Here is a 56,937-nt window from a genome sequence, read left to right as displayed (position 1 = left end):
AGATCGGCCATCCGGCGCGGTCTCTCCCCCAGGACGATAGTGGCTTCGGTGGAAGCCCTGGAGCGGGAGAACTCGGACGCAGAGCCGGGAAAGACGTCGTCCAAGGGGGCGGCGTCGTCAACCTCGAAGTGCTCGCCGGCGTCCTGGGCGTCCGGAACTCCGGCCCCGAAGATGTGGATGGCTTCAGCGAGATCCACCGACGGGGAGAAAAAGAGGTGCCTGGAGAGGAGCCCCTCTTCAGGCAGCGCGCAGCAGGCGGCGCAGGAGGCGGGGGCAACCAAGGCAGCCGAGGCGTGTTCAGCGCCGAGGCACCTGAAACACGCCCGGTGTCCGTCACCCGGCGCCAGGGAAGCGGGACAGGAGGCGCACTGAGGCCCTGAAAAGGGCCCGCCAGCTCTTACAGGAGCGCTCTCCAGTGGCCCTGAAAAGGGCCGTTGATCCGTCGCCTCGCCCACGCCGCTGCCACATGTCATCTTTTGTTGGAACTCATATCTCTTCGTTGATCAGTACAAATTGCTGAAAGAAAAGGGAGGATGGGCGGCGGTTTGCGCCGCCTTATATACACGTACCGTGGGAATTTGGGCGGTGCCCACGTTGATTGGTGCATAGTTGAACATTTTCAGTGCGCGCGAGCACGCGCACGGGACAAGCCCATAAGGCGAAGCCTAGACGGCGTAGCCTGCATGAAATAGAACTGAGGTTCATCCTTTCAAAGTAATGTACAGTCGGATTAAAACTAACAAATAACAGGATTTAATTGAAAGCTAGAGAGTCGACTTTTCCTTTTATATTTATTTATTTTTGTTTAGCTTAATATTGATATAATAAAAAAAAAACGTACTGGCAATGATGGAAAAGTATAACAAAATGGGGAACGACTTCACGTTACATTATCTTACGCATGCGGAAACCACCAAAACCCAGTTCTTAAAATTCATATTATTGTGCAAGGGCTTTCATAAGTGCGCCATAAGCTAAATCACAATTTTGTTCCCTTATTAAGCAATAGATAATAACTTAACTGATTCTAATTAATTTATTTAAATGGAGGGCACTCTGGGTTAGATGTCGCGTTGACAACAAGTTTTGGTTTGGATTGTGGAGATCCACCATGCTCTCAATCATGGTGAGGTTCAATATGGATCATTCTTCCTAGACGGATATGCCCCGAGTACAGACACAGCCTACGAATTTGCAGGGTGCTTTTATCATGGTAGTGAACATTGCTACAACACGGGCCATCAATGGTGATTCTACATAACTATGATTTTACTTTACGGAACTAATTTGACGCAACGTTCTACACGGGTAACTTAGACCGGCTAACCCAAACACTGTGCTGCTGCTTCTCGGTAAATGAGAGCTCAGCGACTTTGGAGAAAGAGCCACGATTTCTCCTGTTGCAAGGGTCAAAGCTAAGTAAAATGACTTAATTTCTTAAGTGAGTTGCTGTTCTTATAGCAGCTGTCATAAAATGAGGAAAGAACAGTAGAACAGGGACGTTTCCTTTGCGCTCTAGACTGTGCAAGATTGCTGTAACCATTCCTGTAAGCTCAGCCTCTTGGGAACAGTTGCTCCACACTGAAACTGATAAAATCAATAGGAAATGGCACATTGTTTTGCACTTCGTTGTCACCCTGGAGTACAAACCAAATGTTTATAAGATTTTGATGATTTAGTATCCCCAACAACAAGCGCTCCAATGCGTTCTTGTCGTATTGATTTCAATGAGGTTGGGCCAACAGTGAGAATCCCAATTTACATGTGAAAAAAAGAGGCTCTTGAATTTTGAAATTAACTTCCCCCAGTAGTCTTTCTCTTAAATGTGAATTCTGCATTTTATTTTCTGACGGTGTATATTGTGTGCTTAATAAGCAGCAATATATGATTTCATTTCGATTCAAATAATATGTTTCTTGGAATTGGTATCCATTATTATACATTTTATTTTCTGCTCTTCTCTTCAAATAAACCAATAAAAAATAAAGAAAAGACAAATATTATGTCTCCTCCTTTTCGGACACTTTGCGCTTCCTCGGGATACCGAAGATGGTGGTAGAGTTCCTCTTGCCATCTCTCTGCCCGCCTCTGTGAAATGAGCAAACCGTCTGCAATGACTGCACACACACACACACACACACACACACACACACACACACACACACACACACACACACACACACACACACACACACACACACACACACACACACACACACACACACACACACACACACACACACAGTTTTTGTAGGTCATTGTTACGGTTGTGTTAATATTGGAATTCACAGCACATCTGCTTCAGAAGAACTATACCCTTCAGTATGGAGATTCTCCAACAAAGTGGAGCACTACCACTTCCTGAGATGTGTTATGTCATGCTGTGGAAGATAACATATCAGTCAGAATTAACTTCCAAAGACTGCAATGAGAGTAGACAGTTTGTACTCGACTACATCATCATTTTGCATTAACTTTAGCCATTTCATTTTCGTATATTTTCCTTTCTATATATTTGTATGTATCTAGTATACTATTTGAAATTTCGTTGAGATAAATAAGTTGCATGTAATTATAACTATTATTTAAAGTGTCTGCTATCGTGGATAAATACGTTAGCTTAAGGAGTGGACCCATCAAAAACACATTTCACAAACGCATGTTTTTGCAATCACAATTAGGTTGTTTCAGTCATTAATTTTAGTTACTTGCCATCGTTGTCATCTTGGTGAAGTAGTCGAGAAGAGAATGAAGCTCTCCCGCGCGATTAGCCAGTGACGTCAGTGGGGGTGGCAAGTGGAATCACGTGACAGCACTTGGTCGTTGGATGTCCATGTCCTACAAGCCACAGCCGCAGCTTTAGCTTGCAGTACGATGGACAGCTGTGGTCTGGTAAAGAAGTAATAAGAGAAAGAAAATAAATAAGTCTTATTTGTTCCACATTTCTTTGATTCACTGAAAACCTCAAGATGTTTAAAACCCACACAAGAATAATCACCACAGCTGAAGCCGGTATTGTGAAACTCAGAACAACCAGCAACAAACTCGTCGCGCCTATTTCAGTAAACGCCATAGACGACTACTAATGACGTAACTGGGTCTTGAAGGGTTGTACCTTATGTGGGGAAGAATTCCCCTTGACCCTCTGTTTCGAGCATGGACATATTATATATTTCGAGGGGCAATTTGGGGCTGCTCAAAAGCGTGGGCCACTGACAAATGAGGGGTAGGGCTAAAGAAGAGAATTGAGATTGGGCTGGGCATCAGCGATGGGAATAACCTTGTTGAGACTGCTTTTGGCTGAGCACAAAAGCAGGGTTTACTCTCGCACCAACAGCCCATCCCACACTCAAATCAGTAAAGATAAATCGAGATCCTCCTGCTGACCCCCCACTGCAGCTTAGAGAGTACAGGCATACCTAATATGTGTATGGTGCACTGAGGAGAAACACTTCTACCTTAGCTGGAAGGAGACCCTGGATACCGCCTTTATGTTTGATGCGTCAACAAGAGAGCAGGAAGCAGACATGGTTTTGCATGAGACAGCCATGCAACACTCTTATAGTAACAGGTGTAGTATTAAATGCAGGTTTCCAGGTAGAATTGGTGAGTGCATTACGTTTAAGAGGTGCTCCTCACTAGATGGGTTGATATTTGACCAAATCCCACATTTTGACTTATTGAGTCTCTATTTTCCTGATAAAACGCTTTGAAACGAAAGCCACTCATACTACTTGCATGTACTTGGTCAGCTGTTGATCATTGAATTGCAGTGGTGTAACTTTGAGATTTGTTTCCAGGAATACATGCTTTTGCAACGCATCCATCTTGATCTGAAGATCACATCATTCATCAGGGAAGAGGAAATATTTGTGTGACTAATCTTTCTACGTCTACATTACATCGTACCTGCTGTTGGCTGCTTAAAACTTTGGGTGATTGAGGAAGGAGGAAGGCCCTTAAAAGTATTAAAAACTAATAAACGTCATCTGATGAGGAATTACATCTCCGAATCCCCCTCAAACTAGGCCAATGAGTTTTTCAATTTGTTTTAAGTGCAGGCCTATCCCCTACATTTTGTAAAATTTGTGTGGATTTATTTATATGTTGCGAGTTGGACCTGAGCGATTATGTGACGTGGCTAATCCAACGAAAACTAAGGCAGCTGTATATCTGACTGATTGTTGGTAGCACTTTTCATTTAGGTGTGGCTCTTTTCTTTGTGTGCCTCAACTTGTTGGAGAACTAGTTCATCAACTATTCTCCTTCTCATCCACTCCTTCACACTCCCTCTTTCAATTATTTAAACCCTCAACTTAACCATCTCTTATAGAATTACTAGCTTAAACCACCTCTTACTCATCACCTGTCATCTCATCTCTGAGATATTGTTTAAAAATGAATAATAAAAAGGTAAAGGTGACTGGCATTTAGCAGACACTTATATCCAAAGCAACACAGATTTGCAGCGTGGGGTCTATCAGTTTGTCAACCTGAGTCTCCTGGGTGTCCTTTTAGGATGCCGCGGCTCCAACTCCCCCTCCATACAAACTGTACCCTCCTATGGTGGAGTGACTTCAAAGTATCAGCTTCATTAATGTAAATAACACCTGTGCTTCCCTCATGGCCACCTCTTTTTGATTGCTCCCATATCAGACTGACTAAGGATATAATGTCTCCCTCCCTCTGTTCTGTCTTAATTAATATTCTTATAGTTTGTAAAATAACATTAATCTCTTTGTGTGTGTGTGTGTGTGTGTGTGTGCGTGTGCGTGTGTGTGTGTGTGCATCTAGGGTACATAGACATTAATACCTCCCTCACGCCCCCTCAGTCGCTAAAACACACACCTTACTGTACAGAGCCTTTCTCTCTCAGTTTGTGTAACCCCTAGGGTAATGCCCACTCTTTAGTCTTCTCTGCACCCTATCTCCGGCTTGTGGTAGCCTGCTCTTTCTTCAGCCAGCACTCCGCCTTTATGCCTGCCTCGTTTATCGGAGGAAGTATGTCTTGGGGGTGGAGCCAGCAGGTTGCCAGACCTACCACTCCCCTCACTCCTCCCTGCAATCTGCCACAACACGTTTACAACATACCCTTGTAAAAGAATAGCAAGTCTATACACATTTGTATTCAAACTAACAAATATTGTTCTGCTTTGGAGACAATACAGAAGAGCTAGCTGGCTGCTATAGATCCCAAGCTTTAACCAGTGGCCTATTTCTGTGTACTAAAAGGCAAACTACCACCATGGCAGGCATGTCTTTATCCAAGAGTGGGATAATGCATGACTGCTTGAACTTTAAGCTTATAAATCCACAAGACAATGATGGCACAAAAGTAACTGCACCCCGCATATCATTCCTTTAAGAGTAGTGTGGGATTTATACTGCAAGCTCATGTAATTTCCTCTCTTTACAGTCAACAATAAAATGGGTATCAAAATACTTGGGAAACATCCTTTGTGGCCCTCACGTACCCAAGGAGAGTTAAGTTACGTTAGTTAAGTTATCCTTTATTGTCCCGTTCTGGGGAAAATCCTTTCACGCCTTAGTTTGTTACATTGTTTTGTTAAGTGTTGGGGTATTCAATCTGGTTTCAATCTGCCACCGCACCGCTAGTTGCTATTAAATTATAAACATTGCCCTTAATTATTATTTTGGGGGATGAGGCCGATTTTAAAATAATCGTTATTTCATATTTATTTATTTGAAATAAGTGTACAACAAATAAATATTTACTTAATTGTTGTACACTTCATTACCTTATAGTTCACGAAGAAGCTAATCTAACGGATTGTCTTCGTAGATTTTCAGATTTTTTGGTGTCTTCCTAAACAATTGAATATTTGCGAGAGAGAAGATGTAAGAGAACATCTTTTCATTATACATGAACTGGTTAGCAGAGTAGCTTAACAAATTGACAACTCTCAATTAAAATTTCAGTTTGAGCTCCATCAAGTTGCATGCCCTACCTTGTAGCTTTTTCCTCCGAAATTTAGCTTGAAGTAGGCTAGTTCTCCAAGATTGAAGCGACAGACAATCCTATTAAACACATTTGGGATTGGGTTACATGATGCCCGGTCTTGAGTATGCGAAATATTGTAATGGTTCAGGAATGGCGCCAGGATTCCAATTGTGGATGGGCCAGACCAATTGTGGTTGGTCCTTAAATTAAAAACGTTATCAAATCCCTGTTTAACCTAATACAAATGACTGAATAATATAGCCTACTGATATATTATCTGTGCATATAGAGATTTGAATAGCTTGATGTTCTTTAAATATTTTGCTGCATTGTAAAAAGTTTCGTTGCATAGGACGGACCTATCCGCGATCTCACTGCGGTCATGCCAGCCGACTCATCGAGATCGGCAGTCAAGCCAGCCGACCCAGTTTTTTGCCGTACCTGTATATACTAGCCATTACGGTAATAGCGTCTCAGAACTAGTTGAAAGTAAAAGCATTCGTCGGGTACATACAAAAAGACAGTCAAAAAAAGCCAATACTATCAAAGGAAGTGTACGGCCGTTGTGGTATTTACTTTCAAAATAAAAGCCAACCAAACATTCCAATCTGAGACATATTACAAATGATTTTGGATTCGATTTAAAAGAAAATGCCCTGTTATTCCATGCTCATTTCACTTCAGGGTTATAGTTCACAACCCCATAGGGTCACCCAAGAAGTTCCAGAACATTCTGATGTGGAGTTTCAAAATAAAAGCCAACCAAGAATTCCAATATGAGACATATTAAATATGATTTTGGATTCAATTTAAAAGAAAATGCCCTGTTATTTCAAGATCATTTCACTTCATGGTTATAGTTCAAGACCCCATAGGGTCACCCAAGAAGTTTCAGAACATTCTGATGTGGAGTTTCAAAATAAAAGCCCACCAAAAATTCCAATATGAGACATATTGCATATGAATTTGGATTCAATTTAAAAGAAAATGCCCTGTTATTTCAGGCTCATTTCACTTCATGGTTATAGTTCAAGACCCCATAGGGTCACCCAAGAGGTTTCAGAACATTCTGATGTGGAGTTTCAAAATAAAAGCCCACCAAAAATTCCAATATGAGACATATTACATATGATTTTGGATTCAATTTAAAAGAAAAAGCCCTGTTATTTCAGGCTCATTTCACTTCATGGTTATAGTTCACGACCCCATAGGGTCACCCAAGAAGTTTCAGAACATTCTGATGTGGAGTTTCAAAATAAAAGCCCACCAATGTTTCCAATATGAGACATATTACATGTGATTTTGGATTCAATTTAAAAGAAAATTCCCTGTTATTACAGGCTCATTTCACTTCAGGGTCATAGTTCAAGACTCCATGGGGTCACGCAAGAAGTTTCAGAACATTCTGATGTGGAGTTTCAAAGTAAAAGCCAACCAAATTCTCCAAAATGAGACATATTACATAAGATTTTGGATTCAATTTAAAAGAAAATGCCCTATAATTTCAGGCTCATTTCACGTCAGGTTCATAGTTTAAGACCCCAGGGGGTCACGCAAGAAGTTTCAGAACATTCTGATGTGGAGTTTCAAAATAAAAGCCAACCAAATTTTCCAATATGAGACATATTACATATGATTTTGGATTCAATTTAAAAGAAAATGCCCTGTTATTTCAGGTTCATTTCACTTCATGGTTATAGTTCACGACCCCTTAGGGTCACCCAAGAAGTTTCAGAACATTCTGATGTGGAGTTTCAAAATAAAAGCCCACCAAAGTTTCCAATATGAGACATATTACATGTGATTTTGTATTCAATTTAAAAGAAAATGCCCTGTTATTTCAAGATCATTTCACTTCAGGGTTATAGTTCACGACCCCATGGGGTCACGCAATAAGTTTCAGAACATTCTGATGTGGAGTTTCAAAGTAAAAGCCAACCAAAATCTCCAAAATGAGACATATTACATATGATTTTGGATTCAATTTAAAAGAAAATGCCCTGTTATTTCAGGCTCATTTCTCTTCAGGGTTATATTTCACGACCCCATGGGGTCAAGAAAAAGGTTTCAGAACCTTCTGATGTGGAGTTTCAAAATAAAAGCCAACCAAAAATTCCAATATGAGACATATTACATATGATTTTGGATTAGATTTAAAAGAAAATTCCCTGATATTTCAAGCTCATTTCACTTCATTGTTATAGTTCACGACCCCTTAGGGTCACCCAAGAAGTTTCAGAACATTCTGATGTGGAGTTTCAAAATAAAAGCCCACCAAAGTTTCCAATATGAGACATATTACATGTGATTTTGTATTCAATTTAAAAGAAAATGCCCTGTTATTTCAAGATCATTTCACTTCAGGGTTATAGTTCACGACCCCATGGGGTCACGCAATAAGTTTCAGAACATTCTGATGTGGAGTTTCAAAGTAAAAGCCAACCAAAATCTCCAAAATGAGACATATTACATATGATTTTGGATTCAATTTAAAAGAAAATGCCCTGTTATTTCAGGCTCATTTCACTTCATGGTTATAGTTCACGACCCCATAGGGTCACCCAAGAAGTTTCAGAACATTCTGACGTGGAGTTTCAAAATAAAAGCCCACCAATGTTTCCAATATGAGACATATTACATGTGATTTTGGATTCAATTTAAAAGAAAATGCCCTATAATTTCAGGCTCATTTCACGTCAGGTTCATAGTTTAAGACCCCATGGGGTCACGCAATAAGTTTCAGAACATTCTGATGTGGAGTTTCAAAGTAAAAGCCAACCAAAATCTCCAAAATGAGACATATTACATATGATTTTGGATTCAATTTAAAAGAAAATGCCCTGTTATTTCAGGCTCATTTCTCTTCAGGGTTATATTTCACGACCCCATGGGGTCAAGAAAAAGGTTTCAGAACCTTCTGATGTGGAGTTTCAAAATAAAAGCCAACCAAAAATTCCAATATGAGACATATTACATATGATTTTGGATTAGATTTAAAAGAAAATTCCCTGATATTTCAAGCTCATTTCACTTCATTGTTATAGTTCACGACCCCTTAGGGTCACCCAAGAAGTTTCAGAACATTCTGATGTGGAGTTTCAAAATAAAAGCCCACCAAAGTTTCCAATATGAGACATATTACATGTGATTTTGTATTCAATTTAAAAGAAAATGCCCTGTTATTTCAAGATCATTTCACTTCAGGGTTATAGTTCACGACCCCATGGGGTCACGCAATAAGTTTCAGAACATTCTGATGTGGAGTTTCAAAGTAAAAGCCAACCAAAATCTCCAAAATGAGACATATTACATATGATTTTGGATTCAATTTAAAAGAAAATGCCCTGTTATTTCAGGCTCATTTCACTTCATGGTTATAGTTCACGACCCCATAGGGTCACCCAAGAAGTTTCAGAACATTCTGACGTGGAGTTTCAAAATAAAAGCCCACCAATGTTTCCAATATGAGACATATTACATGTGATTTTGGATTCAATTTAAAAGAAAATGCCCTATAATTTCAGGCTCATTTCACGTCAGGTTCATAGTTTAAGACCCCAGGGGGTCACGCAAGAAGTTTCAGAACATTCTGATGTGGAGTTTCAAAATAAAAGCCAACCGAAGTTTCCAATATGAGACATATTACATATGATTTTGGATTCAATTTAAAAGAAAATGCCCTGTTATTTCAGGCTCATTTTACGTCAGGGTTGTAGTTCAAGACCCCATGGGGTCACGCAAGAAGTTTCAGAACATTCTGATGTGGAGTTTCAAAATAAAAGCCAACCAAAATCTCCAAAATGAGACATATTACATATGATTTTGGATTCAATTTAAAAGAAAATTCCCTGTTATTTCAGGCTCATTTCACTTCATGGTTATAGTTCACGACCCCTTAGGGTCACCCAAGAAGTTTCAGAACATTCTGATGTGGAGTTTCAAAATAAAAGCCCACCAAATTTTCCAATATGAGACATATTACATGTGATTTTGTATTCAATTTAAAAGAAAATGCCCAGTTATTTCAAGATCATTTCACTTCAGGGTTATAGTTCACGATCCCATGGGGTCACGCAATAAGTTTCAGAACATTCTGATGTGGAGTTTCAAAGTAAAAGCCAACCAAAATCTCCAAAATGAGACATATTACATATGATTTTGGATTCAATTTAAAAGAAAATGCCCTGTTATTTCAGGCTCATTTCTCTTCAGGGTTATATTTCACGACCCCATGGGGTCAAGCAAAAGGTTTCAGAACCTTCTGATGTGGAGTTTCAAAATAAAAGCCAACCAAAAATTCCAATATGAGACATATTACATATGATTTTGGATTAGATTTAAAAGAAAATGCCCTGATATTTCAAGCTCATTTCACGTCAGGGTTATAGTTCAAGACCCCAGGGGGTCACGCAAGAAGTTTCAGAACATTCTGATGTGGAGTTTCAAAATAAAAGCCAACCGAAGTTTCCAATATGAGACATATTACATATGATTTTGGATTCAATTTAAAAGAAAATGCCCTGTTATTTCAGGCTCATTTTACGTCAGGGTTGTAGTTCAAGACCCCATGGGGTCACGCAAGAAGTTTCAGAACATTCTGATGTGGAGTTTCAAAATAAAAGCCAACCAAAATCTCCAAAATGAGACATATTACATATGATTTTGGATTCAATTTAAAAGAAAATTCCCTGTTATTTCAGGCTCATTTCACTTCATGGTTATAGTTCACGACCCCATAGGGTCACCCAAGAAGTTTCAGAACATTCTGACGTGGAGTTTCAAAATAAAAGCCCACCAATGTTTCCAATATGAGACATATTACATGTGATTTTGGATTCAATTTAAAAGAAAATGCCCTATAATTTCAGGCTCATTTCACGTCAGGTTCATAGTTTAAGACCCCAGGGGGTCACGCAAGAAGTTTCAGAACATTCTGATGTGGAGTTTCAAAATAAAAGCCAACCAAATTTTCCAATATGAGACATATTACATATGATTTTGGATTCAATTTAAAAGAAAATGCCCTGTTATTTCAGGCTCATTTCTCTTCAGGGTTATATTTCACGACCCCATGGGGTCAAGCAAAAGGTTTCAGAACCTTCTGATGTGGAGTTTCAAAATAAAAGCCAACCAAAAATTCCAATATGAGACATATTACATATGATTTTGGATTAGATTTAAAAGAAAATGCCCTGATATTTCAAGCTCATTTCACGTCAGGGTTATAGTTCAAGACCCCAGGGGGTCACGCAAGAAATTTCAGAACATTCTGATGTGGAGTTTCAAAATAAAAGCCAACCGAAGTTTCCAATATGAGACATATTACATATGATTTTGGATTCAATTTAAAAGAAAATGCCCTGTTATTTCAGGCTCATTTTACGTCAGGGTTGTAGTTCAAGACCCCATGGGGTCACGCAAGAAGTTTCAGAACATTCTAATGTGGAGTTTCAAAATAAAAGCCAACCAAAATCTCCAAAATGAGACATATTACATATGATTTTGGATTCAATTTAAAAGAAAATTCCCTGTTATTTCAGGCTCATTTCACTTCATGGTTATAGTTCACGACCCCATAGGGTCACCCAAGAAGTTTCAGAACATTCTGATGTGGAGTTTCAAAATAAAAGCCCACCAATGTTTCCAATATGAGACATATTACATGTGATTTTGGATTCAATTTAAAAGAAAATGCCCTGTTATTTCAGGCTCATTTCACTTCAGGGTCATAGTTCAAGACCCCATGGTGTCACGCAAGAAGTTTCAGAACATTCTGATGTGGAGTTTCAAAGTAAAAGCCAACCAAATTCTCCAAAATTAGACTTATTACGTATGATTTTGGATTCAATTTAAAAGAAAATGCCCTGTTATATGTATTTGTCTCATATTGGAAACTTTGGTTGGCTTTTATTTTGAAACTCCACATCAGAATGTTCTGAAACCTTTTGCTTGACCCCATGGGGTCGTGAACTATAACCCTGAAGAGAAATGAGCCTTAAATAACAGGGCATTTTCTTTTAAATTTAATCCAAAATCATATGTAATATGTCTCATATTGGAGATTTTGGTTGGCTTTTATTTTGAAACTCCACATCAGAATGTTCTGAAACTTCTTGGGTGACCCCCTGGGGTCTTTAACTATAACCCTGACGTGAAATGAGCCTGGAATAATAGGGCATTTTCTTTTAAATCGTATCCAAAATCATATGTAATATGTCTCATATTGGAATGTTTGGTGGGCTTTTATTTTGAAAGTAAATACCACAACGGCCGTACACTTCCTTTGATGTACCCGACGAATGCTTTTATTTGAAACTAGTTCTGAGACGCTATTACCGTAATGGCTAGTATATACACGTACGGCAAAAAACGGAGTCGGCTGGCTTGACCGCCGATCTTGATGAGTCGGCTGGCTTGACCGCAGTGCGATCTCTCCTTAGGCCTTTTTACACTCCCAAGCCGGTTCGATCTCTCCTTAGGCCTTTTTACACTCCCAAGCCGGTTCGGTCGCTGCTTGGCATGCAAGGAATGTTCTTCTGCGACTTTCTCGTAGATCGCACCCTCTTTCAACGTCTTTGTTAAATGCGACTGCATCACCTTCTCTCCCATGATAGTCAGCAGCTCGCGGATTTCACCGTCTCTCCATAGAACCGCTCATATCGCGGCGTTATTGTCTCTTGAGACAACGCAGCAACACCTCTTCAACCCCCCCCCCCCCCCCCCACCAAAGAAGAGCGCTTTTACGCTCCATGTCTGGCTGTGCTTAGCGCGTCGATTTAAGGCCTAGAGACTGTAAAAGTGGTCAGGAATCGAATATATTCCAAATAGTTTAGTTATGCTTGTATACACGAGGCCGACTATTTCATAATTCTGTTTAATTGTTTTAAGTTTTCAACAATCTTTCGACATCATTAGCAACAGACTGAGCTTGGCTTATCATACACAGAAGATACATTCAAATGTAGCAGGTATTGCGTAGTTCAAGGAAAAAGGTCGAATCCAAAGGAATAGCTTTAAAGAGACTTTATTTGTATAAAGTATTTTCGGTATGGTAAACTGATACTCTGAAGCAAAGAGAGATAGAAGATGTATTCTAAGCACGTGCTGAGCGTCTCCTAGCTGATCAAAAACATAAACCCATCTATCAGTGTTTCCCACAGAAATTTTGGAGACTATGGGGGGGGTATGGAGCGAATGTTGACGGGGGGGGGGGGGTTGTGGCTTTCCCCAATGAGAGCGACACGAACTTCGTCTGAGCAAAAAAAAAAAAAAAAAAATTATAATAATAATTCATGTGCACGCAGAGACTATGGCGGCCGAAATTAGACTATGGCGGGGCGCCATAGTCTCGTCAATGTGTGGGAAACATTGCATCTATGTCTAAAAGCTGCCAAGAAGATTCCGAAGACAAAGCTCGATCTGTAGTCTGTTATGGTCTGAACAGCGCGGTCCGGAAGTAGTGGGGGGGGCAGCCAATATGAGATAACGCTCGGCTTTCTCGTCTGGTCTGTGGTGCTGCCTTCTGTGGCTAAAGTATTTATTACAGCCTTCAGTAAGGTCTTGCTCCCCTTGTGGCTATGTATGGTATTTACGGCTTATATGTTTGGTCCTGCTTCATTGGGTCTATGTGTGGGTAGCTTAGATTCTTAAAATACGTAACACAGGCTACTACGAGATAATAACTAATACAATAGCCTACCGGCAATTCACGGTCATCCACGAAGATTAACAGCACTTTAACTCACTTCGGATCAAGCATCAACATCAACAAAGTTTGCTGCATTGCAATAAAGCATTTCAGAAGCCTTTATAAAAAAGTAATAATAATAATGATTGTAATATATTAACCTTTACTTTTATTTTTTTGAAGAAAAGTTTTGGGTGGGCCTGTTGAACAGTGGGTGGTCCTAGGTCCGTCAGACCCACCCATAACGCTGTGCCTGGTTTGAATGAGTCAAAAACGTTAATGTGATTGTTTGTGATTGTTCTTACTTACTTGAGTGGCCATTTGCCACTCAAGTACGTTTCTTTTTTGCCATCAGGTCAAAGTCCATATGTGTGCAGCATACAGAAATTGTGACTCATGCGCTCTTCGCGTTATTGCAGCAACAGACGTTTTTGAAAGATGGTTTTGGTTTCAGATTGTTATCTCTTATGAGTAAGCTTCTTGCCTAAATGCACATAATTGGTGGGGCAGCCTGATTTTACAATATCTGTAATGCATGATTTTTCTTTCATTGCTTGATGATATGGTGGACTAAGTGCCTCAAACTAAGAGACTGAAACAATGTTTTTTACATTTCGCACATCGGTTTTGAAATAACTTATTTTTAATTTATGTACTGTCATTATGAATCTGCCTTAGGCTTCACTAACTTACTTTTTTCTCCCTGTTCCCATTGGTTAACATAAAAAATAAGCAAAAGATTTAAGTTTTTCCCGTCCACATTTTCTGAAAAGATAAGGCATACATGAAACCATACATACTAAAACTAACCCCTCGGAAATAGTATAATATCATAAACTAATGAATTCTTTGCACAGTTTTACATATGATCCTATTGTCTTTCATTGTGCAAACCTAACCATGAGACTCCGTCATGAGACCAAGCATCCAGGGACCCTCCAAATCCCTAGATCAGTATTACCCTGATTATTAGGATCTATGTTGGCGCTGCAGCTCGTCAAAGTCACAGGTCACCGTTGGTGACATTCCTTCTGCCCCATCTTGAGTCCCGGCCCCTCTGACTCTTAGATCCGTGAACTTTATCTTCCAGGTGTTTTCCATCGGCGTGCAGATGAGGCCAAACACCTGCTCGAAGATCCCCAGCCAGCAGTTGTCCCGATGGATGGTTCCGGCCACGGCGACCAGCACCAGCCCATGCGGGGAGGATATAAACCGGTGCCCGTGGGGCTCCAGGTTTGGGTTGAGGAACAGACGCTCGTCCTTGACAAGGGCCAGGAGACGCAGGTGGACCAGGTCGGCGCCCTGGATCTGCTCCACTTGTTGGTTGCCCACGCTGTAGACAGGAGGCGGGTTTTAGAACGTCAGCCCTTTAATAAACCAGTATGTATCAACCAGGAAATATGAATACATAGAGGTTGACGTTACTTTAAACTGTTGTTATTTGCTGGGTTAGGGCTATCTTTGAACTGATTAGGTGGTATTGGAGAACAGTAATTGATAAACAGCTGCTACAGGTTGAGAGTCTTTCAAGTTCTACAGAATTGGACTATCTATGCAATAATAAATAACGACAATAATCACGTTTTGAATTGTTGTGGTGGTTAGAAATAATACAATTGTATAATAGTTATACCTAGATACAAGATTTAGTTTTGCATCTATCCAGAAGTGTTGTGGTCCCCAGTCTTGAGGAGCCTGGCCCAAGGAGGGGTTCTGGCTGTTTAGGAGCTGAAAGAACCACCGGCAAAACTGTTCACTCGATTGCTCAACCGTTATCTCAGCCTTTATTTCTGTGGACTGGATCTCTGGGCCTGGACGAGAGAACTCCTGAAAGACAGAAAACAGTGATGGAAGGGTAAGTTAGTTAGGGTTGAAGTGTGTCACATTGAGGTTGTGATATTATATGTCATGGGTAAAAAATAAATTAAATAAATTGGTCACATAAGCCGGTGCCCGTGGGGCTCCAGGTTTGGGTTGAGGAACAGACGCTCGTCCTTGACAAGGGCCAGGAGACGCAGGTGGACCAGGTCGGCGCCCTGGATCTGCTCCACTTGTTGGTTGCCCACGCTGTAGACAGGAGGCGGGTTTTAGAACGTCAGCCCTTTAATAAACCAGTATGTATCAACCAGGAAATATGAATACATAGAGGTTGACGTTACTTTAAACTGTTGTTATTTGCTGGGTTAGGGCTATCTTTGAACTGATTAGGTGGTATTGGTAAACAGTAATTGATAAACAGCTGCTACAGGTTGAGAGTCTTTCAAGTTCTACAGAATTGGACTATCTATGCAATAATAAATAACGACAATAATCACGTTTGGAATTGTTGTGGTGGTAAGAAATAATACACTTGTATAATAGTTATACCTAGATACAAGATTTAGTTTTACATCTCCTGAAAGACAGAAAACAGTGATGGAAGGGTAAGTTAGTTAGGGTTGAAGTGTGTCACATTGAGGTTGTGATATTATATGTCATGGGTAAAAAATAAATTGGTCAGCAATATGCTTTGTTTATTGTTATCACTTTCATCAGTAGAAGAAGTATCTGATCGCTCTAAAGCTATTAGCATTTTTCTGCATTAAGTATCTCAGATAAGGAAAATAAATATTTGAATTGCTCTTCATCTTCCCCCGCTTGCAAAACTATGCAAATAGTTGTAACATACGTGAATAATCCACATCCAAAGAATATGAAATATCCAAGATTAAATTAACTTTATAATCGTACACACAGAAACTCACCTTTCCAGATGACCAAAACTCTAAGGTCCTTTTCACTAGTAGTGTTTTATCACAATGAATTGGCATGACGATCCCCTCTTTGGCGAGGTACTTGAAAATTATATCTCGATGCACTTTCCTCCTTTTGAAAAGCTCCGCCGCATCGTTGGAGTAAGACACAATAGCTTCAATTGCGGCTGTAATAATTTTCAAACACCATTAAAGCAGTTTGTCACAGCTTGTACACACAGAGGTACGTTCCCAAAGTAACGCTACTTGGAAAGTGATCTTACCTCGGGTAGTTTCTACTTGGATCTTTTTACTTGTGACAGTCTCACAAAGCGATCGTACATCACTTTCTGGCATCAAGCTCAGTAACTTTGCGCAGCCAATGCGCTCCTTATCTGATAGTCCTGCCATCTTTGACACCATAATATGGTTACCTCTACATAATGATAGTAGTTCGGTTTCGCTTCCTGTGAGAACTCAGGTGTTTCGTTTTCGACGGATGAACGTGTCGCACAAGAAGCGCCACCCGTGTAGGAACACATCGACGTCGAAAGGTTCCGCGCAATGTTGTCGCGGTGGAAAGCACTGCTCGATTACAAGCAAGTGATATGAAGGAAGCTCGGTAGCCCGTCTAGCTGTAGCAATGTTCTATATTTAACACAACTGCAAAGATTAGGTTGTTATAAATATGTTAGTTATTTTGAAATAAAGCATTGTGATTTACAATCGCGTATTTGCTGTCCAGCCTGGAAAAGAAAGGCTGAATTAAAGGTAACAGATGTACATTTTATTAGCAATAACGTTAGCTTGTTATTAATCAGATGTTAAGCGCCCTTAAACACAAGTCGTGTATAGCGAACTAGTTTTGATATTTAACGAACAATGTTTGTACTGCAAAGGTTTGGTTGCGTTGTAATAGTTAAGAATCCAGACATTTTTAATCGTTAATTTTGTTTTCCATAAAGCTTTTTAGGAAATAGGTTATTAGGTTATTAATAACCATTTACTCTGGTTGTTGCCAATGTACTCAAGGGGAGTACACACTGGACCACACTTTGACCCTCTTACAAAGTTTGAAAGTGGGTGTGGTTTAGATATGGACTGTAAAAGTGCTCTATCTCTCATCTCACATGTCACATTGGCAAACACTTTGGCTTGATCATTGAGGAACTAATTTGCAATCTGCAAAGATTCGGGGAAACTGGCACCTTACTTCCGCACAGTGTGTCTTCAACACTAGGCCGATTTGTCAGCATTGACTGGTCGCACCTTTATTCCTTGTTTTAACTTTATTCTTTTCACTTCTCCATAGGTGGGTAAATGGGAGAGTCTGAGAACAGTGCCCGCGGCCGGGTAACCGTGTACTCTATCCAGGGTTGTCCCCACTGTGTGCAGGCCAAAGCCACTCTTGGACGTCTGGGCGTGCCGGTATGCGATGTCAACCTGGGAAAACATCCAGAGCTGCGGGCTGTGGTGAAGGAACTGACGGGGCGAAGCACAGTTCCCCAAATATTCTTCAACCAAGTCCACGTAGGGGGTAATGACGACCTGCAGAAACTGGTGAGAAGGGGTAACCAAAAATATTCTATATGTTCTTATAGGGACAGAGTGGTACTTTGATCTATCTAGGATAATTGGGTAATCCCCATCAACTACCTGGCTTAAGAGTAGTAAGACATATTGTCAGGGTTTTTCTCTGGCTGTGGATTTCCCTCGCAGCTAACCTGAGTTTACACAAGGTCATCAAACTCATCACACTAATGAGTTTATCAGGACCGTTGAAGAGCTATGTATTTACCGTTGCTTTTAACTCGGCTCTGTTAAAAAGCGATGGCGAACAATGGTGCTATTTTTATAAGTATACTCGTAATTCAATGTAACTCTTGGACGGTTCTTTGTTGACCATTGTGGACGTTCCCAGGATCCAGAGGAGCTTCAGAAACTGGTGCACCTCGTGAGAGACGAGCCCACCGACACGCCACCGCTGCCCGAAGATGAACAATCAGAAGAAGGAACAGGGGAGGCTGACGGAGGTGAGATGGTTTGAGGCCAACTGTTGGAACAGCGTACCATCGTTAACGTTTTGCCTTTTAATCGACTGTATCTGCATTTGAGAGAGTTGCATTGTATTGAGCCAGTAGGGTCAACATCAGATACCTAGGGACACCCTCTCCCTTCAATTCTTTGATGAGTGAAATGTGATGATAACGGCCTGGTATGGTCAAACAGACGTGTTTTTTTGCCTGGGATTGGGTGTGTAGTGATCACATGTGGAGCTTCTTCATGTCTTCTCTCTGTTCCCATTGGTTCAGAAAGGGACAAACGTGCTTGTGTCTACATTTTCTAATGTTTCATATTGTTGTGTCCATGTTGGCGTCTTCCTACCATCTCAGAGTTTGTGTGTGAGAGGGATGAACTGGCGAGCCTGGTAGAGGACTTCAAAGGGTCCAATGTGATTGGGTCCCATAGAATGGGGCTGAGTTTGATCAAAAAGAGCTTCTCCGAGAAACAGCTGATTGACTGGCTGCAGAAAGAGAAGGGCATGGGTGAGTAAGGCTGATTTTATAAGCAGCACCTGAAAGAGGTGGTAACCGCTAGGATTAAGGCTGTAGATTCAATATGAACCTACATGTTGAGCAATTACAAGTTGATCACAGTATTTTCTGTCAAATGTTGCTAAATACTATGACTCAGACTATATGTCGAGATCAGGAAGTTGGCCGCACACATAAAACAACCGGCCTTAACTGTTAGGGTGTGGTTGTTATCATGGAAGCAAAAACATGAGACTCATTTTCTCTATCAACCTAGAATCACCTACATATGAATATCTAAGTGATGAAGGTTAGTTAGTTGTAAGGTTCTTCTGAAGTAAATAAAGATTAGAAATTTGAATCCAGAAAATGGAAAAACAAATTTTCAAACGTTGACTACTGCAGGTGTGTGTGTGTGTGTGTGTGTGTGTGTGTGTGTGTGTGTGTGTGTGTGTGTGTGTGTGTGTGTGTGTGTGTGTGTGTGTGTGTGTGTGTGTGTGTGTGTGTGTGTACTTGCGTGTTTGTTAAAAAATCAAAAAAAGCTAGAGCCCAGGCCTGTGAGACTGGTCTAGGGTTGCTTGAGAGGAAGTACATGGTGAGCGTGGAGGGCTCTGGGAAGCGGGCGGAGGGCCGCTTCGGAGAGGGCAGCTGCAGAGGGGACACTCTGTACAGGCTGCTGGAGCACGAGTCCCCACTGGCCCTCAATGCGGGACAGACGGCCGCCTGCACCCCCCTCCAGGGTAGGTCTGAATGAAGTGATGAGAGAGGAGGCCCCCCGTGTCTCTCGTTGTCGCCGCGTCTTCCCTGACAACACATTGCTTCCCTATGCTAGGGCCATGTTTGCCTGGTGGCTGTGAGGGTGCTGGTGACCTCTTCTTGAAATGAAAGCTTGTTGGGTGTTGTTGGTCGCTGTCTTTCCCGGGCTAGGATTGGCATCAAACTTGGCACACCGCTTAATCAATTGCACTGCGAAGGGGCTTTTGTAATTTCGGCTTTCCAATGTGTGTGTATGTGTCCGCATGTTGTGGTTTTCTCTGCGTCTCCATGCTATATTTTCTGGTATTTCAGCATCACAAATTCTGATGATGAATTAATTGAAAGCTTGTCCGTTTATGTTAACCAGACTACCATATGTCTGCCTTCTTGTGTCTGTGTCTGTTCATGTCACTCTCAGCTGCGGAGCTGTCTTCTATTATGAGGGAGATAGTCCTCAAGCTGTTCTCTGATCATCTCTCGGCCGATGGCAAGGTAATGTGTGTGTGTGTGTGCGTGCGTTTGCTTGTGCGTGTGTGTGTGTGTGACATGGGTGTACACGTTTTAGCCATGTTTATATAATTAGAATGTTCTGTAGACTACAATTTAAAGGCGCTGTAGGAGCGAGATCAAACAAACGTCTCGTCATTCAATCCAAATCGTCTCATACAGAGGCAGGCCAGCAGTCATCTGTGGCGGATATTTGACTGCATGTCACTCAGTAAAAGCTGGCGGAAGGCGATAGCATTTATTACAAACTTTCCTCAAAATATATCTCTTAACTCGTACCTACAGCCCATTTTAAGATACAATTACCCTATAGAATTCAGAGTTTAAATTTAGGTAATGGTTAATGCTGCATTGTCAATGTAAAATGACTAAAGTAAATACATATACAAAGGAAATACATGATCCACTATGATATAACAGACGCATGCTTAGTCCCAATCAGTATTACCTTGGTATGAGTTTAGTTGTATTTGTGCGTGTGTGTGTGTGTGTGTGTGTGTGCAGCGTGTGGACTACAAGGCCATGAAGGTGAGCCCTCTGTTTGAGCGCTACTGCGACATGGCGGTGCAGCTGCAGCGCGTGGAGCTGGCGTCGCTGACCAGGGAGGAGAAGCTGGCCTTCTTCATCAACACCTACAACGCCCTGGTCATCCACGGCTACCTGCGCCTGGGCCCCCCCACCAGCATGTGGCAGAGATACCGGGTACAGCCGCCGCCGCCGCCGCCGCCCTCCACACGACCCGTCTCCACTCTCTACTACACAGCCTCTTCTAGTTTCTGTACATTTGTTAACCAATCATCGAATTCTCTAGCGGGTAGTGTTTAAAGGTTCGTATTATACCACCAGGTGTGAGTGGGATTAGTCGCGACAGTGGCCGTGTCCGACTAGATGTGTGCTGGATAGATCAGTCTACGAGCCTAGCCAGTGGACTGTAGCCAACGTTGCTCATCTATCCGTCATACATCTAAGTGGACACGCCCACTTGTGCTGTCAGAAGAGGCAGATTTTCAAAACGGCTGATAAGCCATCACCTTAAAGACGGAAAAGGGACCTTGTCTTAACATTAACACAGTAAACCTTATTGTTTTCTGCCACTTGTTCAACTTCTTTTTAAGTGAGTACAGAAAGTGTGAGAGGATAGTAAAGAATGATTTAAGCTTTCTTACTTCACTGACTCGAAGTAGCACACGACCGTTATCCCCAAGGAGAAATTACGTATCCACCTGTGTACTACGTATCCATCTGTGTACTAGTATCCACCTGTGTAGTACGGATCCACCGGTGTACTACGGATCCACCGGTGTACTAGTATCCACCTGAGTATTGCGTATCCACCTGTGTACTAGTATCCACCTGTGTATTACGTATCCACCTGTGTATAAGGTATCCACCTGTTTTTGAGCTGGTGTTCTGTTTCCATAGTTCTTCAACTATGTGAGCTACCTGATTGGCGGAGAGGTCTTCACCCTGCAGGACATTGAGAACGGCGTCCTGAGGGGGAACAGTAAGGGCATGGCTCAGCTCCTCAGGCCCTTCTCCAAGACAGATCCCCGCCTGCAGGTATCAGCCTCTTACAGCGCGTCCACACACGCTGTCATGATTTTAAGTAAAATAGAAAAACGTACCAATAGTTCCTATGTCTGGTAATTGGACTGACTAGCAAGTGTATAGTAATGACACGTATGTATTTTGTTGTAGCTGTAATGATTGGTGGATTGGTTGCGGAAATCCTAAAACACTGCATGACTTTACACACGTATATGTGCCGTACATACTGATCACACTGCTTCTAATGTCAGAATGATACCACTTGCATAATTATGAGCGCACCAATCCATTAATTCATTCCATGTGTTTGCTCTCCCACAAGATTGCACTGCCAGACGCGGAACCCCTCATTCATTTTGCCCTCAACTGTGGGGCATCGGGCTGCCCCCCCATTAAGACCTACACCCCACAGGTGATCATTAGACCACATGGGATCTGTTCAACTGTTTTTTTACTATACATTCATTTAATTGTGTTTTGTTTGATAATCCTACCAAGGAGGATTTAATAGGGCAGTCATAGGAAGACCACATGCTTAGTCTGTCCTGTTAAACATTTTTATAGTTTTGTAGTCAATTAGCTACTAAGGCATACACCTCAAGATTAAAGTATCACCTCAGTAAGCGGTTGTTTGCAACCAATGTCTGTATTTAATTTAAACGTGCAGAAAGAATCATTGGGGGCAAAAAAAAATCGCAACATATTGTCATGTTTACAATGATGTTCTTTCACACAGGCAGACATTGCTTAATTTGTACTACCCTTTTAATGTGCTGAGAAGTAAGGTAGCTCCTCACGGGACAAAGCGTAAGCTGAATGAGCTCATCATCATCACTACTCCACAACTCTGCAGGGCATCGACAGCCAGCTACGCACTGCCGCCGAAGCCTTCCTGGAGAACGATGATGGTTGTGTGGTGGATTCAGAGAAACGAGAAGTGCGACTCAGCCAGATCTTCAAGTGGTACAAGGCTGACTTTGGAGGCACAGAGGAGAAGGTAACTTTCAAGGGGAATTAACAAATGTATTTAACGTTCCGGATATATACTTGAAGAGTCAAATGGTATCGTTTAAACGTTACAGTAAGGACGTTTAAACGATACCTTTAATCTCCCCTGCCTGCCAAGTTGTACATGTTTTTTAAATAACTCTGTTTCTATTAGTCTATGAATAATTCTATTGTCTAACGGAATATTTATTTTGAAGACCTTTTTCTATGTAAAGCATCGACTTGTGCACTAATCCATTTCAATGTTCCTACCCATGCTACAAACAACTTCCCAGCTTTTAAACTGGGTGCTGGAGCACATGGGTGACTCACCCAAGAAGAGCAACTTGCAGGGCATCCTCTCTGCTGGGAAGACCAAAGTCAGCTATCTTCCTTACGATTGGAGCACCAACAGCACCCATTGAGGTTCTCAACCTCTGAATGGCACAAAATCTCGGCGTCCAAGCACCCTTTTCTGCTATGCTGTAGTTCCTATGCCAGAAGATTGAGGCCAGTGTATACCTGTCTTATCCAGTGTTCAGCACGCTGTTATGCAAATACACTAAACTGCTTTCCCCGGGAGAGTGGCGGTTGCCATTAATGTCCCCTTTTGATAGTAGAACGCTTGCACAATCGAACACATACTATTTTAAAGGTTTAATTAATCTAGGGATACATGAACCCTTTTTCAGGATGAACAGGTAATGCTGCACTAAACTTACAAATGTGTAGTGCTACATGTCTCCAATGTAATCCTAACTATTCGGTGACGTTAAGTGCTGTCTTCCTCTATTTCTCTGTAATGTTATCATTTGAAACCAGGTCTTCCACTTTAAGCCAAGGGAAATCACAAATGCGTTTTTTTTTTTTTGCAGGTATTTGGCATAGATGTTAATATATTTCTGATTTGCACGTTCAATTTTGAAAGGGAACTTTTAATATAATTTATTTTTCCTAACATTCTTTCCTAGAAAATCTATGTAAAAAAATGTCGGCACTCATTTTTATTTGAAGTTGCTTCCCCCCTCCAATGTAACTGCCTAATCTCAGGTGCAAGGAAAATCTCTGAGCAAAACTTTGCCACGAAATACAACTTCCTGTACTGCTTTTTCTTTACTGAATACCACTCTCCAGGACCCCACTTGCACTGTTTATTGCATGTATCATTGGTATGCTCTTCCTTAGATTTCCCTTTGATAAATAAAGTACTTAAGTAATCGGTCTTGCCACAAGGCTTCACTGTAAGTCATGGGAAAGCCTGTATTGAGAGATATTGCTTGAAAATTGCACCAGGCCTTGCCAATGGAGGCCTGTAGTGCCTCTGCATTGCTTTGCCAGATCCATGTTCTGACCCTACATAAGCAACACATGGTAGACCCTATTGTCATGGTAATGATTGATATAACCCTTCCATTACATTACACCCTACATTTCAGTTCATCTTCGCTATGCAATATTAGGGAATTAAGTTGATAATCATATCTAGAATTCACTGCAAAGATCTTGTCATTTCAAATAGTTGGTTTTGTAATCGCTTGGTTTTCTAGCCTCAACACAACTTTAAAAAATAAAAGCAAAATCAATACTTGACTGAGTAAAACAAGTTGCACGAGTATATTGTGGTCCATTTCCATGTGGTGACAAAAAAATTGTTGAAATTCTTCATGAAGGAGTAGGCCTAATATGTTGCAGTTACTCATGCGAAGTATTTATCGTATAGCAAAAATTAATGCCAAATAGTAATTAATAACCACCATTTGTTTTTGGTACTACACAATGGTAGCACATACATTTTATGTTGATATTTTGAGCACAGAAAATATTTGCAATAAATGTTGCCATATCTGTAGAAACTAATTAGCTAATAAATCCACGTAGAAAATATTTTAATCTGAAATACTGATAGCATTGTTTATTTTTCAGTAAATGATAAAGGATTCTTTCATAGACTATTGAAAGGCAATTCAAAACCTACACAATTTAAAACTATATATATTGTTAAAAGCCTAGTGAGTTCTTTGAGATTCACTGAACATGGAGAAAGTGAAAGAAACAATCACAACTTGACATTTTCTGCTAAACATTATTTGTAAAAATGTTTGGGCGAAAACCCCATCAGCTTTGAACCTGATGTATTCGGAAGACTATTGTTGAGGAAAAGGAAATTCCCACAAAATGAGAAAAACAATCCAAACCAAATAACTTCCCCTAAAACAGAAAAGGTGATCTTTGATTGATCCAAAGCAGATGGGCGAATTAATGCTTTTAATGAGATGGGAGACATATTGGGGAACAAGGAACCGAGTGTGCCCGACAATATCAAATCAGTAGCAAAGAGGCTGTTGTCCATATTCTGTTAAATCTAAAAGCGCCTTCAAATCCTGGCCACCACAACCTTTTAACTCTTCTTTAAATGCTGTTTTAACCAAGGAGAACTACAAACGATTTTAAAACGGTTAATTTGGTTTATAGATAATAATAATATGGATTGAATTTATATAGTGCTTTTCTAGACACTCAAAGACACTTACAGTGAAGGGGGGACCTCACTAACCACCACCAGTGTGTAGCACCCACTTGGGTGATGCACGGCAGCCAATCTGCGCCAGAACGCTCACCACACACCAGCTTGAGGTGGAGAGTGAGGGAGTCAGCCAATTATACAGGAGGATGATTAGGGGGCCAGATTGAATGAGCCTGGTTGGGCCAGGACAGCCCGTCTCTGCTTTGAAAGTTACAATTGTTTTAATCACTTTCATCATCTGTATCAAAACCAAAGAGTGCAGAGCACTTATTGAGTGCTTGGTGTTCCTCTAGTTCCTTTGGGGTATTGTAGGAGGAGAGGCATCTGCTGCAGCGCCGCCTTGTGTTGCTTGCTGCAGCATCGGCGAGGGCCTGAGCCGCCGCCGCCGCTTGTTCTTCTTGTTCTTGCACACGCCTGGCCCTCCATGATAGAGTTTTGGTACTCTTCACGGTCGCCGGAACTTCTCTCCTTTTGGGCATGTTAAGCTCGGTCTCCGTGAGGTAGGCGGAGGGCGGTAACCTGATTTGGGGAGCACTGTGGAAGTGCGCCCGCGGACAGCCGTCACATTTGGAGGCTTTGTCCTCCGTGATCTGTGGCGTGTCCAGGACCTGGGTCAGTTTGGTCACGCAAGCTTTGACATTCAGCGACTCCTCCAAGAAGAGTGGGTTTTCTAGAGCCATTAGGGTAGCGATGTGGGAAGTCGTTGGCTCCATTTGCGTTTTGTCTACCCTCACCTCGGATGCATGGCCGTTAAGAAGAGTTATGTTGTGGTCTAGACCCTCGGAACACTCATTTATCTTTGGTGATGTCCCGGACGTGCACAGCATGGCAGGCCTGCTGTCCGAGGGTTTTTTCGTTACTGTTTCAGCGTTTTCCCCATCTCTGAGCGGGAGACTGTCCAACGACTCCAGGTTTTGTGCTTTAGAATTTTCTTTCTGCTCCTTGCCACTCAGCCAGATCTCCTCAATCTTTACTCGCTGTTTCCAGGGCGCTTCAGAGTTCTGTGGGGTTTGATTAACAGTACTAGCCGGGGCCTCCAACTCCTGCTTAAGCGGCGCTGGGACGTAGTGTCTCCACTCATGGTCGTAGAGGCCCTGGAGGTTTGGGAAGACTTGCTTGCATTCTGGGTTGTAGCACTGGGCTCTGAGCGGTTGGTGGGTCTTTACGTGCTCTTTAAGTTTCAGGGCGGTAACAAAGCGACCCTCGCAGTCCTGGTGGTAGCAGAAGTGGCAATTGGGCGCATCATGGAGCTGCATATGTTCCTTGTACTGCTGGAGGAAGTCCATCGGCCTGTTGCAGAAAGCGCACAATGAGCACAGGCTGTTACTTCAGATTAGAACATTCAAAAGCAGTCCAACAATGACGCTAAGACTATCATGAGCCACATCAGAAGCTGTAATTTCCTTGCTTTTTCCCCCGGCAAAACTACCAGTTCAAATATAATAGAAACAACACACAATTACACTCTCTCCATGTTTTGCCAATATAAAGTGATGTATGCATACAAATCCATCACGTAGTTAGTAGATACATGAAAGAAGTAAGGGTTAATATTAATTAAAGGTTTTAATATTAAATTGAAGATGTATATGTTTAATCAACGCTCTAGAAAGAAAAAACATCTTTATATCTTTACCTTACGCAGATTGTGCATTTGCTCTTAGACCATAGAAACGTCTTCTCCAACACATTCTCTTCTTTCAAATGGTATTTGATGGCATGCTTCAGTAGGATGGCGTTCATCTTTAGAAATACTTTATTACAACGCTCCGAGGGGCACAGGTAATAAATAAAGTCACCAGCGCCACACTTTCCATCCACCGGATTCTCCTTCTCCATGCCTTCCCCCTTCAACTCCAAGAAAGATGGATCTTTCACAATGACCAAGTCCTCCTCGATGACTACCTGTTCATCCTTGAATGGAGCCCCCTGCCATAGGTGACCAGTGGTGCTCTTATGGGTCTTTTGTCCAGGAAGACTCCTTTTAAGAAGACTGCGGAGGTTTCGGATGACGCTACCTTCTCTGGTGAGGACCACCTTAACGTCTGGCGGGTCGGGGGCGGTCGTGACCCTACGCATCTCGTCAATATGCTCCAGAATGTGTCTTTTGGCTATTCGGAACTGCTTGAACCGTCTGCTACAGAATATGCACAGTAGTTGCTTGCCCCGCAGGTGGGAGATTGCGTGTCTCATCACATTCAGGCCTTTGAAGTCCTTCACACAGAGCGTGCAGCAGTGCCTCAGGTGGCTGGATAACTCGGTGCGATGAAGCCGGTCTCTCCACGATAAATTGCTAGTAGCCTACAACAGGAGACAAACAAATACAAAGGGCGGAAGGCTGTCAATTAACAATCCAATAGCAAACAGTGGGAAAAGAAAGACACGATTCAAACTATTCCCTAGAGAAGAATATGTACATGTGGGACTACATATGTGGATTGTTTCACCTTATGTATTTTTGTTTTGTTTTTTTAGGTTCCTTGTCATGAGATGGATTACATTAAACATTTAGGACATTTAGGCAGACGCTTTTATCCAAGTACATTTGTCATAAGAAGTGAAACAATATATCGCTGTCGGTACAGATGTTCATAGAACCAAGTGCAAGTACCGGTACTAACAATCGCTAGGCTAACCCATTTCCTGTATATAGCATTGTTAGCTAGCTACTACTGGATTAACAAATGTTCCATTGTATAGCTGATCACCATATGAATCATGTTACACGGATGTCATTCCAATATCTTGATGTAATTTGTTTTTTGCCGTAAAATCAACTTACCGGGGTATTTGAGTCCTCCTCTTCTGTTTGAACAGGGCTACCCTCCAGTTTTGTGTCACCATTTTGGGACCGAACCGTTGTGGATTCCAGTGGCTGTGGGTCCCAATCACCAGACATTTCTTCTTGGTGACAGTAGTTGTGGAACACTTGTATGAGAACGCTGGTGGACTCCGAAAGTGCGCTACCAAGAGTATTATCAGACTCGGTAGCTGGCACTCCACAGGCTTCCTCGGTAGGCTTAGGTTCCGCCTCCGTCTTGGGCTCAATGAGATGAATACAGTCATCCTTAGTCCCACGTTCATTTTCTTTAAGTGTGTGACTCTGGTACAAGGTCACCTTCTCCGGTCCAATGCTTTCTCCGATTTCAGAATGTGGGTTACTTAAGAAAGGCTCCAACAACTCTCTTTCCAACATGGTCGTTTCCAATTCATCCTGCCTCTCATTCTGGAGCCACAGCTCGTTATCGGGGAAAGAAAGTTCAAGCTTCGGGAAAGGTTTCCGTCCACGTTTTCTGCCGTTTATTTTGACCGTCGTAAAATCTTTAAGCACTTGTCCCTGATCCAGCCTGGGAACACCCTGCAGCCATCTTCTCTTTCGACCTTTCCTTTTAAAGATCTGATTCTTCACACATCTTGAAAGGTATTCTCTCTGGCGCTCGGGCTTGTCAGACTTGTGTTTTTCCAGCACCGTATGTTTGCGCCTGAGCGAGTATTTGCGAGGACCATCTGCCCGGTTCGACGCAATGTTGGATTTGAACTCTGGGTCATCGTCAACGTCTGCCTCGTCATCAGACCAGGACTGTTGTCTCAAACATATCCGCTTCCTTCTGCGTTTTTTCCTGTTTACTAGTAGAGTATTTTTGGACGGCTCAGGCTGACAGTCCATTAGTCCCCCGGACTCAAGTGTCGGTAGGCCAGGAGAGATTGAAGCAAAATCAAGGCTTGGGGTTGAGCTGTGAACCCAAAAGTCTGTCGTGTGTCCATCTGGTTTGGGCTCCGCGGGGTACTGTTCCTCGTCCACTTCCATCTCGCTGAGAACGGCCTCTTTCATGGCCTGGTCACTGATCAGCTCCAGACAATAAGTCCTGAGTGTCAACAGGTTCCAGAACTCAGGATCAAAGCAAAGGCGCTCCTTTAGCACCTGGGGGGTAAAAAAAAAATCCCCGTCAGCGTTGAGTTATAAGTAGGTTATATGCAGGAATCATAGAAATGAATTTACTACCTTTACTACCTTTTTTACGACCTCCACAATATTTTTTACTACCAAAACAACATCAAGCAGCAGGGCGGGGGGTATGCAAAGCACCTCTTACTACTTACTATAAAGGTATAAATGTGACACTGCCGCAATCCCTGTAGTCCTAGTGCTGCTGCTACTAGCACCGCAAAACAACGACATAGAGAGTAAAGGTCTGCACTCCCGCGGGACGCGACGCAAAATAGTGCAGCGCGGAACGAAAAATGAAAGCTCATTGCGGGTGCGGGGCTGCGGGCGGGATGAAAGAGGAGCATTTGCGGGTGTGGGCGGGCGGGATGATACACTGCACTCCCGCAAATTAAATATGAGGGTAAAGTAAAATATACAAATTATCATGAAGCCCTCATCAATAAGCAAAACCTATTTTTAACTTTCATTTTTCTTTTAGACGTGCTGGTACCGACCTGCAGAATTTTTATTTTTTTAATCTGTGAATGTTTCGTGTTTCAGTTACCGAGGCCTATTTAATGTTTGGTACGGTTGAAAACATGCAGGCTTACCAATAAATATGTTACCAATACTGGTAGCCTAATGAATTATGTGCGCCCTCGTTTTTTTCTAAGCCAATGGACAGGGCTTTCCTGAGACAGAAAGTTAACATCCATCCTTGCAGGCATTTGTGGGCGGGAGCGGGATATAGATGCGGGCGGGAGCGGGACTAAAAATTACAGTTCTTTGCAGGAGCGGGTGGGAGCGGCACTGTACAAGGTGGGAGCGGGAGTGAATATTGTGTCCCGCGCAGACCTCTAATAGAGAGCTGCTCCCCCTTCGCACGAAGCCGCTGCTGGTGAATGCTCGAAGCGTTGTGTGATTTAATCGCTTTAATGCCGTTCCATGTCACATTGAAAAATGTACTACCAAGTCAAATTGCGTTTGTTACCTTTTTCTACATTTCAAAGGCCTTAATTTTTAATTTTATGTTTTACTACCTTTTACTATCGCGCGGACACCCTGATAATACATATACAAGCCCACCAAACCGCTGTGGCCTTCCTTGGTGCTCACCCAAACCAAACATCTGCCCCAATTGTGAATTATTTATAATAAAAAAAAGGTACATTTAAAGTACGCCATTTCTGTATCCTGTAATAATTCAGATACTTTCCCAGCCTAAATCCCTCACCAACCTGGAGGATGTAAAAGCGAATGTTGGTGGGGACAGGGTTGTTGTGTGGGTGCTGCTCCTGCTCTGGTTGCGTGTAGAGTAGGCACACTGTCTTGTAGGCCTCCAGGCTGCGCTCCTGGCAGAAGACCAGCAGTGCGCAAGCTTGACACACTTCCAGGTCATAGGGCAGGAGGAAGGCTATGGTCTTGCACAGCAAGGAGTGGATCTCTGGATGGGCTTGCAAATCACACATCTGCAAGCCCCTGGCACAAACCTCCACGCAGAACTGTTCCCCTTCACTGCCCAGCTGCACACACACACACACACACACACACACACACACACACACACACACACACACACACACACACACACACACACACACACACACACACACACACACACACACACACACACACACACACACGTCAGTAAAAAATAGTCAACTAACGATTTGTCAATGAATGGTTCAATGGAGAGGAATTGTATGCAAGTGTACCTCAGCATGGACTACTTTGATGAAGGGGAATATTGCTCTTATGTTGGTAGCAGTCGACACCAAATGATGGCACTCCGCCAGGAACCCCTGTCCAGACGGATGGGCTCGGAGAAACAGCCTGCTCCATAAAAAGACTAGGTCCCTAGAGGAGGTCATGGGAATATAGATTACACTCTTGACATACAATATGAAATAACATTCTGTAAAGTCTAGATTTGATATCCAATTCAGCTAACACAAGTATTGCATGAGTTTCCACAGCAAAAGCCTACTCACCAGATGTAGTACATGTCCCCATTTTGCAGCTGCTGATTTAGAAAGGCCTTGCACAGGGACAACAGAAGCTCATCCTCCTCGACACTCTCCGTGTTGCAGATGATCTCCACCGCATCACGGCCATCTATCTCTGCCATCTATGTTTGGGAAATACATAGAACAAAAATCCGACCAGGTTAGCCATTTCTATTCAGCGCTAGTGCTGGAAATGACAGTAGCGTAACACAAGACTTTTCCAGCTATTAGTGTTCTGCTTTTGCAAAATCCTCAAACTTATGTTTAATGGCCAGCTCAACCTATGATATATTCATTAAACTCTCCACAATTATTTGGTTGCATGATTGTTGTCCCTTTGTCACAACAAAAGTGACCCAGAAAAATCCAAAAGTAGCCTCACACAAAAGCAAAATAAATCCATTCAAAAAAACTTAAACCGTATTATTTCCAGAAACTGCAAAATGCAAAGTGTATATTATTTTATACCAATTCTATTTTTGAATGTAAATCAAATGTAGTTTTCATCTTCATTTAATTGGTCACCTCCTTTTTCAACCTTACCTCCTTGTGCATGTGTTCATGTAGCGAGGCCTTGTAGAGGCAGGTGAGGTAGGCCTGGTGGAAGTACAGGTGTTTGCTAGCCTTGCTGTTCTCCATGCAGCTTTTGGCCAGGGCCATGGCCTCCTGCAAACGCTCACACGCCTGCAAGTAGCGCACACGTAATTCCAGGAACAGAGGGACCTCCGAGCTGAAGTACTCCTCAACTGGTAACAGAGAGAGTTATGATATTCAGTTAACACTTGAAGGGAAAGCTTGTCCGTTTAGGCTTAATTAATTTTAAATGAAGACATACAACAACCAATCACGTTTTGTAGCCATGGTGACCAACTCACAAAGAAGCCCTGCAAACAACGATGGCAGAAAACATAGAGAAAGGGACTTTTTGATGTGAACAGCATACCATCGGCTTGTTGAACAGAAGCCTCTTGCAGAATATCCTGAAGCACTAGACTTTCCCAGGGTCCCCCAACTTTGATGACCTGCTTCACTTGTTGCATGTAGGTGTTGTTATGTTGCAACAACCGTGAATGGCATGCCTGCCAAGTAGATAAGAACAGACTTGTTGATAAGGTGTTTATTACCAACGTGAATCACCCAATGTAAGCTAGGGGAATTCCAATACTAGTTAGTATTTTCCATGTATTTCTCACCTGAAAGGAATCGATGATGTCTTTTAAAGGGTATTCCGAAAACTCTTCTTTGCTGAAGAAAAGCATTAGCTCAAAAAAGCTCCTGCAAGAAACGGAAATACCCAGTTAAAAAGTGTCAGAAAAACAACCCATGGATGAAATCATCGAAACATCAAAATCACTCAAAATTGTAATGAGTGAGAACCAGAAATTTTGGATACCTGCATTTCTACCCTTTTTGAATTTGCAGTGACTCACAATCACAAACTAAAACACCTTATCACATCTAATTACTTACACGGCCAGGCTGCTCAGGGTGTAATGGATGTGCTGACATTCGGCTGGAAAAACAGCGGCTGCAGTAGTGAAACTGCAGAGCGCAGACCGTAGTACTTTCAGTTGTGGAAGAGGGACCTGCCATCTTCCGGTATGCTCTTCCACCAACTTTGTGTAAGAAAATACAAAAAAGCCACTAAATAAACGAGTCTCATGGAAGTTTTCGTTGTCTGTATTGAAAAATGCATTTGCAAAACATTCTAGAAACGTGTTTTATGATTTTGTTGACGTTTTGGTATTTTGCATTATCCGGGAAATATAGTATCCTGTAGAAAAATTATCGATCACAATCGCGTAATATACTCATATAAAGTATATCTACCTGGTTAATACACATTATAACACAATCCCCCACCAAAGTCCTGCGGATTATTGATGACAATAACTGAAGCTAGCAATAACATGCTAAACATACTCACCTAGCATACCAAACGGTAGCACGTTTAAAGAAGAAATAAAGTGGTATATTATGAGAATGTCAGATTTACATATCCCCATATGAGTAGAACTACAGTACTATATGTGGTTCCTCTTCAAAAAAGTGCTTTGTGTTGCATCTAACCGTCACTAGACAGCTTCTATTGAGGCTAGTTTGATAGCAAGCATTTAATCCAAATTGGGATTGCAGGGAACAAGAACCAAAGATATGTTTTCCAAATAACATTTCGTATCATAACATACCTTACAAAATTCACCGCAATATTCTTTGCTTTTCGGAGCAGATTTCCCATTGCAGTGTCTCACAAACAAATTCTCCAGAGCCAATTCTAGCCTTTCGCTTTCTATGTCCGCCATACTTCTTACACTAACCAGCGCATAGTCAATGTTGCCAGGTCTGGCAGTGGCTATCCTTTCCTTGGGTGCAATGTCCCAACCTGGCAACCTGTGCATGGAACGATTAACTACAAAGGCCATAAAGTCAAATTGCCTTATTTTTCTTTTAGAGATTATTCTGTCATTTGATCTGTCAGAATTGTGTCGTATATTATACTATGTAGGCCTTGGGAATGCATGTATATTTGCTTCATGTTTGTGGTAGACTACACGGAAATGGAATGTGCCTATCAATAATATCTGCCACATTACGTCGGTTGAACCAATTCGTTTGAATGGGGGTGATGCATCAAGCAGAAAGACATACTACTGCAAGAAAGCAATAGTCCCTATGTTGCAGGGTTGCATTGAACCCTGCAACATGTAATCCAATTTCCTTCAGACATCTCTAACCAGGTGATATTATATGATTTAAAATAATTATATAATCTAATTTAGAATGTAGAGTTGTTTTACATCGCAGACCTAGCTTTAGGTTTGACTAGAGATACAACTGAAACACTTGGCGATTTTTTCTAAGACATCAATTCGAAAACCTGTGCCCTAAATGTAATTGTAACTTTGCGACAGTAAGCCACCATACCATACCATAGGCTACCATATTTGCTGCGGTTCATTAGTAGTTCCACTTCCCCTCATTCACCTCCCCTGAACCCACACAGCATCCGTCACGTGGAGGCCACTTGGAGAGCATAGAATATGGGCGGGAGATTGAAATAGAATCCACCTGCCTCACACTTTCAGCCCACTATCATGGATCAACCGCCAGGTGTAGACTTAGCGCTGTACTGCTTAAATATATGTAGGCCTACATTTAGCGCATACTTACACTTTTTCGACAACATGATTTTGACTTCGAATATTGATTAAAATAAGGTTACCTTGCCCACTGTATATATCTTCTTCTTCGGTGGTAAGCAACCAGATATTTACGTACTGCCGCCAATTATTTTCGTGCACCAGATGCATATCCAGATGTTCGTTACACCTGAGGCGACCACTGAATTCTTCAGGCAAATGAATAATACTGAACAGTTATGATGCCAAGGGGATTCACCAGAACGAAGGGCATGTCAAACAACTGATGAAACGCAGCCTCCTTTACCGCTTGTTCCCTTGCTGCAGTGAGTCGGGTTTAGTGGCATCTAGCGGTCAGGGTGTAGCTGTAGCATGGGGGTGTAGTTGCAATCTACTGAATACCGCACAATCCCTCCGCCACTCCAAACGACGTAGGATAAGGTACGGTCTGTAAGGTGCCAGTAGTTGTATTCCAAAGTGATGTCTACGACAGCATTGAGTGGCCAAGTCCAGTGATTAGGCCCTTTGACAGTTCTATTAATTGTATCAAGTTATTTAGTAAATAAAACTATATTAAAGGCAGACACGGTAATAAATTATAGTATACATCCTCTCTCGAGCAGTTTGTGTTCCATTCAAGGTTATCTTAGAAACATTGCCGTTTCACATGGCGCGCTCCGGGATAGGGGACCCGCTGCAGGGCTAATGGACCATTCAAAGGTAACGAAACAAAATTATTGGTTGTATGGGATAATACACTTATTAAAACACTTCTGCTGAGTCTGATCAACTAGCCACCACTCAATTTTACAATCCCACCCCACCTTTAAGAAATGTATTCTGAAGGCCCGAGGAGACCATCAACTGTCTAGTTTTGTAGAGACAAGGGGTTACCAAACCGTTTCTTGCCGTGGCCCATCAGTGGAACTACTTTTGGCCCAGGAATCTGCAATACATTGTCTTTATGTCATTACGTAATTTGTTCAATGCAATATACTCTCCCTTTCAGTCTTCAAACATGCAAACTAAATTGACATTGTGGCCATCACTTACTGTAACCAACTTGGTCCCCTGTGTGTGTGTGTGTGTGTGTGTGTGTGTGTGTGTGTGTGTGTGTGTGTGTGTGTGTGTGTGTGTGTGTGTGGGTGTGTGGGTGTGTGGGTGTGTGGGTGTGTGTGTGTGTCCAGAAATTTCTGAGCAATGAAGAGAGAAAAAATCAGAATGAAGCTTGATTGGACATGTACATACCATGGCACTTTAATAAAAATAATCTTCAAACTACAGTAAAGGAGGCACTCGCTTAATCACACATATATGAAAGTACTTATATTCATGATTTTCCATTTACCATAATTTGAAAACAATATATTTTGTAGCCAGTGTGTGGCGCCACAATGCAATGTTTTAAATGAACATTATTCAACGTAATGTATGTATACATAGTGTATACATCATCTTATGATTGCATGTTATGATTTGGTTAAGTCACAACCATTCATTTCAATAGTATACCTCCTTAAAGTACTCATTGGGTGTTGCTTTTTGGCCTGGTATTTTCTAAAATACTTTGTATTTCAATATGCCTAACATGGTCCAATATATCTTTAATAAATAAATAAATTCATTGAAATACTTTCTTTCAACTCAGGACATAAGATGCAGAGTGATATATTGCGGTCTGGAATTCACCCTGTATGGCTCCAGCTTACTCGCTCATGTGTCTATTGCACATGAGCAATAGACACTGTATGGGATATATAGTTCTATTTCAAGAACCTTGAGTGGGAGTTGTGTAATGAATATGTCCACCAGTGTTTGGTTCACATTCATTAATCTCAGGGGCCGGTGAAAACCAAAGTGCCTTTAGGGGATATAGCAGTATAGAAAGTATGCAGGTAATGCAATCTACACAATTGCTGTTATCACTCTCTGAAATCGCTGCATCAAAAACAAAAGTATTTCATCCATATCTATATATTATGTCATCTTCAGACCTGTACAAAAACTTTTTCACTCACTCTAAAAAAAAGAATTGTATACTTTTTCAATGATAAACATTGTTCAATGAAAGACTACTTTTAAGAGGAATTTAAATGACTGCATACGTGTAGGATATAAGTATTGCAGAATGTCCCAACAAGATCATATGTATTTCAATCATAATGTATTTCAAAGTTGCTCACTCACTAACAAAGCTGAATAAATGTTAAAAAATATATTAGTTATGTACTATAACCTCCCCTAACCATTATGAACATGAGAAAGTTTGAACAGGCGTAAAGATTGGCAATTTGAAAACCTTGAGATGAGGTTCGTTCATTTTGCCTCGATCCCCTAAAATTGGTTGCTAATGGTCATTTTTGCCAATTATCTGGCCTGACAATGTCTCATCCCACTTGAATCAACTTAAATTCTCCTAGAATCGATGTCAGAACAGACTTCAATTAACGTTGAGGAGATCTTTAAGTGTCTATTAATACGAAGTCTGGATTTCTATCTGTAATTATGTCTCTGCAGAGCTCAACCACCAAGCTCCCGCTATTTGCTATGACCGACCAAATGTGTGTCAGGAAGAACCGGGCACCATTTAATCTTTGAAAAGTGACACATCTTGACAGTATCTCATCCATCATTATTTTCACCAGAATACTCTCTACGAGCTAAGTGTGCACTTATGTATGTTTGCGCTGAAGAGTCCATCAGTAATGATTGCATCTAACCAGTCTTTGAAAAGCTTTTTTAAAGTCCTCATTAAAGATAGTGTAGATAAGCGGGTTGATAAGAGAATTCAGGTAGCCCAACCACGTCAGAAAGTCAGCCAGTTCCATTGAGATACTGCAAGACGCGCAGGTGTTGACAATCACCTCTTTGACAAAGAAGGGAAGCCAGCAGATGACAAACGCACCCAAAATCATGCCGAGCGTGGACGCCGCCTTGCGCTCTCGCGTGCCTGAGATCCGAGGACCCTGACCGAACGTTCCCCGTCGAGACTCGCTGCGGTACGATTCGCTGCGGCACGACTCGCTCCGACGCGACTTCCTCCGGCAGGCCCTGGCGGCGACGCGCGTGCGGTCACGCTCGCGGTCCTCGGTCGACGGGTCGGAGAAAGACTTGTCCTGTGGCACCACGGGGCTCTGGGGCAACGGGCTGCCGTCGCCGGCGGGATACGAGGAGGGCATGGTGCTCCCGTTGGTCATGCAGGAGTACCGACTGGCGCGGCTGGCCTCCCGGCGCATGTACAGCGTCTGGGCGGCGCGGTAGATCTTGTAGTACAGGATGAGTATGAGCAGCAGGGGTATGTAGAACGCCCCCAACGTGGAGTACAGGGTGAAGGCAATGTGGTCGTAGGTGATGATGCACTGGTCGTCCTGCTCTGCGTCGCCACTGTAGTGCCGCCAAAGCAAGGGGGGCAGGGAGATCAGGATGGACAGCCCCCACACCACGGCCACCATCACCGCCGCCCTGGCTCCGGTTCGCTTGCGAGCATACTCCACGGCATCCGTGATGGCCCTGTATCGGTCGATGGCGATGGCGGCCAAATGGAGGATGGAGCAGGTGCAGCAGGTGATGTCCACACTCAGGTAGATGGTGCACACAATCTGGCCCATGACCCAGATCTCCTTTTGGATGTAGATGATGCTGAAGGGCATGACCAGCACGGCCACCAGGAGATCCGTGGAGGCCAGGGAGCAGATGAGGTAGTTGGCCGGGTGGTGCAGCTTGCGGGTCACTATGACGGTGGTGATGACCAGGCAGTTGATGACCGTGGTTACAACGGCAAGCACAGACAGCGTCAAGGTAAGCATGATCTTTTTAGGAGGTGTTCCAGCAGTGTCCAGGGAGTCATAGCTGACACAGCTGTTTGAGGCCAGCGCCCCTAATGTGCAGTTGGGGAGGTCCATCCTGCTGGGGGAAGGGGTAAAGGAACAGCATGGGTTAGATGGTAAATAGACTCAAGTGTATTTTCTTTTTGCATTCATCAAAACGAGCTTTCCACATTCCGTTCCACAAGACGTGAAAAGAGACTGGTTCTGAGATTAAATGTGGTAGAAAAGGGCTGTATTCAAGGTTTAAAACACAGAATGGCTTATCCAAACAGGTTGTTAACCCTTTTACCAAAAGAAATATATGTACTTTAATGGAATTTTGTATGGAAGATAACTTGGCATTCCTGGGCAGTACCTCTTAAGGCTTTGCAGTTTCCCCTGCCTGTGGTGGATTCAGCACATCACAGGCTCTCAGCTCCCCTGGCTCCAGTATGCTCTCTCTACAAGCTCTGCCATCACATGAACCCGCTGTCACTCTTCCAGGCCCAAGAGCTGCAAAACAGAGAGAGAGTGTCGGAGAAAGAGAGGCAGAGGTTGAGGGATAACATCTGAAGGATGCTCCAAGACACAAAGGGAGGGAAGTTCGTTTTTTTCTGCTTGCAGACCTATGCAAGAGGTCAGATGATGCTATTTATTTTTTGGGATCTTTTAGAAATGCAACAAAGATGGAGACATGGGCCACGACGAGGACACAACTTGAATCCTATCCAACAAATGTGTGTTCATGTAATGGCCACATTGCGTATAGAGACAAGAATTCATTAGATTGCTTAGAATGTGTATCGTTAAGTATAGTGATGAGATTTCGATTTTAAGAGACGCTTAATTGAATTTTTTTTTGTTCATTAACATCTCAATCAAATAGATTTCAAATGCCTCTTTTGTTCATCGTTGTTTGGTTTTTTTTAGGGTAACTAAAGGTAGCGATTTGTTTTCTATTCTGAAAACTATAAGGTCCCACGGGAGTTGGCCTGAGGGCTGCAGTCAATTATGAGTGGGCATTCCTGCCCACTCTTTTGGGTACATCTCAGTCTTAGCCGTGACCGTCGTTGTTGATCTCCACATTCCTTACCTTCTATTATTGCTCAGCAGTCTTAAGACATGAGTGGGAACAGTTGCTATAGAAACACTAAAAGTTATCTAATGTAGTGATGGAAGAGAGAAGCAAATTCTGTTGCTGCCATGTTTTGAGTGAGCTCGCCATGCTGGTCAGGTTAAGTAAGGGGTAGGATGGGGGTGGCAGATGTTAGGTGGGTGGTAATGTGAAATGGCCATTGAATAGAACAACAAGCATGGATGTGTTTTCATTTTTTTTTTACCATTGTCGTTGTGTCACATGCCTCAAAATGTTCAACAGAAGTTGCCAACGTCTAATCAAAAGCGTAGTGTTAAAGTTGAGACAAAGATGAGGATCTAAAACCTAATTTGTATTACAAAGTGTGAGTACTAAAAACAAACAGCAGATCTCAGATGCTGTGCAAAGGCACGTTTTAAATACTAATTAATAGTGTCAAAATGTTTTCATATAAAACGAAACACAGTTCCTCCGCTATTCATTTTATCTTCAATTTTGAGTTCAATTTAACCTACCACATACCCACCCACTATTTTAATTAGGCCTGTGTTTATTCACTTGCCTCATAAACATTGGCTGAAGGTCGCCCTGGGGATTTGCAACAATGTGGCTTTCTTTGGACAAAGACACCCACTTAAACAAAACAATCCGTAAATTATCACATATATGTTTTTTCCTTCATAGATTTGTCCTAACAATGCAATATGTTTCCAAGAAATTAATATACTCTGTTAACTGTCACCATGGCTGCCATGGTGATATGCACCATTTAATTTAAGAGGGATACAAAACGGGAACTCACACGAATATCTTAGCTGAAACAAAACAAAAGTAGTGTATATAAACATAATCCCAGGGTATTCAATCATGTAACTTTAATATAAAAAAACATGGATAGACACTGAACACTCTATTCCCTATGAGCTCTTAAGTAGGCCTATTCAACAAGTAAGATTGGAGCTTCTTTAGACTCTTAGTTTGAACATGTTATTGAACATGCACTGTGACTGAACATATGATGGACTAATGCACAATTCAGGTTTGAATTGGACTTGTCTGTTTACTAGTGTGCACAGATAAATACAGGTATTGCTAAACGTATTAAACAAATTGTATCAGCCTAGACTTTAATTAAGGCAAATGCATTTGAAACCAAAGGGTTAGATCCTCTTTTGTTACTGACACTGTCGGGTGCATGAATGCGTCCTCATTGCAAAATATGTTTTAATGCTGCCTAATCTATTCAAAGCCAGTCAATGTTCCAAGCCTCGAGCTTGAGTCCCATAGAGTCTCCCCAGGAGGCCAATCTGATAAGAGCTGCCACTCTTGAAATGGCAGTATAACACAGATCAAGTCAACACAGAACTGAGGGTGTACCTGGCTTTAATACTCAATAAGCACTACTCTGTTGGACTACCCCTGTGCAAATGCAGAATAATTATGAAAAACATAAACAAACTTCTGATTGAATGGATCAGTGGGAGACACATAACATTGATTGTATTCCTAGGCTGTTCATATTTGTTTGTTGCTTTGTAGAACACTGTGGGCTGCCTAGATCCATATTAGCCTGCGTAAAATACTTTACCAATGTGTTGTTGGAACAACTTATCAATTAATTCATTATTCAATGAGTTCTATCACCATTTAACTACATGGCACGTTAAATATCTTACCAACTTTGCTGTAGAATTACCAACATTCATGCTGCATCATTATCTTTCAAACCATATTTTCAAAAAAGAAATCGTGCTTAAAATGTTTGCCTGAAATGCTACTATATTATTATTTCTGTCAATTATGGCACCCATTGCAATCCTAACGATCCCGCTTCTCTGTGTTCCCTCTCTAGGTTTTTTCCTTGATAAGTCAGGGAGATTAGCTTGCTCTTTGGGAAGATAGCGTTATGGCCAGTAAAGCACTTTGAGACACTCACACTGTAATTACAGGCAATTATAACAATAATACATTTAATTTAGAGGCGCCTTTCAAGACCCCCAAGGTCATCTGACAAAGTATGAGTATAAAATCTTAGAAAAAACAACCAGACATTGTCATAAAAACAAGTGAAGTGCATAGTGTCCAGCTAAAGGTGCATGCCAGACAGGTGAGTTTTGAGTTGAAATTAAATGCTACGAAAATACTATTGACTTCACTATTGACCATCACACAAGGATGGTAGATAAGTGTTTTGTAGTGTATGCCGGACGTTTTTCACCAGAACTCTTTGTACATACGATAACGGGGGAGTTACAGTCATGATGTTGTGTCATAGGCATGACACAACGATTGAATAGACTGGCAGTCACATTAAAATAGATTGAGAGACATTTCTGCATCATTTTTATGCGGAACAAACCAAGGGAAGACAAAAACTATTAACACATACTAGGCCAACAGTTATATTGAAACACAATGCTGTTGCAATATTCTTGTATACTTCCTCAGACCATGGGAGTAAGCCAGTAAATGACACATGCTTATCTTTTTGCATGGAAAAACTGCGTAGTGATATACCAGTGTTTCCCCTAGAATTTTTTTTAGGCCCGGTGGTAAGAGCTGATAGTGTGATTTGTTATCCATTTTTCACGGGATGGAGTATTTGTTGGTTATTTCCATATAAAACACTTGCTTAGCCATCACAGGTTGATAATGATTCAACACTGACAAGTGTTGCCCCTCTGACTTGTTCCTCCACACCTGTCACTCGCCCTTCTTCCCCACCTGTACTCTCGTTTGGCACCGTGTTTAGGAAGAACCTTGAAATACCTTTTTGTCCTTCATCCCTTTTACGTTTTTTTGGTGGTGCCATGCTAATGATGATATTACTTAATGCTGTCAGATTGTCCGTTATGATGGGGCATCATCTGCGCACGCGCAACACCGCATTTTTTTTTTTTTTTTTTTTTTTTTTTTTTTTTTTTTTCTCTTTTTTTTTTTTTTTTTTTTTTTTGGCCGGTTGTTGGCCTGGCGGGGGCGCTCGTTGGCCTGGCGGCCCGCCAGGCCTGAACAATGGTAGGGGAAACACTGTATACATTAGCTAGACATACTGTGCATGCACATCACATTATATTTGCCTTTGCCTTGGCTCACCATCGCCATAAAGTAATTACCACATATCCCTAGAAATGTATCAATGTGACATACAATGGTAATGCTGGGGTTTAAGATCAACAATTTATCAAGATAAATCAACACTTGAATGTCCACACTGTGTGTCAACTCAGGGCTGAAGTGCTTCTGTATGATCTATACCTTTAATTTATCATCTTCCCTAATTATTAAAGTCATAAGTATCATCTCACAAATCCAAAACATCTCTTCCTATCAAGTTCACTTCTTCCGATAATGCCTTTAACTGTTACTTTAACAGTTAAAGGCATTTTTACTTTTTTTCTCTATCATAAAAAAAGTCAATCGTTGCATTCATCATGAACAGGCGTATTGTTCTCCAATATAATGAATTGGTCAGTATTCATGAAACAGCGGTATAGCCATGTCAAACTATCCCCTTCTACCTACTTTCTGTAGAAGACAGAACCAAAACAGCTTGTGCTATAATTATATTCTGATTGTGCAATCAGCTAGGACAAAATATTCATAACAACAACTTTTGTTTTTATTTCTTCTTGTGCACTAGTATGTGCTGAAGCACAAACCAAGGAAACCACAACATGAAAGCAGCAACAACAGAAAGCATCCGAAGATGCTGCAACTTGTGTTGGTGTTAATTTCCACGTTTCCATTTCACTAGATAGTTGGGCTTTAAAAAAAACCTTGTTTCACATATTTTATTGTGAACTACCTTTCAAGCTCAGAGATAACCCTACCAACGATTGTTTCATGTTCCATGGGACAGACAAATGTCGGCCCTGGACAACAGAGGGCTCAGTCTCAGGCAGCAATAAAAGAAAAGCTTTGGACTTTGAAGGCAGAAGCTCAACGAGAGTCTTTATAGTGCGTTTACAGCGATACAGCTTGGATTACTTTGAGGGAGGAAACGGATGTAGACCTAACAAGGGTTGGATCCAATGTATTCAACATTAATAAATAAAAGTGATATCATAAATATTCCAGACTCCCTCTAAGATAGGCAGACTCTTCATCATGGGGATATGATACAAAAGTAACATGTATATTTTACCATGGTATACAATATATGTAAGCGTATATATTTTCATGACGAAAGACATGAACTAAATTTGTTGTTGGAAGCATGAAATTAAAGTATTTTGTTTGACTATATTGACTATTTCATTATATTATTTACTATTTACTATTAGTTTTGTGTTTTGTACTATTCATTTTGTAGTTTATGTCTCATCTGCATGAGACAATTTCACTCCCTGCTCATTTCTGACCAATTGGGGCATCACTTCCTTGATTGGTTTGGGGAATCGAAGTAAACTTGTTTACTTTCAAAATCTTGCTCTCTTCTCAAATTTCGCCTACAGCGCCCTTCACTATGATGATTGTTGAATTTAGATTTTATGGCCAATATTTCGCTGCATCAGTCTCTCTCCTGGAGCTAAATACAGAAAGAGACGGAAGACAGACCGAGAAGGATCCAAGATGGGGTATTTATTTAGGGGGAGGTAGGGTGGATGAGCAGGTAAAGTATTAGCACTATTCATATTCTGTTTGGGTGCAACACATAAACCTAGAGAAATAGCTGCAGAAAATGCACACATGCCATCACTAGTACATCTGCAACCCTCCCACACACAGAAGAGTGAAAGACCAGTTGAGTAGAAAATTATTCTCGAATCCTGATACAATGTAGCATGATTTATCAGAGGGCGTAGTAAATACCGTAGGATGAGTAACAAAGTGAGAAAGAAATCTATTTTGAACATGCTTGAAAATGTGATTCACTTGAGTAGGTCTTGAACATGTAAACAATATATGTTGACAGCACCGACCTTGTCCTCTTCACATTTTGAAAGGTTTCAAGCCCATGACATTGATAGGAACACTCTGGAAATAGACATGGGTTTCTTTGTTGAGGTGGTGGTACACACAGGAAATTAAAAACCTCTAATGGCAACTCCGTCCTTCTTTCTTTCTGCCGTTTGTAGTGAAAGTTAATGAAATCTCCATTCAAAGCTGCCAGACCTTTTTCAACAATAAAGAAATATATGAAACACATAGTTGGGGGGGGGGGGGAGCAAGTTTTTTGTTTTTATATATATATATATATATTTTATTACATAGTCTGACTAACACATTGATTCAACACTAATTCCACACTAGTACACAAAGTCTTTTTGATTTTTTATCAATAACGGCTTTGTGTCCAACATATTAAATTAATCAAACAAATCACAATCTAGTTATATATTGGTTCCGGCTCAGAAATTGGGACTATCGCACATTCATTCGACATTCACATGGATAAAATGCACCCTTTGGCTGAGCAAACAACAGTGTAACTGGGGATCCAAATATAGTCGATAGAGCTCCATGTGTGCCACACGGTCGACCTTAGCCAAACTAAAACAAATGCCAAAGATGAACTCAGCTGCTGTCCTACCTCCCAAATCTCTCTGAAGAAAGATTGTTCTTCGCTTGAGGCAGAGCATAGTTAACCAAGCCAGCGTCTAACACCGCCTCACCAATTGTTTCCTCTTTGGAGACACACTCGTTTTGGGAGTAATCTAGCCCTTTATTAGGTATGGATGGATGAAACATCAATCCCCAGAAGGCTTTAGAATGCTGCAACCCGCCCGACACAACCCCTGAAATTAATAATTTGAATAACCGAAAACTGTTCCTTCCGTCTCTTCCTCCGGTGCCTCCTCTTCTGTTATTGTTATTTGGTTGTCATGGATATTATGAGACACACACAGACTCACTCTTTAATAATAATAATAATAATAAATTAAATTTATATAGCGCTTAATATGGTACTCTAAGACGCTTGATATACTCCATAAAGAACATATGAATAACTATCCTATATTTGCATAATTTCTGTTGGGCTGTTGACCTCACCTTTAGTATGACTATAAATATGTATAAAAAAAAAATCTGTTCTGCATGGCTTGTGAACGAGACGAGCTGAAAATTGTCAGACCTTTTATGCAGCAATTTTCACAGGCCATGTTGAGCAGACAATAAAGAAAAATGCCTAAAGTGTGCTATCATCACTGTGCGTGAACTGACTAGACAGACTAGCTACAAAACCGGTTACAATGCGTCTCTTGAGAGGGGTAAAAGCTAATTTGTTATTGGCCGATATCAGAGGTCAGCCATTAAAATATATCAGGTCTTCTATTAAAAATAACCCTATGTGGTGATAATAATTGCTGCCACGAATGCTTGAATGTGTGCCTGCAATCAAAGAGGCATAGTAGTGCCCAAAAGCTCTAAATAGATTGCTTTGAATCATGCCAGTGTGTTCCCTGAAAGTCACAAAACACCCCACAGTATGATGGGACATGTGTCTTATCATGTGGAAAAAGCAATATTAAAAAGGCAAATCAGACTTCTGTCCTTGTCCTTTTGTATTTTTACTAAAGTAAGGATCCAACACCCATTCTTCTGTAGTCAGGAGTTGAGTGCATTGTGTCTTATTTCTTATCATGTCATGCCATCCCTCCTGGCCTTGGTGTGAGGCACACTAATCCGCTGTCCACTTCAACTTGAAGTCCTTCAGCAATCCTCTTCTACTCCGTCATTAACTTGTCTATCGGAACGATTCGAGAGTTGTAAAGAGAGAGACAGGAAAATGGTGGAAAAGAGCCCGATTTTTAAACCAAACAACCAAAAGAAAACGTGCTACGTTTCTCCCCCATTGAGAAACTATGCATTTTACATCTGTGATTGACAGGCTAGATAAATACCCGGAACCAATCATGGTTCAAAGATGCTCTGATTGGTTCTCAAAGCTAACATTATTACCTCATTGGGCCAAACATTTATATTCTGACTAGATTCTGCTTCTATAATGTCAAGACAACAACATATAACGTTGTATGGTTCTGTCTTAATCAGACCCTATTGGCTTCTACACCATTCCGCCCATACCAATACAGACTGGAGATCTACCTGGGTAAATCAGACCCTATAGGCGTGGCTTCTTCAACATTCTGCCCATAACAACACAGACCATAGATTTACCTCCAGAGTAGGCCTACGTGTCAGTTTACATCGGATCTCTGAATAAACCAGTTTTGTGTTAAATCAACCTTTACCACTCTTGGAGTCATACGTCGCTCGCCCCCAAACCACGATGCCAAATGCCTCTAAATGACAATTCATCAGTAGGCCTGCATTCATTCTTATTATGCTGGAGTAAAGCCCTTCCAGTAGGCCTACTTTTGAATGACATTGAGTGACCGCTTTAACGCAGGTGGATGTACACAAGGACGTGGAACCATCACTCAAGAACATGAACGTTCACGGCTCCCATAGATGACTCCCATTACAGTCACAATTCAATGATCCAATTGTGACGCTGGCACATTCCGTGTTTCTCGCTCACACACACACGTTCGTGCACTACACACTCACCTTCACCTAGACACGCACCGCAACACCCACACGCCTGCATTAGCTTTGTTATCGCCCTCACACACATGGAAGCACGCTCGAATGGGCAAAGCCCGGCATGATACAGCAGTGGTGGGCTGCAGTCGATTTTATTTTAGACAGTGCCATGGAGAAGCAGCAGCAGTGACCCAAGTGTTGTAAAGCAGCCGCAGCGCCATGTCAACAAACGGGTCCCACCCAACAGGTCCTTTGGAAAGCTGTCGTCGCTGAGCGCCAACAAATTGTGCACTAAATCGTAAGTTAATTGCCTCCAGTCAGGCGAGCACACAGCCATGCGCACACGTGTAAACAGAATGCAGGCGCACGCGTTCACCCACCAATCACTCTGACACATGGTCCGACGCGCGCGCGCGCGCACACGCACACACACTTATTGAAAAAAAAGACTGCATTACCCTTGCTCAACATTACGGGGCAATTAAAAGCGTCTACTCTCACGATTCATTGCAGGTGTCAAGTACACAGGGAGCTATTGTTGAAGATGCAGCCAGCGATCAGATCTTATAAGCCTACAGGTAGGCTACTGCGAAGCCTGCATATGGGCTAGGCTCATTATGTTCTACATATTATCTACCCGTCAACTGCAGTTAATTCTTCTCTAAAGGTGGGGCTGATTAATTACAAAGAGCAGAATACAATTCCAAGTGCCAACTCCTCATAGTTTACATTTGAAAGTATAAACAGTCACTTTATTCGATGTTCTGTGTATTTGTTTCCTCATTTGTGCATGTCCTTCATGGGTAAATGGCTAAATATCACACATAATTATAAATGGCAAAGGCATTTCGGTGAATCGAATTCGCCCCATAAATCCATAGCAAATTATTTTTCAATTGTTCGAGATATTCCAAAATTCCATGTCCAAGTCCAGATGTGCATGTTATCAGAGCATTGTGAAGAACTTACCAAGTCCGTGCTGCAGTGTTGACATCGAAGTCAATTGCCTTTCAATATTTTAAATTCCGAAATACTGTTTGAAATCGGAGTGAAATCCATTGACACGGTGTAGGCTACAATCTCAAGCAGACACCGTGGCACGGCGTGTAGCCTATTCGCGCTGTAGGGAACGCGTCTTTCGCCTTGGAAGCTTCTTCGCTGAAAAGGGGCGTCAGAGTGGGAAGCTGAGTTGTGGAAGGATGATGGTCTCAGTAAAAGAGCCCGATAGTCCTGCCCAAGCTGTGTTTGGAAGTACACTAACTCAACAAATATGTGCTCGGTCATAGCGAACTATGTGCCTAATATAGAGAGATTCAGAGAGAGGTGACTTTAGCTAATATATAAAGAATGATAAATAAAAAATGGAGCAATACATATCATATCACTTATAGTATAATGTATACTAGATTTGCATATATAGATATATATTACATGATGTGTAGGCTAGATATAGCCTAGCTCATGTAATATTGCCTTTTACATTAATGCCTTTATAGATGTCTTAAGTGTTAATCATACATCAATGCCTTTCTACATGTCTAAGTGTAAATATATCAATGAGCCAATCCCAGGACCTCTTGTGTGTTGTGAATGGACAGACGCAGGGTCTTGTCTGGAAGAGTGAGCAGCCACATTACTGGCAAGCAGCAGTTCACCGCTGGCTCGTGCTGGGCCACCACCTCCAAGACAGCTAATCGATCGCACATCCAAATCAATTTCTTGCAGTGCTCTCTCCTTGACGAATGACTACCGTTTAGGACGTCTAAGTAGTTGGTGTCTGGTGTTTTAGACTTGGCATGGGACCTGGAATGGGAAATTGAATTCCAATATCATATATGGCCGCTAAGTCGGGACTCGTACTATTTGTTCACCATGAATGATTCACTTTGACTCCGTTTTTCTTTTGGTTTCATACCAGGCCTGATACATCTCACTCACTGACAGACACACATATAAGATAGTCAGCTGCTCCCAACCCTTTCGGTGGATGATTATACAACAAATGACACCCAAATGATTCATTTTGTCAAACAGTATTTAATCACAACTTACCGTGCTCAAATCCATCAATTGGAAGATGCTGTACAGGCATGCTAAAATAAAATAAAGAGGGATCATTTCGTTGTGAGGGATTGTTATAAGTGCAGCTTATGAAGCTAATGACTGTTTAAAGATGTGTGAATCATATCAGGATAATGGCATATCCGTCTCACAACCTTAATCATGCTTAATTGTTTCTCTCCATCTTCTTTAAGTAGAACAGACTTTGCCTCTGTTAGGACCTTGTTTTACCCCTTTGTCTTAATGTCTTGGTTTCTTGTGAAATGTTGGCAATACGACCAATCTTCGATGAGACTTGGGGGGGCATGTCCCCTCCACATTTTGAAATGACACCTCATCTTCTAATCGGGAAAGAGAGAAAGTGAGATAGGGAGAAATTGAGAGCGAGACCAGACCGAGAAGAAAATACTACAGTAGACATTATGTTCCCAGATCTTCACAGTCTGATGGCCATTTATTAATAAATGGCTTATTCTACATCTTCTCCCGTTGCTCCCCCACAAACCTGTCAAACCATATTTGCAACCCTGCTACCAATAATAGTATAGAACAGCTGCCCCTTTCTGATATTTGTAATGATAATTAGCTATACCTAGCCAGCCTTTCTACTTAATGAGATTTAATTACTTGTTCTTTGTAGCTTTGTACCTTATCGTCATTCTGCAGACAGTCCAGTTTTCCACATGTGTTATTTCTTTTTTTTGCAAGTGCTGACACTCTGCACTTGGCTGTCTGTCTCTCTGTCTCTGTGTGTGTGTGTGTGTGTGTGTGTGTGTGTGTGTGTGTGTGTGTGTGTGTGTGTGTGTGTGTGTGTTTGTGTTTGTGCATGAGTGTATGTATGCCTGTGGTGTGTATGAATGTGTGAATATAGTTACTAGCCAGTTATCCGCCCACGCTTATATGTGGTCCTTTTGGATGTGGAGGAGGATTGAAAGCACACACACACACACACACACACACACACACACACACACACACACACACACACACACACACACACACACACACACACACACACACACACACACACACAAGCACAGGCACATGCAAACACACATACAGACTGTACTTCAAAAGCGTAAGCCCAAGAAATTTAGTGACAGATGACGATTTTCCCAGCTTGGAGAAATACCGGGATAACCGGGAAAAATAGGAGACAATGTGGAAATATATTGTGACAATGCACCGATTGTGCATTGCCATCCTAGCTCCTAGGTGCTGAATGAAGACACTCAAGCCTCATATGTGTCATTCATGTGTGCCAAATACAATGGGGACTCTGATGTTGCTCAGTAACGTCCCTCGCCCTAGCTTGAATCCATGAGATAAAATGGTCAGTGAATGAAAACTGATAACACAGAAGCAAGCATGTCACAATATCATTTTGTCCATCTCTCCCTGAGCATGTTCTGGTTTCTTTCACGCTGCTCTGTAAAAATACGACTTTACCCGATTTATTTTCTTTTAACTCTTGGGGGAACTAGAATAGGCCTAGATGTTTTGGCACAGTCACTCTCTCTCTGTAGCAAATATATAACACTGTTCACTGGAGCCTTTCATTGAATTACAACTAGCTAATCTTTTCTCCTTCGTTCTTCTCAAAAACAGTCTGCAACAACAGAATTGAATCTTCATTTACTTGTGTTTCCATTCTTTTATAGTCCACTCCTTAACCCTTCTCCTTTTGAGCCTGAAACCAAAAGATACAATTTGCCTTCTCAATGCCTTCAAGGGCACATCGTCAGGGGAAACACATTTGATTGATATAGTCCTGATAGTATCTGGGCCTCTCCACTGAACTGATGCTAATGTGATTGAATTTATTCCAGGTTGAAATATCATTGGTCCGGATTCGGTCCAGATTTTTTTGGGGATGTTCTTAAGTGTCCACGTGTTGTCTGCTCTACTCTCTTTCCATTTTTGGGGGGTTTATTTACTGCGCAAGACGAAGACAGACGGTGCCAAAGCAAAGTGCCATCCATCATTTTATCGTCCCCCTTCATCTATTATATCACAGGCTATGCCGAGGGAACGGGGCGGGGCACCTCACTATTGTAGTTTATCTGGGGTTCAGCCAAGGCAAAGTACTTCAGCCTCTCTCTTTGGACTATTGGTCCTGGGTTCTGTGTGTGTGTGTGTGTGTGTGTGTGTGTGTGTGTGTGTGTGTGTGTGTGTGTGTGTGTGTGTGTGTGTGTGTGTGTGTGTGTGTGTGTGTGTGTGTGTGTGTGTGTGTGTGTGTTTCTGGAGGGGGGTGGGTTTCCAAGATGATTACCTGCCAGTGGCATTGTGGCATCAGCCGAAAACAAACGAACAGCTGCAACAGTTCATAACTCATTATAAGAAGGCTATTTCTGCTCCTTTAGAAGACGCTTGGACCAAAGAGATGTTTTTTTGTTTTGTTTTTGAATGGTCAATTACTACCATGACCTTTAGCTGTCTTATTAAAGTGATTTGATTCAACTGTAAGTTCATCGTTGCAATTAGCGACCCATTCTCCGGTGTGCGTCAATAATTCAGGGTCGGAATGTGACAGTTTTCCCAGATCACTGGCGCAGGTTTTTAAAGTTAATAATATCAAATGTCAGTCACCCGCCATTCTAGGTCTCTTCTCTGTCTGATTGTGAGCGATACTTTCACATTGAAAAAAGCTGATTGGCAGAGCATTCTCTCTCTTGATATATTTTGTGTGTTATTCATCTCTTGTGTAACGTTTACCACGTCACAAAGCGCTAGAAGCCATTGAATTGGATGGAACAATGTAGTGTGCTTATGTTCCTTCACAAGCATGCCTTACTCCTACTCTTGTTTATAATACGTGCTGTATGCTTAACCTCCTATATAACGTATTATTGATACATAGCTATACATTGCCACGTTTAACCCTTACAATTGTACGACTGGATGTATATACCCGGATGTGAAGGGTTAGCTGACGCCTCTTCCATTTCCAAGTACAATTGGCTTAACCAGCTGTGATTCCTATCGTTCCATTTAATTACTGTTCCAAGTCTTTGCTCTGAATAGGCCTTTCAGATTGCCTGAGCTACGTAAATTGCTCGAGTAGTCCTACGAGTATTATTTTGTTCTAACTTACAGAGTCAGCAATGTGATTTTTTCATTTTTCTATGAAACTTGATTGGTTTTTGCTTCTTCCCACAATCAACATCCAAGACAGAAGACTTGAGACGCGTCTATGTCGAGGGACAGTTCTTTTAGATTTTTGGTATTAGTTTCAGCTATTTATCTGTCATGTTTTATTCGCTTTCTCTCCGTCTTCTCTTGCGCTGACCAATATGCTAGGTTGGTATCAATCAGAATGAAATCAATATCATAGGCTTTTTTGTAATTGTATTATTCACAGAATTAAAAAACAAACATATAGGCTTCTTATATAGCACAAACCGTCATCTCAAACATAATATACAATTAGGATTTTATGGGTTTCCTAAGCTTTTAAGGCAAGTAAAAACTTGCTATCAACGTTTGCGCATACGTTTGCAAAAGTATTTCTACATCCTCCTCTAGGTTACTAATAGGATAACAACACAAATGTCAGATTACTTATTATGAAGTATTTAACAGCCTGAAGCAAGTGGATACAATTTTTCAGCCAATCCCAAGGTTCCTCCATTTTGCAATAGACTTAAATCTGCGTTTCTGTTACAGCTACTCTTCCAGCAAATCCCTTCCACTGAGCATACCTACTTTACATTCACATTGGGAGTCTAACGCAATCACAGGTGAGAATACAGCGCGCCGCGTCAGCCTTTCCACCTCCATTTTCACACACTTCTCCATGTGGGAAGTCAGTATCCTTAAGGAAACGGCATTGGAAAATGCTGAATGCATTAGTCATGTATGATCCTGCCTGTAATCTATATTCCGATAGACTCAGAGTGCTGCGATTATTTCCCTCATCCCTGATTGATAGTGTGCCTTCTGGAATGCTCTCCAGCATCCCATTAAATCCTCTAAATCTCTTCCAGGTTTGCTCTCATTATGGAGGAAAAAATAACAACAGGACTGATCACAATCCGAAAAACCGGGGGAATAGAATCACGATGTAAAACACGTGCTTGGAAGCAACTATGCCCGAAGGACCAACATTCTCTGAGACAAGGAAGGAGAATTAAAACACATCAGGCATTCTCTTCCTCGTCGCTATACCAACGACAAAGGGAAACCTGTTGTCCTTCGGTATTGAACAACAATGTAGCTGCGCTGCCATATCCACTAATCACAATAATAACACTCAATATCATCCTCATTGTCAAATGAAGTTAATATTGGTAATATTATGGCTTGTGTGTGAAATCTAACGCAACATGGAAGATACATCTTTTCCTTATTCAATGCTAATGAAATGCCTGCATTAAGTCTAAACCATGACAACCTATTATTATAGTAGTTATTATAGTAGTTCACTATTTGCTTGGTGCTGCGTCACAGCGATACCATTAGGTTTTAGGGTGTCTCCAGTAGAGGGAGAGGTTAAACAAGGCCGTCCTCGTCCTCTGTAATGAAATCTGCTGGTATAGCACATATGCCCCGAAACACTTTTCAATCCTGCTCATTTAAAGATGCATCACTGAGTCCAGAGGTTGAGAATGTGGGGCTCTGTATAATAGCTTTAAGAAAAGCCAATTTAGGGTTGCCTCAAGCAAAAATGGGTCTAAAATGGGACTTGTAACTGCCATTATTGATGGCAGTTATAAGTGATCATTGATTGTCAAGTGTTGCACTGTCTTTATTGTACTTCTTAGAAGCTGTGTAAAAATTAATTTTGTGTTTGATTTGTAAGAAAATAGGTTATTGCACCTATGTGTGTATCTTCCTCTAATGTATGCATGTACATTGTTATGCAAAATAAAATGACAATTTTAACGTTTACATAAGCTTCCATGCCCTGGATGCTTGTCTTCCATCCCCCTGAGCAGACTGGTTTTAACTAGGGCACCAGTTTGTCATGGTCTTCACAGCTTCTGCACAATAGTCATCCTATCCTGGCAGCCAATGAAAGCCGAATTATGAAACACTTGTTAGCACCTTGCTCTCCCTGTGACACATTTGCCTCGAATCCAAAGCGTGATTATGGTGCTAATGGAGCTATTGATTTTGGATGATAGGTTTGAGCCAAAAAGAAGCAGTTGAAGGAGGAATTCGGAAGCAGCCCAGGCTCAATGGCTTCAGCGGCCTAGCACAAGTGTCCAGCAGATGGTAGCACACCATGCTCAGCTTTTATTCCTCCCTCAATGGTGTATGGGAGTGACTCCGCTATTTAATTGGGCTGGCTCTTTTACCTTGCAAAGGAGCCGATTGAGTGCAACTTGTGACATGAAGCTATTGCCATGAATGGCATGCAATACGACAAGACCTTCTTTGGGAATGGGTTGTTGTTTGGAAAGCTCTTCTGATTTAGCATTGTGGGATAACGTCAGACAATAATATGTCAATGCTCTTGCAGATGATTAATAATTCAAGTGGGTAGCTATGTGTACACGGTTTGTGTGTGCATGCTGTGTGCACACACACACACACACACACACACACACACGCGCGCACACATACACACACACATACACACACACATACACACACACATACACACACACATACACACACACACACACACACACACACACACACACACTTTGTGTTTTTGTAGCGGTTATTTGACTGCCAACGTCTTTAGATCCAATACCACTTAAACCCTTCTAATAACCTCAATGCATTCGGGTGGCGTTCTGACAAAATGCCATTCTGATTTCATGGAGCATTCATATTCTGTCAAGTGTACCTTTGACACAAGGCCAGAAACACATAAGGGGACAGGGAGCAGATTCCCACCTCAATCTAGGCTCCAGAATTCAGGATTACAGATGGATTGACACAGATGGTAGAGGGTATGGTGAAGACAATTTTGCTGGGGAAACGGCGACCCACAAGGCATATACTGTACGTCCTCTCCAAAGCCCGGGCTCACAGGCAGAGGTTTCAGAACGACTGTTCTTTCATCCGCCCTTGTCCCTTTGTCTCATGTTTTTCTCATCAGCAGCCAAGGGTGCACGAGGAAAAGGAGACATTCAATGGATGTATCTGTATAGTGTGTGCATGTAAAAAGATAGTGTGCCTGTTTATGTGTACGTGCATGTGTGACATCTATCTCTGTGTGTGTGTGTGTGTGTGTGTGTGTGTGTGTGTGTGTGTGTGTGTGTGTGTGTGTGTGTGTGTGTGTGTGTGTGTGTGTGTATTAGTTTGTTTGTGGTTGACAAATTACACTTTTAAAGACCTGCTATTTCTTGAGGCAAAGAATTGCACTTAATATGCTTTTCTTATTTGGTGTTCAGCCAACTCTGCAAGGTCAAACAACCAGTGTATTGAAAACATACTTTCATCTTTCTCTCTGCTACACAATTAAGTCAGTGGTTCATTGGTTACAGCAAAACAAGCATGCAGCAATTCAATTCAATTCAATTTTATTTGTGTAGCCCAGGTACAGTCTCAAAGGACTTTACAGGCAATATATTTATGACCCCCCCCTGAACCTAGCAGAGAGGGCAAGAAAAAAACTCTCAGCATTGATCTTGGATTTGTGATTTGTGGGCCAAGGCAAACTTCCTGTTTAGTATGTTTACTCACCAACCAAGCATTCTCTTTCCATTGAATCAAGGTTGAAAAATCATCTCCCTTTGCACGAGAGAAGCAGAGAGAGCCAAATACAAACCTGGTCGGTCCACCCACCTCGGAAATGTGTTGGTTGAGTAAGTTCCTGTCTATGTAGCTATTTATCCCCCTCTCAGAAATACCTTATTGTGTAAACCTTTCTCAAACCTCTGCCCAGAGATGACGTCCTTTCGCCTGATGTTGATTCACCACCAGCTTCCCACGTTCGTCTTTCTCTCCCTCTCTCCCTTCATGGTCTCTCTCTTCTCCCTCCACTTCTCCACTTAGTACTGTGGAGAACCCACGCTAGTATTATCTCCTCCTCCTACTTCTTCCTCCTTTCTCTCTTTTTTTTTCTCTACCTCTGTTTCATGCTTGAGTGTCCTCCTCCTCCTCCTCCTCCTCCTCCTCCTCCTCCTCCTCCTCCTCTCGTTCAAAATGTCCCTACTTTTTGTGGTGGCTGTACATGAGTGCTCAGACCGCTCTTCCGGTATAGAGAAAGTTTAACCCAGAACATTGTTTTTGTGGCAGCTTTGGGTACAAGCATGCCTTCAGGTGAAGTGTGTAGAAATGACTGGCATCTAGCAGGACTTTGTCTAGACCTATAGGTAGGCCTATTGTTGTAATATGTGGGGTAATGAAAAATAAGCATTATTATTAAACATTTTAAAAAATTGAGGTTAACTACAGTTTACTTTGCAGAAAAGGAATAAATCATTCATAAGTATGTTTCAGTTTGTGTATAATCCCCTTAAATGTGTTTTTTTGTGTTTAATTAGAACAAGCCCTTTTTATCTACATAGGGAGCAGGTCCTCTTCCACCGGGGGCGCCATGTTGCACTGCCATTTATTCTGCAGTAACCCACAACAGGCAAAACTGTTCGAGAGAACACGTAGCAGGAAAGAGAGGGGGGAGGGCACAACCCATTTGTTATATATTTTTAGTATTGTTGTTGTACTGGAGCGTTATAATGAGTGATGTCATGCAATGAAATGTGCCACACACACCGTGGGCGTTGTACTATAAGTCACTGAGAAGCTAAACCCTTCCTCAGACGTGGCCATCGACATAAACCAATGGCCAGAAGGGGCGCCACACACATGCACGCACACCGTGGCATTGATGATGGATGTCTTAACCCGCTCACAGACATCAAAATGAGCTGCTGAGAAGGAGCTCCACACACCTACACCCACCGTGGCATTATGTGCAACAGCAGGGGTCACCAACCTTTTTGAACCTGAGCGCTACTTCATGGGTACTGAGTCATACGAAGGGCACCCAGTTTGATGCACCCTTCTGAAATAACAAATTTGCCTTCAGTTGTATATCATTATTCATGATCAATGATGCTTATCTATGTGAAGACACTGATCATGTAAATGATTTCTCACAATAATTATCAACAATGACAAGGGTGGGAAAGAGTTTATTTTTTATTTTTAGAACAGGCCTGCAGGCACCTCATATGGTCCTTGCGGGCGACCTGGCGCCTGCGGGCACTGTGT

The 56,937-nt window shown here is 41.8% G+C and overlaps 4 protein-coding genes and 1 long non-coding RNA gene across 8 annotated transcripts; 2 read left to right on the top strand and 3 right to left on the bottom strand.

Moving 5' to 3' along the window:
* Positions 1–13,735: 13,735 nt before the first annotated feature.
* On the bottom strand, positions 13,736–16,917 carry c20h3orf38 (chromosome 20 C3orf38 homolog). The gene is made up of 5 exons (XM_030342586.1): positions 16,666–16,917; positions 16,394–16,569; positions 15,591–15,716; positions 15,283–15,476; positions 13,736–14,982 (listed from the first exon to the last, which is right to left on the bottom strand). The coding sequence occupies exons 1-5, from the start codon at positions 16,802–16,804 to the stop codon at positions 14,619–14,621; spliced, it is 999 nt and encodes a 332-aa protein (XP_030198446.1). The 5' UTR covers positions 16,805–16,917; the 3' UTR covers positions 13,736–14,618.
* Positions 16,918–16,929: 12 nt separating this feature from the next.
* zgc:152951 (Thioredoxin_like and DUF547 domain-containing protein) lies at positions 16,930–24,303 on the top strand. Of its 3 annotated transcripts, none has more exons than XM_030342583.1 (11): positions 16,930–17,152; positions 17,694–17,941; positions 18,303–18,414; positions 18,775–18,927; positions 19,458–19,655; positions 20,090–20,163; positions 20,683–20,880; positions 21,601–21,738; positions 22,049–22,138; positions 22,580–22,723; positions 23,010–24,303. In XM_030342583.1, exons 2-11 carry the CDS (start codon positions 17,702–17,704, stop codon positions 23,136–23,138), a joined length of 1,476 nt encoding a protein of 491 aa, XP_030198443.1. In that variant the 5' UTR covers positions 16,930–17,152; positions 17,694–17,701; the 3' UTR covers positions 23,139–24,303. The 3 variants fall into 3 exon arrangements, with proteins under 3 accessions (XP_030198443.1, XP_030198445.1, XP_030198444.1); XM_030342584.1 differs by lacking the exon at positions 16,930–17,152 and adding an exon at positions 17,521–17,603; XM_030342585.1 differs by lacking the exons at positions 16,930–17,152; positions 18,775–18,927; positions 19,458–19,655 and having other exon boundaries at positions 17,519–17,941.
* A 279-nt stretch (positions 24,304–24,582) lies between these two features.
* On the bottom strand, positions 24,583–33,487 carry znf654 (zinc finger protein 654). The gene is made up of 11 exons (XM_030342582.1): positions 33,361–33,487; positions 32,642–32,787; positions 32,365–32,446; positions 32,115–32,250; positions 31,715–31,917; positions 31,157–31,293; positions 30,881–31,022; positions 30,404–30,688; positions 28,020–29,159; positions 26,874–27,538; positions 24,583–26,527 (listed from the first exon to the last, which is right to left on the bottom strand). Exons 1-11 carry the CDS (start codon positions 33,472–33,474, stop codon positions 25,459–25,461), a joined length of 4,119 nt encoding a protein of 1,372 aa, XP_030198442.1. The 5' UTR covers positions 33,475–33,487; the 3' UTR covers positions 24,583–25,458.
* Positions 33,488–35,538: 2,051 nt separating this feature from the next.
* On the bottom strand, positions 35,539–47,900 carry htr1fa (5-hydroxytryptamine (serotonin) receptor 1Fa). Of its 2 annotated transcripts, none has more exons than XM_030343974.1 (3): positions 47,674–47,900; positions 38,494–38,630; positions 35,539–38,214 (listed from the first exon to the last, which is right to left on the bottom strand). In XM_030343974.1, exon 3 carries the CDS (start codon positions 38,211–38,213, stop codon positions 37,011–37,013), a length of 1,203 nt encoding a protein of 400 aa, XP_030199834.1. In that variant the 5' UTR covers position 38,214; positions 38,494–38,630; positions 47,674–47,900; the 3' UTR covers positions 35,539–37,010. The 2 variants fall into 2 exon arrangements, with proteins under 2 accessions (XP_030199834.1, XP_030199833.1); XM_030343973.1 differs by having other exon boundaries at positions 35,539–38,217; positions 47,674–47,899.
* LOC115533438 (uncharacterized) lies at positions 47,059–53,098 on the top strand. The gene is made up of 3 exons (XR_003974195.1): positions 47,059–47,282; positions 52,432–52,505; positions 52,752–53,098. It is a non-coding gene; the product is annotated as an uncharacterized LOC115533438 (long non-coding RNA).
* Positions 53,099–56,937: the final 3,839 nt, after the last annotated feature.

Source organism: Gadus morhua, chromosome 20, assembly GCF_902167405.1.
Source record: "Gadus morhua chromosome 20, gadMor3.0, whole genome shotgun sequence".
Lineage (NCBI taxonomy): Eukaryota > Metazoa > Chordata > Actinopteri > Gadiformes > Gadidae > Gadus > Gadus morhua.
Note: the sequence above shows the minus strand (reverse complement) of the source record. Positions and strands in the feature narration are given on the sequence as shown.

Coding starts and splice junctions, on each gene's coding strand:
- htr1fa (XM_030343974.1), bottom strand. CDS start 38,213: ATGGACCTCCCCAACTGCACATTAGGGGCGCTGGCCTCAAACAGCTGT.
- c20h3orf38 (XM_030342586.1), bottom strand. CDS start 16,804: ATGGTGTCAAAGATGGCAGGACTATCAGATAAGGAGCGCATTGGCTGC. Junction 16,570..16,665: donor CCAAGTAGAAACTACCCGAG/GTAAGATCACTT, acceptor AAATTATTACAG/CCGCAATTGAAGCTATTGTG. Junction 15,477..15,590: donor CCCCACGGGCACCGGCTTAT/GTGACCAATTTA, acceptor TCTGTCTTTCAG/GAGTTCTCTCGTCCAGGCCC.
- znf654 (XM_030342582.1), bottom strand. CDS start 33,474: ATGGCGGACATAGAAAGCGAAAGGCTAGAATTGGCTCTGGAGAATTTG. Junction 32,788..33,360: donor ATTGCGGTGAATTTTGTAAG/GTATGTTATGAT, acceptor TCTTACACAAAG/TTGGTGGAAGAGCATACCGG. Junction 31,294..31,714: donor ATGAACACATGCACAAGGAG/GTAAGGTTGAAA, acceptor TCCCAAACATAG/ATGGCAGAGATAGATGGCCG.
- zgc:152951 (XM_030342583.1), top strand. CDS start 17,702: ATGGGAGAGTCTGAGAACAGTGCCCGCGGCCGGGTAACCGTGTACTCT. Junction 17,942..18,302: donor ATGACGACCTGCAGAAACTG/GTGAGAAGGGGT, acceptor GGACGTTCCCAG/GATCCAGAGGAGCTTCAGAA. Junction 19,656..20,089: donor CGCCTGCACCCCCCTCCAGG/GTAGGTCTGAAT, acceptor TGTCACTCTCAG/CTGCGGAGCTGTCTTCTATT.